Consider the following 72,089-nt stretch of genomic DNA (forward strand, 5'->3'; position numbering starts at 1 on the left):
TCGAGGAGAATACTGTGTTACGTGCTACTGGGATTTAGGTTCACAAGGTCTTAGCAATTCTGCAAAATGTGAAAATAGATAAGTCCCCTTGCCGATGGGATTTATCCTAGGATTCTCTGGTAAGCCAGAGAGCCATTGGCTGTGATCTTTATGTCTTCATTGTTTACAGGAATAGTGCCAGAAGACTGGAAGATAGCAAATGTTATTCCGCTATGCAAGAAGGAGAGTAGAGACAACCTGGGTAATAATGGACCAGTGAGCCTTACTTCAGTTGTGGAAAAGGTTATAAGAGATATGAATTATAATCATGTAGAAAGGAATAAGTTGATTACAGATGGTCAATATGGTTTTATGAAAGGTAGGTCATTCCTCACAAACCTTATTGAGTTCTTTGAGAAGGTGACCAAACAGGAAGATGAGGATAAAGCTGTTGATGTGGTGCATATGGATCTCAAAAAGACATTTGATAAAATTCCACATGGAAGGCTATTGTAAAAATATTGAGGCATGGGATTCAGGGTGATTTTGCGGTTTATTTCAGAAATTGACTAGCTGAAAGACAACAGAGGGTGGTGGATGATTGGATTTGTTCACCCTGGAGTTCATTTACTCATAGTGTATCTCAAGGATCTGTTTTTGGGGCCACTGTTTTTTTGTCATTTTTATGAATGGCCTGGATGAGGGCGTTGAAGGATAGGTTAGTAAATTTGTGGATGACACTAAGTTCAGTAGTGTTGTGGTTAGTGCGGTAGGATGTTGTAGGTTACAGAGGGTTATAGATAAGCTGCACACCTGGGCTGAGATGTGGCAACTGGAGTTTAATGCAGAAATGTGTGAGGTGATTCACCTTGGAAGGAATATCAGGAATGAAGAGTAAAGAGGTAATGGTAAGATTCTTGGTAGTTAGATGAGCAGAGAGATCTCGGTGTCCATGTACATAGATCCCTGAAAGTTGCGACCCAGGTTGATAGGATTGTTAAAAACAGAGGAACTGAGTTTTGGAACCACGAGGTCTTGCTGCAGCTGGACAAAACACTGGTGTGGCTGCAGCTGGAGTCTTGCTTACAGTTCTGGTAACCACATTATGTGAATGATGTGGAAGCTTTGGAAAGATTCCAGAGGAGATTTACTCGAAGGTTGCCTGGTGTGAAGGGAAGGTCTTACGAGACAAGGCTGAGGAATTTGAGGCTGTTTTCGGTGGACAGAAGCAGGTGAGAAGTGACTTAATTGAGACTGATAAGATAATCAGAGGGTTAGATAGGGTGGACAGTGAGAGCCTTTTTCCTCGGATGTTGATAGCTAGCACGTGGGTGGATAGCTTTAAACTGAAGGGTGATAGACAGAGGACTGATGTGAGAGGTAGTTTCTTTACTTGGGACTCCCTGCTTGCAACAATACCTGACTCGCCAACATTAAGTCTAGTTAAATGGTCACTGTATAGACATATGGACGAGAATAAAATAGTGTCGGTTTGATCAGCTTCAGTTTGGTTTTGCAGGTCGGCGCATCGTTGAGGGCTGAATGGCCTGTATTGCTCTGTAATGTTCTATGTTCCACGCAACCTTCTACTCACATTCTCTCTTTCCCTTGGTCCACCTCGGCTGACTTCGAAACTCTTCCTCGTCGTCAGGTGGGTTTTTTTTTGTGGTCTGTTTGCTGGTCTAGTAATCGCAAAATGATGAGTCATCAAAAAGGGCGTGTTGCTCTCTCGTCACAATTCTTTCTTTGAGCAGCAGAAAGAGAAGCAAACAGAAATCGAGACTGTCATACGTTTCGGGGCGATAGAAATAGCCAAGGCTGCATATCATTTTATTGCACCACCACTGGCATCATTGTAGGTCCCAAACATTAGGTCCCAAACATCCTGAAGAAGGGCTCATGCCCGAAACGTCGATTCTCCTGCTCCTTGGGTGCTGCCTGACCTGTTGCGCTTTTCCAGCAACACATTTTCAGCCCCAAACATCGGAGACAGGTGACTGGCATTTCATAGCAGGGAGAAAATTCCATGAATGTGACACAGATACATCCAAGCAGCTGACAGGCACACTGGCAGTTGCAGCTACTCATTCTGGGAATATTGTGGTATTCGAATCCAAGCTGATTTCATGAAATTGGAATCAAGTCAAAGGCTATAAAGATAACAGGATGACTGAAAGTCTGGCAGAGCTTCAAGACACTCTTCCCACCGATACACCAACATGGGAATGTAAACCAAACTGGGACACAGCCTTGGATATGCCCTAGGATTTGAAAGAGACTCTCCTTGTCAGCAATGCTCACCTCACCTGAATAGATAAATGACGAAAGAAATAGACATATAACTAAATATATAGAAATGAATCCTCCCTGTGCTGAGTCTGCATCTGTTCACTTCAACTTTGCTCTTGCCTGCAAATGCCCTCTGGATTGATGAAAATGTACCAAGTTTAAGCTTGACAGACGTGTTCCAAATGTATTTGTGATACGTTCATGACTTTCTGCACATTAATTCCTAACACATGCATCTTTGAAGCTGTCTCTCGTATGTCATGGACAAGAAAAATGCATGTTAAACTTTGTATTTTTGAAATCATATTCTTTAATAAGAAGTGGTGGTTGTCCATAGCCTTGGAACTGTCGCCCATTCCTGATCTCCCTTTAACTTCCACGTTTGTTGCCCTGAAATTCTATTGTCGCTCACGTGGAGACACATCTTGGTTCAAACCAGAGAGGGCGACTGCATTACTTCCTTCAAGTAGACCAGCATAATGCCGACCTGATTGAACAATGTTTTATCTCCAATTTTTAAGCAAAATGGATATTCCATCCCATTTTAAAATTCAGCTCTGAATTTACTCTGCGAACCTGCATAAATAAAACGACTGATGAGGCTACACTGAAACAGAAGGAAATATCCAGCTTCATCCAGAATAAATCTCAAATCACTGAAATTAGAACCTGAGAAATAAGGAATCTTCGCAACTCGCACAGAGACAATCGTTACTGTAAACAACAAATATAAGAGGAATAAACTGCCTGAGATACAACAGTGTAAAATAATTGAACTTTTTTATCCATTTTGGCATCACTCGGATCTTCTGCATTCCTTAGGGCCCGGATTCTTCTGCGGGTCCTATTGACGACAAGAGTGTGGCTGACCGAGTGTTGAGTAACAAAGTTATAATGACGGGAAGCACGGTGGCTCATAGCACCAGGGACCCAGGTTCGATTCCAACCTCGAGTGACTGCCTGTGTGGAGTTTGGACATTTTTCCTGTGTCTGCGAGTGTTTCCTCCGGGTGTTCCAGTTTCCTCCAACAGTCCAAAGATGTGCAGGTTAAGTGAATTGGCCATGCTAAATTGTCCAGCGTGTTCATGGATATCTATGTGAGGTGCATTTGTCAGGGGTAAATACAGGGGAAGGGTCACTCTTCGGAGAATCAATGTGGACTTATTAGGCCAAAGGACATTTTTCCATACTGTATGGATTATATCAAAGGTTAAACGAGGGGGCCAAAACTTGTCAAATAGAACATAATTTGGTAAAATGTAATGTTATACAATTTAGCAGGAAGAACAGCGGAGCAGAATGGAATGCCTTAAAGAAACATGCTGATGATATCGTTCAAGTATCCAAGAATTGGACCTGAGGGTACACAGGTCTCAGATTCCATCTTACCCCAGTCATCTGAAGCATGAAACACTGATGAAATCTATTTGTCGCTGATTAGTCAAACACTGGCCAAGACATTTCGTGTGCCTGTGAAAGTAATGTTTGTATGAAACAGATTGATGTACTTTCGATTCTGGTGGATTCTTCGATACCACATTTCCCATGTATAGTTTTTATGCTCCGTGTGATCACATAACCATTGCTGCATTGGGTGCAAATAACTTGCTGAAGGCAAACTGCACATCATGGTTAGCAATGCAGACCTTTTGGAAGGTAAATCAACCAGACATCAACGAATTTGGGGATTCAGCATTATTATTTTTTGTGAATAAATGAAGTGATTGATGTGGTGTATTTGGATTTCAGTAACACGTTTGGTAAGCTTACCCACAGTTAGCTATTGCACGGAATACGAAGGCATGGAGTTGAGGGTGATTTAGTGGTTTGCATCAGAAAATTTCTCGCTGAAAGAAACAGAGGGTGATGTTTGATGGGAAATATTCATCCTGGAGTTCAGATACTAGTGGCGTACCACAAGGATCTGTTTTGGGGCCACTGTTGTTTGTAATTTTTGTAAATGAACTGGATGAGGGCATAGAAGGTAGGGTTAGTAAATTTGCGGATGACACTAAGGTCGGTGAAGTTACAAACAGTGGGGAAGGATGTACCAGGTTACAGAGAGACGCGATAAGTTGCAAAACTGGGATGAAGGGTGAAAAGTGGAGTTTATGTAGAACAGTGTGAGGTGATTCACTTTGGAAGGCGCTATTGGAAGAAAGAGTACTGGGATAATGGTCAGATTCTTGTTAGTGTGGCTGAGCAGAGAGATCTCGGTGTTCTTGGGCATAGATCCCTGAAAGTTGCTACGCAGGTTGATAGAGCTGTTAAAAGCTAACACACTGGACACCTTATTTCCAAAGGGATTGAAATTCTGAGCCATGAGGTCGTATTGCAGCTGTACAAAACTCTGGTGTGACTGCACTTGGAGTATTGCATACAGTTCTGGTCACCACATTTTGGAAGCAAGTGGAAGCTTCGGAAAGGGTGAAAAGGAGATTTACAATGATATTGCCTGGTATGGAGGAAAGGTCTTAAGAGGAAAAGATAAGAGGTGTGATGCTGTTTTCTTTTGAGAATAAGGTTGCGAGGTGATTTAATGGAAATATAAAAGATGATCAGAGGGTTACATTGGGTGGATGGTGAGAGTCTTTTTCCTCGGATGATGGTAGCTAACATAAGGGGACATAGCTTTAAATTGAAAGGTGATAGATATAGGACAAACGTCAGAGGTAGTCTCTTTACGCAGTAGTAAGGATGTGGAATGTCCTGCCTGCAACAGCAGTAGACTTGCTAATGCTAACGGCATTTAAATTCTCTTAAGATAAATAGTTCACTGCAAATGGAATAGTGTGGGATAGATGAGTTTCAGATTGATTTCACAGGTCATCACAACATCGAGGGCTGAAGGGCCTGTACTCTGCTGGAATGTTCTGTGTTCTATTGTCGACAGCCAGCCCAGTTCCTAAGAGAGTCTCTCCTCATGAGTGTTCCATTGGTTCCAGTTTCCCAGTGTCTGAGGTTGGGAGTGTGTCAGGGCCCAGCTGGATTTATTTGAAACAAGGCACCTGATTAAAGCTGCTGACATGACCCTGGGGACAGCAGGTTGTCAGCCAACCAGGGTCTACCCTGAGAACCACACTGTGCTCTTTGACTATGGGCTGCATGATTGTGGCAGCAGATTGCAGCTAATGGGAGTTCTCCACACATGCTGGAGGCTTGGGCTGTGGATTGTTCCTGACTGTAACACTGGCTGGAATGACATTGATATGTGGATGGTCTCCTGCTTTAACAACCACACACTGGGTTGGACTTTGGTTCTGGGTTGGACTTTGCTTTAACTGCTCTCTGTCCCGATCCTTGTGCTGTCATCCCCATTGGTCTGATTCTCAATTTGGGTTTTGTGTTTTCAGTTCAATTCCCTGAGTCTGATCCTGGTTTGGAGAGTGAACTGGACTGAAAGTGTAATCCAGTTGAGGGTACTGGTGCATTATTGAACTGAGATGAGAATGTTGTAGGGATTGCATTCCTGAAGTAATTCCCACTTTCCTTGCCTTTTGAATAACTGGGCTCCGGGTTAAGACTGTTCTGGTCCCTTTCCCAATGACCTGAAGCTGTCCACCTTTCATTTCCTTCCCCCAATAACCAATCCTGACCATGTGCTCATCTCCCTTCCCCAATGGCTGGGTGGGAGACCCTCACCAAGAATATCACTGGGCCATTCAGCCCTGTTAGACGATCACTGTTCAAAAAAGTTCAAACTCATTAGCAGCCGACATGTTCCTCTCCCTCTTTTATGAATTGGATCAATTGCCTGAAATAACACCAACCTGTTATACTGACATTCCCAGTTTTATTGGATAGAGAATTGTAATCATTCCAGACCTGAGGAATTATGCACGACCTTGTAACATTGACTAACCCCTGACCTGTGACCTATTGCACCCTAATAGTGGTCCTTCCAACTCTGGGGGAAACAGTCTCCTGGCCCTTAGCTTGTCACGCTCCCAAAATAATTCTTCCAATGGGATGACTCATTTTGAATTCTGTGTAGATCCTTCTCATTTCAGATCAGTTCCTCATTCCTTAACCTGGTGTCTTTCAGATGACTGGGGATTTCCTGATCTACATCACCCACCTGACCCACACCCCAAACTGTCCTGCATCTGTGATTGTGCGAACCAATGGGGCTGTTGGTCCCCTTGAGTGTTATTATTTGAGATGAGAATCTTTACTCAATTGTCAGTATAATTCCCAGCTGCTGCTGTTGTCTCACCCTGTCCTAAAATGGCTGCCCTGTCTCTCCCCAGGAAGGGCAATGAGAGCAATAACTCCATCAAACCCACCAGTATACCACTCAGGTCCACCAGGTCTGGAGAAGGCCATCTGTAATTCTCCCTGCGCCTAATGAATGGGATGTGATGGGTGGCTGGGGAGGGATCTCCTGGGGTCACTCATTGGGAGGCACACCCATTGTCTCCAACCCTTGTCCTCCCGTACTTCAGGTGACTGGCTTACAGAGTGCCCTTTCACTCTCTACTCCCTGGGAGACCTCATTCACATTGAGGCATCTGTTTCAATGGACAACCAGGAGCTCCAGAAGCTGTACATTGATGGCTGTTTAGCTACACTGAGCCCAGACAAGGACTCCACCCCAAGATACCGCATAATTGACTACAATGGGGAAGGAGCTCTCTGCATTCTCCAGTTGCTCCCATCTCAACGACTTCCCTACATTCACTTCATAGCCCTTTGTCCATCTACAGTTCCCTCCTGGACAGCAAAGCTGAGAACTCCTTTTACCCCTTTGTGTTGTTAAGAGATGGGCAGAGCCAGGCAAGCTCTGGTTTGATGTGGATGCCTTCCATTTCGATGTAGATGAGCATTCCATGGTAAGAGGAAGCTGCTGATTGGCTTCTATACATTGGGAGGGAGTCAATAAATACTGCGTTGTTCTGAATGTGTCCCTCAGATTTTCATCATCTGTCACCTGAAAGTTGCTGCAGTGGATCAGGGAGATTCCAGGAACAAAGCTTGTACTTTCCAGAAACTGCAGAATATGTAAGTCTCCTCTCTCTGTGTCCCTCAGGGATGTTGTTGTTGGGAGACGTGATGCACCATGTGGTTGATGGGCTTTTTCTCTTGCTTCGTTGGACCCCATTGGAGGAATCCAACACTGACATTTTTGCCTGTTGCCATTTGGGAAACTGTGGGAGCACAACGGAGATCCTGTTGCCCTCCAGAGGAAGGAGAGACCTTGGCCCTGAAGTAGGACATTGATATTCTTGATGATAGGGCTCCCCCACTCTCTCTCCTCCCTGACTGGGATGTTGGATCTTGCAGAGAGTGAAGCTGGATTGAAGTGGGAAGAGGTGGCCTCACTTGACCCCCTGATCAGTCTGGATACTGGGCTGACCAACCTGGCAACTGAGCCCCTGCCTGAGGTTCAGGAAAGGATACAGAAAAGTCTCCAGGTGGGGAGATGGATGTCTGCTCATCCCCATATTGCTCAGTAACCATTGGTTTCTCCTTGTCCTGTAGGTGTGGAATCAGAGCTGATTGTGATGGTGGCCCTGTCTGTGACAACTGTCTGTCTGATCTCTGCTTCATTGCTGGCCTTGTTCCTGTACAGGAAACATAAGCACACTCCGTTCAACTAGTGATCAATCCTCAACAATACAGTGATTCTGTAACTTGTTGTCTTTGAGCTGGCTTTTGTCTCTGCCTCCTCCCTGTCTTTGTTTCTGGGACCGAAGCCGATCCAAGCCCAGAACTCCACTTCCTGAGTGACTCTTCGTGAAGATTGAAAGAATTGTTGTGATTTTTGGGCTGTTTCAATTGATCTCCTTGCCCACCCACTTTGGGAATTGGCGGAGGGGGCTGTCTACCTGTAGTTCCACAACTTTATTATCAGTCAGGCCCCGTAATGTAACAGCGCTGATGGGATAATTGCTAATCCTTCATAATGCTGTTTCCTGATGATAATACTTGAGATTCTGGATATCCACATTGAAAGAGACTTTAAAATCCATTTCCATTCTTGAATGAAATGCATTTCTGAACAATCTGCTCCATCAGCTGCCTCTAATCCTATTGAAACTGTCTCGATCTCTTCAACCCTGTACCCTCACTGATTACATTTCCAACACCTTCCATCTTTCCAGCTCGAACAGCTCAATCTAATATTTGCCCCTGACCTCAAGGGGCCTGAGTGAATGTATTGCAACCAGTAGTTTATGAAGTTTTGTTGCAAACTAAAATTTGAAGTATGGGCTTTAAGTACAACATAGTGGCTCACAACACCAGGTGACTGTGTGTAAACTCGACACAGACATTCTCCCTGTGTCTGGGAGAGTTTCCTTTGGGTGCTTTGGTTTCCTCCCACAGTCGAAATTTGTGCAGGTTAGGTGGTCCGGCAATATCAGAAGAGCAGGAAAGTCGATGTTTCAGGCATATGACCTTCATCAGGTAATTCAGCATGACCAGTTCACCTAACCTGCACATCTTTGTGACTGGGGGAGGAAACCAGAGCACCAAGAGGAAACCCATGCAGACATGGGGAGAATGTGCAAACTCCATACAGACAGTTGCCTGAGGGTGGAATCATTGTGCCTGGCACAATGAGGCAGCAGTGCTAACCATCGAGCTACTGTGCTTTTCCCTTATTTATTGCTCTTCAATATGTATACTTAGCTGGGACATTTGATAAAGTGGCTGAGCTCTCAGTGCAAGACACAATTTACACAGAAATCTGATACTGAACATATTGTTCTATCAGGCAAGAATTGTACCACTGATGCAATTGAGTCGACTTGGTTGAATATAGACAGGAATAATGCTATCTTTGCTCTTTGCGTCACATTATATGTTTAATCATGAAAACAAAGGGATATTTTATCCCATTCACCAAATGTTCCCTGAACTTGGTCTGGGTCACAGCATAAATACAAGTGTTGGTACAACAACTCAGGAGTTGCAACATCAATGCAATTTCTTGAACAAAGGCAGGTAAAGATATATCATTATAACCCAAATACCACATTCGATTGTATATGGAAAACACCACTAGTACAATCCATAACAGGATGAAATTACCTGAGATAAGATAAAGTAAAATGATTGATTTCCTTCGTTTTTCCATTTCTGGGTCTCTTTGATTCTCAATGGTACTGTTTCCCCGAAGTTTCCTGCGGCTTTTGCTGGCTATTAAGATGTGTCTTGTGGTAAATGCATTGAAAAGCAGTATTAGAATAAATGGAACCCCTGGGGTTAGAATATGATGATGTAACTCAATTGATGTCCAGATCCGTGAAGTCCGGATATTGTATGCTACATGACAAAACCAGGGAATGTTTATTAACACATACTGACCAGTGAACATAAAATACCAAAAGATGTTCTTGAAGCAGCTCACTGCACACACTATTCCCAGAACCAAAGTTGCTGTTTTCTCAGTGCAATGTTTACTTTTTAATTTTTTGCAACATATTGCCACAAATCGATCAAAGGTGAAACTGACAGTGAACCAAACAGAACAGTCTATTGCTGCATAAAGCATGATAGCATGAATATTACATATCTGGATCGACTCCAGAAAATAAAAATGTTCACGATAAACAATTGGAATGTGCCTTAATATCAAGTCAAAGATCACGACCAGTAGATCAGCCACTGCCATGCCCACCAGGTAGGTGGTGACACACTTTGAGAGACCACAATTACTCCAAGATTGGATGACTATTGTCACCAAGTTAACTGTGAGAAAGGGAAATAGAGAGGTCAGTTACACATCCATCAGGGAGCAGGCTCACCAGTTTGATTGTATCTAATGAGATTAAAAATGATTTACTGAATACTTAGATGATTTTAAAATGATTGTACCTAAGATGCAGGTGCCATTATATTTTGTGATGTATTGGAGAGTGAAGACTTTTACCTCAGAGTACAATGGACCTTGATCAGTTGGGTAAATGAAATGAAGTTTAGCAGATGGAGTTTCTTTCAGATAAATGTTATGTGCAGAATTTTAGAAAGGCAAATCAGGGCAGGACTTATACATTTAATGGAAGTTCCTGGTGAGTATTGCTGAACAAAGACCGTGGGGTGCAGGTTCATAGTTTCTTGAAAGTGGAGTCACAAGTGGACAGTATAGTGAAGAAAGCATTTGTGCTACTTGCCTTTATTGGTCAGTGCACTGTGCAGTGGTTGGGAGGTCATATTCCAGCTGTGCAGGACATTGGTGAGACCAGTTTGGAATACTGTGTTCAGTTCTGGTTTCCCTGCTATAGGAAATATGTTGGGAAACTTGAAATGTATCAGAACAGTTTGCAAGGATGTTGCCAGGATTGGAGGGTTTGAGCTGTAGGGAGGAGCAGAATAGACTGGGGCTACTTTCCCTGGAGTGTTGGAGGCTGAGGGGTGGCCTTGTAGCTGTTTATAAAATCAGGAGGGACATGGATAGATTAAATAGACAAGGTATTTTCCCTGGATGGGGAATTCCAAAACTAGAGGGCATAGGTTTAATTGAGAGGGGAAAGGTTTAAAAGGGAACTAAGGGTAAACTTTTTTCTCACAGAGGGTTGAGCGTCTATGGAAAGAGTTGCAGAGGAATTGGTGGAGGCTGTTATAATTAAAAGGTATCTGAATGGGAATATGAGGGGTTTAGAGAGATATGGATCAAATGCTGGCAAATGGGACATGATTAATTTCGCATATCTAGTTCGCTTGGTTGAGTTGGACTGAAGAGTCTGTTTCTGTGCTGTACATCTCTATGACTTGATGACCACAAGAACTAAGAACAGGAGGAGCCCACTTAGCCCCTTGACCACCATCCACCATTCAATAGGAACATGGCTGGTCCAACATTCCTCACCTTTCCCACTAACCCTCCATTTCCCAACTGATCAACATCTAGCTATTTGGACCTTAAATATACACGAGAACACAGCTGGCTATGGCAAGGAGTTTGGTAGGTTTTCAACTCGGACTGAGAGTGAATTTCTCTTCATCTTGCTGTTTTAATGCCAGCCCTTTGCTACCACCTATGCTTAGGTTATCTAAACACTGGAGCCTCCTTGTATGGGGTGGGATCCCAATGGGTGTATTAATGAGCTATTGTCATTAACAATCCCTGAGCACAGCAGAATTCAAATGTAGCTCCAGGGTTTGATGGGAGTCATATGACATAATTGGGTGTGCCTGCAGCTTTAAGGGGAGAGAGCTTTTATTGCCTGCATTGAGCAGCTCCCCAGTTTCTCAATTCTTGGTCCTGAGATAGCACCTTCCAAACCCATGGCATTCCATCGAGAAGGACAAGGACAACAGATACATGGATGTTGTGCATCGTTTAGATGTTCCACAATGCTGCTGCTGAGCGTTGGTGTTGGTGAGAGTGGATGCTTGTGATTATAAAGCCATCTAAGTGGGGTGCTTTGTCTTGGATGGTGTTGAGCTGCTTGAATGTTGTTGGAGCTGCCCACATCCAGGCAAGTGGGGAGTATTCCATCCCAGTCCTGTCCACTTCCCTATAGTTTAAGTCATAACTATTAGTCACTCCCTTCTCTATACTCTGCAGAAACCTTTTTTTATTAATATTCATACATACTTGGCTTTCATTTGTCTGACAATAAATCCCAAGTTAGAATTGTCCAATATTAGAGCCAGACGTTTAAGGTGAGAGGGGAAACGTTTAAAGGAGTTGTGTCAGGATCGTTTTTTTACATGGGGTGGTAGATGACTAGGAAGTGCTAAGGGAGTTAGCAGAAGTAGATATGTTGCCAACATCTTAGAGGCATTTACAGAGAATAGAGGGATAAGGGACCATGTGCAGGGAGATGGCGTTAGTTTGGACTGGCATCATAGCCAGTACAGACACGGACAGAGCAGTACCTGTCGTTGTCCTGTACTATTCTATGGTTTATGTTCTATGTTTGAAGTTAGCACTGACCATTCCATGTAGCTCGGTTTGGTCATCAAGCATTTTCAGTGGGACTTTATGAATTTGAGCAATTTTCACTGCATTCCCTGCGAGAGTGGCAAAGATTGGAGAGATCTCGGAAGAGTTTGGATGTACCCAATGGATCAAATGATTAGATTAGATTAGATTACTTACAGTGTGGAAACAGGCCCTTCGGCCCAACAAGTCCACACCGCCCCGCCGAAGCGCAACCCACCCATACCCCTACATCTACCCCTTACCTACACTACGGGCAATTTAGCATGGCCAATTCACCTGACCTGCACATCTTTGTGACTGTGGGAGGAAACCGGAGCACCCGGAGGAAACCCACGCAGACACAGGGAGAACGTACAAACTCCACACAGTCAGTTGCCTGAGGCGGGAATTGAACCCGGGTCTCTGGCGCTGTAAGGCAGCAGTGCTAACCACTGTGCCACCGTGCCGCCCAAATGGTCCCTTCTCTTCCTTAATGAATGGATTAATTAATCCATGACATCTGACAACTTCTTGAGCAACTTCCTGAGAGATTTTATGTTCTCCTTAAAGTGTGATGCCCTGTATCATACATATTAATCCAAATGGGCCCGAAAAGTGAGCGTTGTGTATTGATTTATAACACAGGCATAGGGGTTTATAATACCTTCCAGTCCCCCTTACTTATAAATCCCAGGATGTTATATTCTTTATTGACCAATTTTTCTGCACAAATCCATCAGGATCTTTGTTCCTGTTCCTCCTTTAAAGTCACTCTGTCACTCGTGTGCTCTGTCCTCTTTGTCCAGTTGTCTGTCAAATCCAACAGCTGATTATTGAAATGGGAAGAGGGCCATTTCAATTGAAGTGAGAGAACGTAGCTGGGTCAATATGGAACCAAAGGGACAGGCAAAGCTGTCATTTAGAATTATATTCTCTCTTAGGAAGAGCAAGAACTTGTCCAAGTATGAGCAAAAGAGATGGACTCCAAAGATGAGGTGAGAGAGACAGTCCTTGAAATTAAGGCGACATTTGACTGAGTCTGTATTCAAAGGATCCCAAGGAAACGAGAATCAGTGGGAATCAGGGGAAAGCTCTCAGCTGATTTTTAAATATTCTCTCACAGGATATGGGGGTCTCTGTCTGGGTATTTATCAATCAGTGGATAATTCCCAGCTGGAATATTATGGCCAATTCTGAACACTATACTTCGGCAAATACCTGAAAGACTGAGTGAGGTTGGCAAGCTGATTGATGAGAATGGCTCCAGGACTCTGCTCCTTTAACTGTCTATAGGAGCTGACTCTATTCTGAACAGTGAAATTGGAAGAACGAAGAACAGTACAACACAGGAGCAGGCCCAACAAGCCAGCATCCATTCATGACGCTGTTCTGGACTAAAAAACGTTTTGCTTCTGCGTGCTCCATAGCTGTTTTCTGCCTATTGACATATCTGCAAAGATGCCACTTAAACATTGCTATTTTATCCACCTTCTCTGGCAATATGTTCCAGGCACATACTCTGCTCTGGGCAAAATAACCTGCCTCTCCAATCTCCTTTAAACTGACCCGCTTTTACTCTAAATCTATGTCCCCTACATCTCTCCCCTGAGAAAACTATTCCAACTATCCATTCCGTCTGTGCCTCTCACAGTTGTAAACTTCTATCATGTCACCCCTCAGCTTCTAGCATTCAAGAAAAATGCGTGACTTCATACAGATTTCGAATTCAATGAAGGTTTCGATGAGTAAATAACGCAAAACAGTTTCCAATGCCAGAGGGTCAATATGAACAAATTTTACACAACTAGCACAGAAACAAAGGCCCAATGATAATGAAATTGTCCAATACTTCCTGAAATTGTGTGGGTAGCAGATTAAATATTAAATTCAAATAATATTTGTACAAACTTTTGAAAAAATAGACAGAATGACAGGATGAAAGACGAGGGAGTGTGTGATACATTAGTTCTCTAATCCAAAGAGGTGAAATGGACCAAATGTTCTCTAAATGTGCTGTGACCTTATATCCAATGAACAAGAGACATGAACAGATTATTGTTGGGTGCAGAGATGACAAAGGAGCAACGCTCTGAAAGCTTGTATGATTTCAAATAAACCTGTTGGACTATAACCTGTTGTCATGTGACCTCTAACTTCATCCAGCCCAGTCCAACATTGGCACCTCCACCTCAAGAGACAGGAAGACAGAGAGAAAAAGGAGCAAGATACACAAACGGGTGAAAACTCAGTATAGACATAGGATGGTGTACAAAAAGAAAGAGAATGATTTTAAAAGGGAATTGTTTAAATAATTGATGTGCATTATTTTTCAGGCAATAGGGTTAACGGTTGAGTGGGATGAAAAAGAAAGTTGAGGCAGTCGTGGGATTTCAGCACAACATTTGGAATATTGACTGTGCTGTTTCACTGGAACAGGGAACTGTGTTAGTCAGTGCAAAACAGTGGTGATGGGGACATTGGTCCCAAAATAAATTTGGGCATGGCCAACAGAGTTTTGGATAGACTACGGTTTCTGCAGGCTGTAGCTAGGTGACTGGCCAGGATAATATTAGATAGTATGGTGGATATTTCCCAAAGGCACAAATTGGAGATGGGACGAGGCAGGGTTAATAGTAGAGCAGGTAATAGAGAAAATGGCAGTGTGGGGAATCCAGTTCAGGTTCAAAGAGATAGTTAATTGTGAGAACAATATCATTCAGACTCACATATTAGTGAAGGAAGGATTTGGTGGCTAACAGTGTTTGTGACATAACTAAATACATTAGTATTTTCAGGATATGAAACACCAAGACATGGAATACAGTTAATAATTGACACATTTACTAGCTGGATATAGAAAGCAAGCCTGGTTAACAAAGATATGAGATCACATTTCAAAAGCAGTAATACAATGCATTACGTTTATTTGAACAAGAGTGTTACCAGGAACAGTAAAAACAACAAGGAAGAGGAGATGAAATGATAAGAACAGGATAAAAGTAAAGATTAGTTTAGAGAGTCACCATCTGGAGAATAAGTCTTACCAGGTACACCAACGATAGCGAGGATGGGATAGTAAATATGTTGGACAAAGAGAATGACACATAGGATCCGTGTTTGTACCGGGAGTCGATCATAATTTGCAGAAAGGTAGTTAAGTTCCCAGAAGATGCTCCGTCTAAATGTTACATTTGTATCTGCAGTTTTCAGATTCCAATCCATTTTCTTAACATTCTGGTCTATAACTCACAGATTCCAAACGATTCTCTCTCCCTCTCTCTGGTAATATCGATCCTGTTCCAGTTCTCACTAATGCTCCCATTGACACTGATGCAAACCTTATTGATTTGAATCCTTTATTAGTAGATGAGAAACCACTCGAGAGACACAGTCAGGGTGTGTGGAGACTGCAATTAATTCCAGTCATTGAACAGTCACTTTAACCCCTTTCAAACTCAGCCTTTTGTTACCACAACAGTTTCAATATTTCCCCAGTCCATCTGGGACGTGTCATGCTAGCTGAGGGAAAGCAAGTTGGGAACAACTCGGGTCCACAATCGGATTGCATTTGGGAATGATTCCCGAAGGAAAAGGAATTTTCCTGCTGATAAAAGAAGAGTGAGAGAAACACTGTAATCTATTTTCCCGTCAGCTGGAAGGAAGTTTCTATATGCTAACATCCTGAACAGATATCTTTGATGCTTTGAAAGTGCAGGTTAATGATGCTAATAAACACACACATATTGGTGGGAAAATATTACCTCACAATCCTGGTTGGGGGATTTGTATTGGTGTGAGAGAGGGTTGATGAAGTAATTCCATTGATGCTACAAACATGTTTCTGGAGACTATAGAGTAGGGAGTGCCTAATGATTGTGATTTGAACTATAGGTTAGCAGACAGGAGTGGAATGGCATACTCCCCATTTGCCTGGATGGGGGCAGCTCCAACAATATTCAAAAAGCTCAACACCATCCAGGACAAAACAGCCCACTTAGATGGCTTCATAACCACAAGGATCCTCTCCCTCCACCACCAATGCTCAGTAGCAGCATTATGGAGCATCTACGTTCTGCACTGCATCCATGTATCTTTTGTCCTTGTCCTTCCAGATGGAACTGGTCTGGGTTTGGAAGTTGAAGTCTCAGCGCCTTTGGCCCAAGCATTAGGAAATTTATGCGATACCTAAAAGCAATTTCCATCTCCCAGCTATGGCCCTGTGGATCATATATCCACTAGTTACTCTGCTCCACAACAGCTCCATTTCTGAGACCCAGCAGAGTTACTAAGGTTGGATCTGGGAGCATTCCCAGCAGCAGCCACAGTTTTCCACAATGTAGGAATGGTGGTGTCTGATTAACTGAAAATTCTCAGGAGCATGGTTGGAAATTCTGTCCTTGGGTTCAATCCCGATGGAGCCTGATGTTGGGCTGCTGCATGCTACTTCAATAGAACTGGGCCTCAGCACTTCCCCATACCCAAAAACAACAGAGTGCCTCTCCTGCATCTTGAACTGATGTTACCCCATCACACAAATCTCAGCCTGACCTCTGTGTTGTTGTCTAAACAAACAGATCGTGAGTTGTTAAACTCAGTGTTGATCTGTGTTCAACAGCAGAGCTCAGATTGTTGAACAGCTTAAAGCACACAAGTGTTCCCCTGAGTCATCCCCCTGTTTGACATGGAGCAGCAGAGCACACAGTACGTGGTGTACTGCGTGCTGTTGATTAACAATATCTGGATAGGAGTGGAACACCAATTGTTACTCTCCCACAATCCATGAGGTGTAGGCACATCAACAACTCCATAAAGGTGGGAATTTCAGGATTTTCACCAGCAGCACTTGAAGGAATACCGATTCATTTCCAAGGTAAAATGGTGAGTGCCTTGGTGGGGAGCTTCGGAAAATCCTTCGAGTGTGGAAGAAGGCTCTTCGGTCCATTGTGTCCACGCAATACCAACCCTCCAAAGAGCAGTCAATGCAGACCGACCCATTCCCATAACCTTGCATTTCCCACGCTAAGCCACATAGCCTGCACTTTGATCGAATCAGAGAGATGTACAGCATGGAAACAGACCATTCAGTCGAACTCATCCATGCCAACCAGATATCCTAACCTAAGCTCGTTTCGTTTACCAGCATTTGGCCCATATCCGTCTATACCCTTCTTATTTACACATGCATCCAGATGCCTTTTAATTTCATAGATTCCCCACAGTGAGGAAACAGGCCATTCGCTCCAACAAATCCACACTGATCCTAAGAAGCATCAGGAAGATGCTGTCACAGGGCTTCTGGCCCAAGCATTGGGGAAATTGGGGAGCCGTTCAATGCAAGTAATAATAGGTCTCTCCCCTTAAAGCTACAGACACATCCGATCATGTCATGTGACTCCCTTCAAACCTTAGAACCACAGTTTAATTCTGCTGGGCTCAGGGACTATTGATGTCAAACGACTCGTTAATACATCCACTGGGATTCAACAGCCATGCTGGGAGGTTCTTGTGCTTAATTGGAGCAGGCTTCCTGATGCGGGGAATCTGGGGCCAAATCTCCCATCCCCTAACATGCTCCCATTGGCTCCAACAAACTCCTCCAATCGTGTAACTAAACAATAAGTGAGGGCTTCATCCTGGACTGACATTTTTTTATTGCACAGAATCGGCAGAGATCAAACTAGGGATGTAGTCTCATTCAATCATTGTCCACCAGCCTGTGGAATTAGGCAGTTCCCCTCGCATTAATACAGGAACACTGGGCAGTGGCTGGGTACAGAAAAACTTTGCTAATTTCCACAGAGTGACCAAGAGAGCCCACATTTCTTATGACTCCACCACCTTTACCCATCACCCATGTAATTTCATTTTATCTGACTCTTCCCCTCCCTTTTTCGCTCCCTGCCTCCCTCTCCTTCTGTCTATTCTTTTGTCTTTCTTATTCTCTCTCTTTCTCTTTCTCTTTCACTCTCTGTCTTCCTATCTCTATCTCTATTCTCTATCTACTTCGGTCTGACTCTCATCTCTCACACTCAGACCCCTCTACCTCTGTCCGACTCTATCTCTCACTCACACCCTCTCCATCTGTCTGACTCTGTCACTCACTCACACCTTCTCCCTCTGTAGGACTCTCTCTCTCTCTGTCTCTCTCCTGATCCCTGCCTCTCCCGGTTTGAATCTGTCTCTAACTCCCTCAGTCCCTACCTCCATCATTTTCTCATCTCAATCTGAATCTCTGTCTCACCTTTCTCCCTCTCCTACTGCCTGACTATCTCTGTCGTTCCCTCCCTCCCTCTGTCTGACTATCTCCCTTCCTTCTGATTATCTCTCTTTACCCCTGTTCCTCTGAATCTGTCTGTTTTTCTCCCTCACACCCACCCTCCCTATCCCTCTGCCTGACAGTGGCTCTCTCTCTCTCTCTATCTCTCTCTCTCTCCATCTCTCTGGCTCGCTCTCTCTCTCCTTCTGTCTGTCTGTCACTCTCCCTCACTCCTACCCTCCCTCTCCCTCTGCCTGACTCTCTCTCTCTTTCCCCCATTCACTCCCTTTCCCTCTCCCTCCTTCCCTCTCTATCGGACACACACTCTCTCACTCGTCCTTCCATCTCCCTCTGCCACACAGATGGTGGGGGGGGGGGAGGTGGTGGAGAAGCTGGGGGTTAGAGATGATAACGAGATGTGGAGGTTGCGGGAGGAGGGAGGAAATGGGGGAGAGATAGAAAGGAGGAAGAGAGAACAGGAGGGAGGAAAAGAAGAATTGAGGTGGATGGAGCAACTGCAGGTGGGGGAGAGAGAGAGAGTGTGAAAGGGATTTATGGAGAGAATGAGAGAGCTTGCAAAGAGAGAGGGAGAGAAATGAAGAGAAAGAGGAGTAGTGGAAATAGGGAGACTGCAAGGAAGGGGAGATGGCAGGAAAAGTGAGAGCGATGGAGAGAGAGAGAAAGAGACAGATGCGGTTGAGTGGAGATGGAGGAATGGGGAAGAAAGATGAATTCTGCCAGGGTCAGGTAAGAGTGAGGGGACCAGAGGTAAGCAAGGACAGAGGGACGTATAACCAACACCCAAGCTCAAGCCCCTGTCCCCTCTCCTTCCCTAAGGACCAGTACTTGGGGCTGAGTCTGTCTCTCTCCAGCTCAGCTTCTTCAATACAGAGACAAACAACAATATTGCTCACTCTGCTGCCTGGCGCTTTTTAATGAACATTTTTATTGTTTACAAATTGAAGTGATTGATGCAGTCAATGGGAAAGTGCCTTTTGTCAGTGGCCCCTGAATTGAGGGAAACTTTGAAATGTGTCCCCTTTACCCCGTGCGGGATAAGGTTGGACAAACCAGCGCTACCCTCAGTCTGTTACCATAGCGACAAGATGCTTCTTTGCTGAAACATTGAACTGGAATGAGAAAATCCCAGATGAATTGATTAATGAGTGAATATGATTGATTGATGAATGTGAGTAATGGGCTGTACCAACACAGTCTTCAGTTGCTGTCTGAACTTAGTCTGGGTTATGGCACAACTCACAGCAACTGAGGAGCTGCAGCATGAAACCCGATTTTTTGCAAAATGTCTTGTAGATCCACAGACTGATACCCAATATCCCACATGCGGTACCATGTGGTATACACCATTAATGCTGACCATAACAGGATGAAATTGGACGAGATCACAAACAGTAACGTGATGGAGTTTTTTTCGATTTCTCATTTCTGTGTCATACTGACCGTCTCCCTTGGTGTGAGCCCAGACTCTCTTGTGGGCTCTCCTGGTCACTAAAATGTGTCTGACGGTGAAAACATTGATCACCGACTGTTATATCACAGGAATGTTCCACAGCGAATACCGAGCAGTAAAATCGATGTTTCGGGCAAAAGCCCTGCATCAGGAATGCAGGCAGAGAGCCTGATGGGTAGAGAGATAAGTGAGAGGAGGGTGGGGGTGGGGAGAAAGTAGCATTGAGTACAATAAATGAGTGGGGGAGGGGATGAAGGTGATAGGTCGGGGGGAGGGTGGAGTGGATAGGTGGAAAAGAAGATAGGCAGGTAGGACAAGTCATGGGAACAGTACTGAGCTGGAAGTTTGGAACTGGGGTGAGGTGGGGGAAGGGGAAATGAGGAAACTGTTGAAGTCCACATTGATGCCCTGGGGTTGAAGTGTTCCGAGGCGGAAGATGAGGCGTTCTTCCTCCAAGGGTCTGGTCGTGGGGGAGCGGCGGTGAAGGAGGCCCAGGACCTCCATGTCCTTGGCAGAGTGGGAGGGGGAGTTGAATTGTTGGGACACAGGGTGGTGTGGTTGATTGGTGCGGGTGTCCCGGAGATGTTCCCTAAAGCGCTCTGCTCGGAGGCGTCCAGTCTCCCCAATGTAGAGGAGGCCGCATCAGGAGCAACGGATTCAATAAATTATATTGGTGGATGTGCAGGTAAAACGTTGATGGATGTGGAAGGCTCCTTTAGGGCCTTGGATGGAGGTGAGGGAGAAGGTGTGGGCGCAAGTTTTGCAATTCCTGCAGTGGCAGGGGAAAGTCACTTCTGTCGAGTTCCTAATATGGAGGGCAAAAACGCTACTGTCCTGAAGGATTCTCTCCCAGTTCCTTGAAGATAAATTGAGGTTGTAAATTTCTGTCTTTTCATTTAAATTGCGGTTGGTTCTCTATTGTGAAGAAATGTAAATGCAGGGGAAACATATAAACCCCTCTAACTGCCTGAAGAGACTTTAGGACAGTTTTTCCTTCTCCCTGGAACGGGAACTTATCCCATGGGATCTTATCTCTTGTTCAATTCACTGACATCCGCCCGTTCACAATTAATGTCAGTTCATAGAGCCATAGACATGTACAGCATGGAAACAGACCCTTTGGTCCAATTCGTCCATGCTGACCAGATGTCCCAAACCAACCTGCTCCCACCTGCCAGCACCCAGTCCACATTCCTCCAAACCCCTCCTATTCATATACCCATCCAAATGCCTTTTAAATGTTGCAATTGTACCAGCCTTCACAACTTCCTCTGGCAACTCATTCCATACATGTACCACCCTCTACGTGAAAAAGTTGTCCCTTAGGTCTCTTTCATATCATTCCACCTCACCCTACACCTACACCTTGTAGTTCTGAACTCCCCGACCCCAGGGAAAAGACTTCCTCTATTTATCCTATCCATGCCCCTCATAATTTTGTAAACCTCTATAAGGTCACCCCTCAGCCTCTGATGCTCCAGGGAAAACAGCTGTAGCCTGTTCAGCCTCTCCCCATAGCTCAAATCCTCCAACTCTGGTAACATCCTTGTCAATCTTTTCTGAACCGTTTCAAGTTTCACAACGTCTTTCCGACAGGAAGGAGACCAAAATTGCATGCAATATTCCAACAGTGGCTTAACCAATGTCCTGAACAGCCGCAACATGACCTCCCAACTCCTGTATTCAATACTCTGACCAATAAAGGAAAGCATACCAAATGCCTTCTTCACTATCCTATCTACCTGCGACTCCACTTTCAAGGAGCTATGAACCTGCACTCCAAGGTCTCTTTGTTCAGCAATATCCCGAGGATCTTACCGTGAAGTGTATAAGTCTTGCTGAGACTTGTTTTCCGAAAATGCAGCACCTCGCATTTTTCTGAATTAAACTCCATCTGCCACTTCTCACCCATTGGCCCATCTCATCAAGATCCTGTTGTAATCTGAGGTAACCTTCTTTGCTGTCCACGACACCTCCAATTTTGTTGTCACCTGCAAACTTGCTAACTATACCTCTTATGCTCACATCCAAATCATTTATATAAATGATGAAAAGTAGAGGAACCAGCATCCATCCTTGTGGCATTCCACTGGTCACAGGCCTCCATTTTGTAAAACAACCCTCCACCACCACCACCTCTGTCTTCTACCTTTGAGCCAGTCCTCTATCCAAATGATGAGAGCTAACCTTGCTAACCAGTGTCCCATGGGGAACCTTGTCGAACGCCTTACTGAAGTCCATATAGACCACATCTACCGCTCTGCCCTCAACACTCCTCTTTGTTACTTCTTCAAAAAGTTCAATCAGGTTGGTGAGACATGATTTCCCATGCACAAAGCCATGTTGACTATCTCTTATCATTCCTTGCCTTTCCAAATACATGTACATCCTGTCCCTCAGGATTCCCTCCAACAACTTGCCCACCACCGACATCAGGCTCACTGGTCTACAGTTCCCTGGCTTGTCCTTAACTCCCTTTTTAAACAGTGGCACCACGTTAGCCAACCTCCAGTCTTCCAGCACCTCACCTGTGACTATCAATGATACAAATATCTCATCAAGAGGCCCAGCAATCACTTCTCTAGCTTCACACAGAGTTTGAGCGTACGCTTGATCATGTTCTAGGGATTTATCCACCTTAATGCGCTTCAATGCGCTCCTCTGCAATCTGGACATTTTTCAAGATGTCACTATCTATTTCCCTCCATTCTAAATACCTTCTAAATACTGATGCAAAGTACTCGTTTAGTATCTCCCACATTTTCTCTTGCTCCACATAAAGGTCGACTTGCTGATCTTTGAGGGGCCCTATTCTCTCCCGAGTTACTCTTTTGTCCTTAATCTATGTGAAAAAAAACCCCTTTGGATTCTCCTTAATTCTATTTGCCAAATTCTATATTTCTATCTCATGTCCCCCTTTTGCTCATCTAATTTCCCTCTTAAGTATACTCTTAGTGTCTTTATACTATTCGAAGAATTCACTCGATCTATGCTGTCTTTAACTGACATATGCTTCCTTCTTTTCCTTAACCAAACCCTCAATCACTTCAGTCATCCAGCATTCCCTATACCTACCAGCCTTTCCTTTCACCCTGAGAGGAATGTACTTTTGCTGGATTCTTGTTATCTCATTTCTGAAGGTTTCCCATTTTCCAGCCATCCCTTTGCCTGCGAACATCTGCCCCCAGTCAGTTTTTGAAAGTTCTTGCCTAATACTGTTGAAATCAGCCTTTCTCCAATTTAGAACTTTAACCTTTAGATCTGCTCTATCCTTTTCCAACACTATTTTAAATCTAATAGAATTATGGCCACTGGCCACAAATTGCTCCCCCACTGACACCTCAGTCATCTGTCCTGCCTTATTTCCCAGGAATAGGTCAGGTTTTGCACCTTCTTTAGTCAGCACATCTACATACCGAATCAGAAAATTTTCTTGTGCACACTTAACAAATTCCTCTCCATCTAAACCCTTAACACTATGGCAGTCCCAGTCTATGTTTGGAAAGTTAAAATTCTCTACCATAATCACCCTATTATTTTTACAGATTGCTGAGATCTCCTTACAAGCTTGCTTCTCAATTTCCTTCTGACTATTATACAATCCCAATAAGGTAATCATCTGTTTCTTATTTGTTAATTCAACTCAAAAATCTTCACTGGATGTATTTCTGGGAATATCGTCCTTCAGTACAGCTGCAACGCTATCCCTTATCAAAAACGCAACATCCTTTCTCTCTTGCTTCCCTTTCTATCCATCCTGTAATATTTGTATCCTGGGACATTAAGCTGCCAGTCCTGCCAGTCCCTGAGCCATGTTTCTGTAATTGCTATGATATCCCAATCGCATGTTCCGAACCATGCCCTGAGTTCATCTGCCTTCCCCATTCGACCCTTTGCTTTGAAATAAATGCAGTTTAATTTATTAGCCCTACCTTGTCCCTGTCTGCCCTGACTGTTTGACTCGGTTCTGTTCTCACCTGTACCATTCTAAGATTGATCACTTGCCTCACTCTCTCCCTGGGTCTCCCTACCCTCCCGAACAGCTCTAACAAATCTCCCTGCCAGTACATTAGTCCGCTTCCAATTTAGGTGCAATCCGTTCTTATTGTCCAGTTCACTTCTACTCCAAAAGGGATTCCAATGATCCAAAAATGTGAATCCTTCTCACATACACCAGCTCCTCAGCCATGCATTCATCTGCGGTATCTTCCTATTCTTGCCCTCACTAGCTCGTATTACCACGTGTAATCCAGATATTACTCCACTCGAGGACCTTCTTTTTAAATTCCTGCCAAACTCATTCTTCAGAATCTCAAACTTTTCCCTTCCTATGTCGTTGGTTCCAATGTGGACAATGACCTCTTGCTGGGCCCTCCCCCCCTTGAGAACATTCTGCACCCTCTCTAAGGCATCCTTGATCCTGGCACCAGGGAAACAACACAGCATTCTGATTTTTCGCTGTTAGCCACAGAAACGTCTGTCTGTACCTCAGACCAGACAGTCCCCGAACACAATTGATCTCTTGGAACCCGTAGTACCCCTCATTGCACTTGAGCCAGTCTCAATACCAGAAACATGGCTTTTCGTGCTACTTTCCCCTGTGAATCGATCACCGATACATTTTCCAAAATACCATACATGTTTCAAAAGTGGATAGCCACAGAAGACTGCCTACCTATCTTACCTTTCCTGGAGTTAACTCATCTGTGTGACTGTATCTGAAACTTGCCCCCCTTCCAATGACTGCCATCCACACATTCCGTTGCTGTTGCAAATTCGTCATTGTGGAGGCTGGTACAATTGCAACATTTCAGAGGCATTTAGATAGGTATATGAATAGGAAGGGTTTGGAGGGATATGGGCCGGGTGCGTGCAGGTGGGACTAGATTTGGTTGGGATATCTGGGTCAGCATGGACGGGTTGGACCGAAAGGTCTGTTTCCATGCTGTACATGTCCATGACCACGACTCTATAACTGTCTCTCCAACCGATCCATTCGACCTGATAGGCTTCACAACAAACAGCATTTATTGCAGATATAATCCGCAGTAACCCATAAACTCTCTTTAAACTCCCACATCCGACAAGAAGCGCATATCAATCTACTAAAGGCCATTTTTGCTCCTTCACATTCTACAGACACAGAAAATATTCTGGGGTATGTCGGGTACAGAATGTTCCTTGAATGTTTTTTACAGAATGTTCTCGTAATGTTGGGTATGGAATATTGCTTACACTTTTGCCTTTCGACAGGACGGCTTGATGTTTAGCCGTGAGGTCCAGGGTGGGGTCAGAGGAATTGCCATTTGGCATTTTCTGGGCATAGGTCAGCATGTCAAGCAACAACAGCAACATGATGGCAATGTTTGAGGTGGAATTCAGAGAAGATGGTGCAGTCGGATCAGAGGGAGACACACAGGTGGATGAGGGAGAAGAGTAGAGAGATTTATGGGCCACTGTCACGGTAGTGGTTCTCCATTAAAAGAGACTGGTGATCTCGTACGGGGGGGGCTACTTGGTGCCCAGGTGAAGGGAGGATGTTGGAGATGGGTGAAGGGGTTGCTTTCGTTAGAGGGGGAGACTCATGGTCAAATCAGTGGGCCTGGAAATGGAGGAAACAGAAGACATCTTAGCATTGTTGAGGTTGATATGTAAGTTGAGTAAGCTAAGGTCTTTACTAAGACAGATAATTGAGCGTCAGAATGCATCAGGTCAGAAGCGATTATGAATACCCAGCTTCCTTGGAATTCAAGGAAGACAGGTAGTTCGAGAGAATGATGGGGGAGGAAGGATCTGGATGTGTGTTGATACCCATTCATTGATGAAGCTTGTGATCCTTGACCCATGAAGGCACAGAGTAAACTGAAAGCTGAAGTGAAACTCTGGAAGCTGGACAGCTTTGAGAGAGGCTGAGTCAGTTTTTGTTGAGGGACAAATCAAGGCAGCTTGCATGTAGGTCTCCTGGCATGGGGAGTGTACAAACAATGGAAGACCACTGCACTTGGAAAGCATTGCCACCATCTGTCCAAGTTCGTCTGGATTTGGGAAAGGGATTTGAGAAATCTACGGGATGAAATTAATGGAGTAAATAAGACTGAGCCAGCTTATGTGTTTTCTTGAACATACAGAAAATTTCAACTCGGTACCATGTGAGAAATGAGCATGTAAAATTAAAGTGCATCAGACTGGAATTGTCGCACTGACATCGATAGAGAAGTGCATTTTCAGAAAAGAAATGAAGACCATAAATAAATGGGTATTTTTCCAAGTTACAGGCAGTGATGAGTGAGCCACCAAGGGATCAGTGCTGGAAATCAGTTATTCACAATGTTTATCACTGATTTAGATGTGGGAACTCGATGAGGCCTTTGGTAAGGCTGCTCTGGAAGGTTAGTTCACATGGAATCCGGGGGAGCTTGCAAATGGATACACAATTGGCTTGATGATCGGAAGCAGAGGATAATAGTGGAAGGATGCTTGGTGGACTGGAGGCGTGTGACGAGTGGAGTGCCTCAGGGGTCGGTGCTGGGCCCACTGCTGTTTGTTATCTATATCAATGATTTGGATGAGAATGTACAAAACATGATTAGTAAGTTTGCAGTAAGTTACACTAAAATAGGCGGAATCGTGGACAGTGAGGAAGATAATCAGAAATTGCAGGAGGACCTTGATCAGCTGGGGAAGTGGGCAGAGAAATGGCACATGGAGTTTATGACAGATAAGTGTGAAGTCTTGCATTTTGGAAAGTAAAATCAAGGTAGGAGTTTCATACTGAACAGTGGGGCTTTAAGGAGTGCAGTGGAATCGAGGGACCTTGGAGTTCAGGTATATGGTTCTCTGAAAGTGGAGCCACAGATAGACAGGACAGTGAAGGAGGCTTTTGGCACACTAGTCTATATCAGTCAGTGCATTGAGTATAGACGTTGGGAAGTTATGCCGTAGTTATACAGGACATTGGTGAGGGCGCAGTTGGTGTATTGTGTTCAGTTTTGGTCAGTTTCAGAAGGATGTTATAAAACTGGAAAGACTGCAGAAGATGTTTACAAGGATGTTGCCAGCACTCAATGATAGGGAAAGGTTGAACAAGCTAGGACCTTTATCTTTAGGGCGTAGGAGACTGAGGGGGGATTTTATAGAAGTGAATAAATTCATGAGAGGCATGGATACGGTTAATGCACTCAGTCTTTTTCCCAAGGTTGTGGAATCAAGGACGAGAGGGCATCAGTTAAGGGTAGAAGGGAAAGAATAAAAGGGAACCTGAGGGGTAACTACTTTAGAGAACGTGGAATGTGGCATGAACAACCAGTGGAAGTGGTTGACATCGGTACATTAACAGCATTTAAAAGGCATTTGGACAAACACAGAGGAACCTCGATTATCTGAACGAGATGGGCGGACACTATTTCATTTGGATAATTGATTATTTGGTTAACTGATTCAATGCCTTTCCTCTGGGGCTCGGAGTCTTCTGAAGTTTCCTTTTTCTTCGCTCTGCCTGCCTTACTCTCTGTTTGTGTCAGGGTTTGTTTCTGAGTGGACACACCCTTGTGTGTAAGGGACCTGCAGCATTTCTGAAGCCGCTCCCACCATCAGTTGAATGGAATTGACACAGTGAGCATTTGTTAATTCCACACCCCATTCAGTAGATTAGGCAGCAGCCCACTGCGCACGTGCCCTCGTTCCCCCACACTTCCCGGCCCCCATCGAAACCCCCAACCCCACCCCATGTCCGACACCCCCAACCCCGCCCCCTCCTACCCCCCCAACTCCACTACCTACCTGATTAGCCCAAACACACACTACCCTCTGTCCGAATCCCTCAAACCCCCGAACATCACCCCTGTCCTACACCCCAAACCCACCCCGGGTACATAGCCCCTGACCCCCACCCGTGTGACCGCCCAAATCTCCAACACCATCCTCCATCCAACCTTCCAAACCCACTCCCCGTCTGACCCCTAAACCCCTCAAAGCCGCCCCCCCATCTGAACTGCCCAAACCCCGCCCTCAACTGACTCCCCAAACCCCACCAAATGGGGAGGAATCTCGTAGAAATCTATACAATTCTAACAGAGCTACACTGGGTAAATGCAGGAAGGATGTTCCCAATGGGGAAGTCCAGTACCAGGGGTCAGAGTTTAACAATACAGGATTGGCCATTTAGGATGGAGATGAGGCAAAAATCTTTTCACACAGAGAACAGTGATCCTGTGGGAATCTCTGTCAGAGAAAGCAGTGTCAGTCAAATATTGAATGTTTTCAAGAGGAGTTAATTATAGTTGAAGTTTTAGCAACCCCTATAACCGATCAGAAACAAGCATTTAACTATTCTGATCCCAATTTACAGCTCTTGGACCGCAGTCTTGTAAGACTTGGGATCACAAGTATACATTGACATATTTATAAAATGTGATGCACGTTTCTGTCTCTTTACCCTTAGAGGTCACAAGTCCCAGATTCCCTCCACCCACTGAATAAAAATAGTATTTTCCTCACATCTTCTTTAAGTGTTCTGTCCCTTCTTTAAACTGTGGCCTGGGTCACTGAGATCTTCATCAAGGGGAAAAGGTTTCTGCCGGACTAACATTTCAGCACCCCATTCTCAGTCATGGCTCCTCTCAGTCTCCTCTGCTCTGAGAGAAATAACTCCACTGTGTCCACTTCTCTTCATCACTGAAACAATCCAGTGCAGGCAACATCCTGGTAAATCTCTATCTGCACCTTCTCCAGTACTACCACATCTTTCCTAGAATGTGGTTTGGTCATGGCTCCAAATCTCCCTTCCAAGTGTAATTGTATTTATTTCAACTTAATACACTGCATTTGCTGCTGCAATAATGTGGTTTCCTCTATATTGAAAAGACAGTAATGAGACTGGGTCTTATTTTGTGGATATACCTCCATTCTGCATAAACCAAACCCAGAGCCTTCTGTTGCTTGGGATGTTAATTCTTTTCTTTGATCCAACATGGACCTTCCTCTCTGTGGTTGCTCGTGCTCCAGTGAACAGGAGCTAGGCAGTATCAGGAGGTGGACACGGCAACATTTCGGGTGGAACCCTTCTTCAGGACGGCACTGTTCTGGTTCTTGATCTGAGCCTTTTATTTCCTCCATTTTCTTTTTGAAATATCTGACCAAGCCCCCTTTAAAAGTGGATCTGAATTTGACTTCTACCCATTTACGTGGTTCTGATGACATGTCTTAAAATGGTTTGCACAAAGGAATTCTGAACCTATTCCTTTGCTTAACAGGTGATCATTTTCAGTTGAAGACCTCTAGTTCAAAGGTAGCTCACCAACCAGTAGATATAATTTTTATTGATGTCACCCATAAATATCTCTCCAAACTCTCTCCAGTGGCATGGTGGCTGAGTGGTTAGCACTGCTGCCTTTCAGTGTATCAGGGACTCGGATTCTATTCCAGCCTTGGGTGACTGTCTGTGTGGAGTTTACACATTCTCCCCGTGTCTGCGTGGGATTCCTCTGGGTGCTCTGCTTTCCGCCCACAATCAAAAGGTGTGCAGGTTAGGCGATGCTAAAGTGTTCAGGGATGTGTTGGTTAGGTGCATTAGTCAGGGGTAAATGTAGAGTAATAGGGTAGGAGAATAAGTCTGGATGGGTTACTTATCGAAGGGCTGGTGTGGACTTGTGGGGCTGATTGGCCTGTTTCCACACTGTAGGGATTTGATGACCTCTGATTCTATGATAAACTGATGAAAAGCCAAGATCTTGTTCTCCAAACTGTGCCACTTGATCTAAAATGTTGCTACTGAAAACGTTAGAGAGAAATTTGATCAAGGTGTTCACAATTTTGAGGACCCTGAACCGAGTCAAGTGGAAGAGATTGTTCATCTGAGTGACAGTGTTAGGTTAGATGATTAGTAAAGGAACAAACAGTACCATGGGTTACCAGGTTTCCACAATGAATGGTTAGGATCTAGAGAGTAAGGCTAGAGAGTTTGATCAAGTTGGTTAGTGACAAAAATACCTGCAGATGTTGCAATCCAAATAGACAATCAGGAGTGTGGAAGAACACAGCAAGGCAGATTTAATCATGGTTTTCGAAACAGAATTGTATAAGCTGCTGAAGAGCAAATGAAATGATACAGCAAGGCAGGAGAGTGAGAAACAGGCTGTATTCCTCTTAGAGAGAGCTGGCATGAATTACTTTCTATGCTTCAACAATTCTCTGAGATTTTCTCATTGATATTTTTGCAGTTCAAGGAACCTCTGAGCAGACCAAAAGCTTCATCACTGAACTTAGGAATGAAATTTCACCGCTGTAGGAGAGTAAGTGTGATATCCAATGTTTCACAAAGAAAACTCTCGGAATAATTCATAATACTGTATCGTTACTTACTGCTGACTGTGGTTCCTGAGTACAATCATATGTAGACTGGTTACATGAACAAATGATTCCAATCAGTGATAAGGAACTATTGCTTATAATCTCTAATAAAAGCCTTTTACAGATTTTCAAATGCACTGTATTTTAGATTACAAGTTACTGGCGAAGTTTTAAAGGTTTGTGCCCATAAAGCGATACAATAGTGTTTGATGCTTATGGCACTGTTCAGTGTTGCCGCTTTCAGAATCATGTCCCATACATCTCCCATGCTTTACTTTTCATTATTACTATTATACTATTATATAGGTTTGCTCGCTGAGCTGCAAGGTTCAGTTCCAGACGTTTCGTAACCCAACTAGGTAACATCTTCAATGGGCTTCAGGCGAAACAATTTCTTTGGGTTGGTGATGTCATTTCCAAAGGTTTCCAAAAAAAAACACAAACATATAAATAGCAAGCACGAATTTTCAGCATAGCTTCGCCTGAGGCCAGCTGAAGATGTTACCTAGTAGGGTAACAAAACGTCTGAAAAAATGAACTTTGCAGCTCAGCGAGCAAAGCTACATCCAAAACCTCAACCTGACCTACAAATCTTCTCAAAACTCTATTACTATTATACCTTGTGTATGTAAATATTTTTACAAATGTTACATTTGCCACTATCACACCATCATCCACCTCACAAATTCAGGGGATCCAACGGCTTCACTGTTTTCCTGGATTTTGAATTATAGCAAAATGTCTTGACTCTACCATTTCACTCACAGATGGATGGGATCCTCCATTTTGATTACAAAGGCACAGTCGATGCTTCAATGCAGCTCAATTGGCTGGATCATTGATTTCTGATACAAAGAAACACCAGCAGCATGGGTTCAGATTCTGTACTCGCCGAGGGTATGATAGATATCTCATCTCTTCAACATTATCTTTTACCTGAGGTGTGGTGACCCTCAGTTTAATCTACCACTGGTTATCTCCTCTAACAAGTGAGTGGTATGATGGGGCCTTCACTTTTACACAATAGCAGCAATACTGTACTGAAACATTCAAAGTTTTTTAAGTGGAGAAAAGAAACACACTTTTAAAACATGACTCATGACAAGATAAGGAAGAATAATATTGCCAGGAAGATTTAGTTCAGAGATGTTGGTGAATTGAAATACTTAATTGGACAACTCAAAGAAAATAATTCTTAAGATGCAGAACTACTTCAAAGTTAGGTGGATGCAATGGCCTCGTGGTATTATCACAGGACTGTTAATCCAGAGACCCAGGTAATGTTCTGGGGACCTGGGTTTGTATCTTACCACTACAGATAGTAGAATTTGCATTCAATAAAAATCTAGAATTAAGCATCTAATAATGATGATGAATCCTTGCTGATTGTTGGGAAACACCTATCAGGTTCACTAATGTTCTTTAGGGAAGAAAACTGCAATTCTTACCTGATCTATTCCAAACACACAGCACTGTGGGTGGATATTCTGAGTAATTAAGGATAGATCATAAATGTTGGCCTGGAATGATTAAAACAAAAATTCAAAATCAAATGTTGAAGAACTAGTTCACTTTTTTTATTCAACCGGGGGTGTAAGGTGATGATTTTGTAGGTTATCATGATGTAACCAAAAAATATTAATGAACTACTGCCAAATTTTGAAATTACTTTATTCTTCAAACAAATACAATTCTTGAAAGAAGGGAAAATCCAAAGGCAATTTCATGAATGATCTCAACAGATTAGTGGCAAAATGGGACAACATGACATTGCAGTTAATCATCATTTACAAGCGCAATAGCTTACAGATTGTGTTCTTTCCAAAATGGCAGCATCTGCTTGTCTTGTGTATTATTGGAAACTCATGCGATGATATTGGTGAACTAACTGCACAGAGGCCGGTATCCCATCACCAAGTCAACCTTTATTGACATGTACACATGACATGGACTCTGACCTGCTAGATCAGAGCCAGCCCATGGAGTGAGGAGACTCCCTGAGACTCCTGTTTATGTGTGTCAGCCAGGGGTCCCTGTTTGGCCCAAGTTAACAGCTCCAATCAGGGAACTCATGTTTAATAAGATCTGCCTGGCCAACCACCTTCCAATCACAATAGGTGGAATACTAACTCAAATTCTGACGTCATATTTTATATGAGGACATTGGGTGAGAATATATTTCCTTGTTTCACCTTGGGTGCTTATGCCAAATTGTACCTGTATCCACGGGTTATTACAATTTTTTCCTCATATAACTGAACAGTTCATAATTTTCAACAATTATGTCAAATTTCCTCTTAATCTTCTCTGGGTAGAGAGCAATCTCCATTTTTCACTCCATGGAATTAACATTCCTCTTTCCCACATCATCCCAGTAAGTATCTTTTGTTTCATCATTAAAGACTCGATGGCATTCCTAAAGAGTAATACCTAATACTGAACATAGTATTCTACGTGAGAGTGAGAAACTGGTTTAGAAAGGTTTAAAATAACTCCCTGGCACTATTTCAGGATCCTAAATGTTTTCATAACTGTAATTTGATCTGTAAACATCAAACATTGCAATCCCACAGCTCTCTGTTCCAGTTTCAATTTCCAAATTCTATCATTTATTTTGTTGCTTCTTGTAATCCTTCCTTTCAAAACGCATCACTTCACACTTCTCAGCTGTAAATCCCTTTGTATTCTGTCCCTGTCAAATTCTCCAATCTGTTTCTGTCTTCCTGAAGTCTATCATTGTCCTTGTTACTGTCTGTTATATTTCATAACCCTTCACTCTGTGAGAGCTGCTATCTTTGACAATGGTTGAAGTTGTGAGAGTTGTACTATCTTAAAAAGCTATATCGCTGTTGAGAACTGTAGCAATTTCAAGCATTTAAATCATGTCACAGCACAACAGAAGGCTATTTAGCCCAACATGATGGTTGTGGCTCTTTAAAGAAGCAAGAATGATTTCCGAGCAGGAGTAAGGTCAGAGGTAATCTGATTATTCCATGTTTCTACTTAGAGAAGTGACGACAATACTCTTGAGCAGGTGGGACTGAACCCAAATCTCCCGGTTCAGAGATAGAGATAATACTACTGAAAACCAGTAAAATATCAGTAAATAAGGAAATCTGTAAGATACTGTCGTGCCTCAGCTGTTTCGCATGTTTATTTCAATACCCTCACAGATCTGCCTCGCATCCAACTGCCCAACCAGTGGAGCCAAGGGAACCAAAGGTGTTACTACTTTTCAACTTGGAAACGACTTGGAAAGAAGCTTAGACACTTTGAGAATCAATGCGTGCCCACCTCGTTGTCATTAACAGTGCTGAGGAGCAGGTTGGAACAATCTGTTTGTTCTGTCCACTGGTTGTCAGACTGCAGTCTCATTTGGAGCAAATCACTTGTCCCGCTTTTCCTGTTAGGTTATGGCTAATAAGCTGAAGTTATTGTGAAAGGAAAAGATTTATGAAGGGTGCACTGACTCATTATTTCAGATGAACATCCCATTTAGCAGTTGCAATAGGCCACTTATCCCCGAGATAAATGGCCAATCCAATCACGGCTGGACAGATTGCTTCATATTTCTCCTGACTCCAGGTAACCATTCGCCAGCACCACCTCCCCCGCCCCTCCTCAGCTAACCAGCAATCTATCTGTCTCTGTCTTCAGAACATTCAAGGACACTGCTTTCACCATCTTTTCAAAGGATCATAACACTCTGTGAGGAACGTTAGTTTGTTATCTGTCTAAAATTTACCAGGACCCATACGGCATTCGTATCAGGAGGGCTGGAGTACGGAGATGCAGATGTTATTCTGTAGTTATATAAAACTTTGGTAAGACCCTACTTGGAGTACTGTGAGCGGATCTGGGCACAACACCTCAGGAAGGTGTTTTGGCCCTGGAGGTGGTCCAATGCAGGTTTACAGAGATAAAATCTGGAATTCAGAAGTTAAGTTATGAGGAGACATTAGACAGATGGGACCTTCTTTGCTCGAAAATTTCGAAGGTTAAAAGGTGATCTAATTGGATTTTCTGGATATTACGATTAGAAAAAGACTTTTTTTTCTATTAGTTGAAGATACTAGAATTTACTGGAATTTAGTAAATGAATGGTGATTGCATTGAAACGTACTGCATTGGTATGGAGTTTAATGGGGTAAATGCTGAGAGCATGTTTCTCTTCATGGGAGAGTCTAGAACCACAGGGCAGAGTCTCAGAATGGAGGCATACCAACTTATGACTGAGATGAGGAGGAATCTCATCTCTCAGAGAGTTGTGACTCTTTGGAGCTCCTTACCATAGAGAGCTGTGGGGCATGGTCATTGTATATGTTTAAGGCTGAGCTAGATTAGAACATAGTACGTCGAGCATCACAGCGCATTACAGGCGCATTCAGTCCTTGGTGTTGCACCGACCTGTGAAACCAATCTGAAGCCCATCCAACCTAAAATATTCCATTTTCATCAATATGCTTATCCAATGACCATTTAAATGCCCTTAAAGTTGGTGAGTCTACTGCAGTTGCAGGCATTGCGTTCCACGCCCTTACTACTCTCTGAGTAAAGAAACAACTTCTGACATCTGTCCTTTATCTGTCACCCCTCAACTTAAAACTACGTCCTCTCATGCTGGCCATCACCATCTGTGGAAAAAGGCTCTTACTGTCCACCCTAACTAATGCTCTGATTATTTTATATGTCTCCATTAAGTAGCCTCCCGACTTTTCTCTCTCTAATGAAAACAGCCTCAAATCCCTCAGCCTTTACTCATAAGACCTTCCCACCATTCCAAGAAACATCCTGGTAGATCTCTTCTGCTCCCTTTCCAAAGCATCCACATCCTCTTATAATACGGTGATCAGAATTTTATGCAATACTCCAAGTGCAGCCACACCTCATGGAGAAGGGCTTATGCCCAAAACGTTGATTCTCCTGCTCCTTGGATGCTGCCTGACCTGCTGCGCTTTTCCAGCAACACAATTTTCAGCCATGACCTTGTGGCTCCGAAACTCAATCTCTCTACCAATAAAAGCTAACACCCTGTATGCCTTCTGAACAACCCTGTCAATCTGGGTGGCAATTCTCAGGGATCTACACTACCAAGAACCTTACCATTAGTCCAGTACTCTTTATTCCTGTTGATCCTTCCAAAGTGAATCACCTCACACTTTTCCAAATTAAACTCTATTAGCCAGCTCTCAGCCCAGCTCTGCAGCTTATCTATGTTACCCTGTAACCTACAGCATCCTTCTGCATTATTCACAACTCCATTGATACTAGTTTCATCCGAAAATTGACTAACCCATCCTTCCACGTCCTCAACCAAGTCATTTATAAAAATGACAAACAACATTGGCCTCAAAACAGATCCTTGCGATACACCAGTAGTAACTGAATTCCAGGATGAAAATATCCCATCAACCACCACTCTCCATCTTCTTTTAGCCAGCTAATTTCAGATCAAAACCATCAAATCATCCTCAATCCCGTGCCTCTGTATGTTCTGCAATAAATGAACGTGGGGAACCTTATCAGACGTCTTACTGAAATCCATATACACCACATCAACCATTTTACCCTCATTCACCTGTTTGGTCACCTTCTCAAAGATCTCAATAAGGTTTGCGAGGTTTGTGAGGTGATTCTTGATTGGTTGGGGAATCAATGTTACTCGGAAAAATGCAGGAAAATGATACAAGGAATGTCAGAGCAACCATGATCCTGTTGAATGGTGGAACAAGCTCAAGGGGCTGAATGGTCTGTTCCTGTTCCTTTCTTAAGGGGTTAAAAGGTGACTATAGCATGGTTGAACTTATTATATAGCTTGAGAGACAGAAACTTGGGTCACAAGCAAATGTGTTAAACTCAAACATGGCTAATAACTAAAGATGAAGTCATACCTAACTAAAGTAATTGGGAAAGGAGCCTGGAAGTAAAGATGGTTGAGGACAAGGTCAGATGTTCAAGAAAATATTTCATGGCTCACAGCAAAGACATGTCCCGGAGGAATAATTTAAAAACCAATCAAAGGTGTTCAAAATTCAATAAAGAGGGAGAAGATAAAAATTTTGAGTAAACATTCAACTAATATCAAGATGCATGACTACATCACACCATGCGTGGGTAAGGCCGCCCACCCTAGACAGTCCCAAAAGACATGTGTGATCCTTTCCCTTCCTCGGCGTCGGCAAATCAAAGCATGTTGTCTAACCTCCCTGGCTCAATTCTGTTTGTTTCAAACTTGGCAGTTGAATCAGCTAATTCACTCCAAGAATATCTAATACACACTTACCAAAACAAAGACTACCTGCTTAATAATTTTTTTTGAGGGGTCGGGCTTGGTCCATAATAGACTGGGGGATCTTTGGGGGATTTGTATGTAGTTCTGAATTGGCACTTGGGATTCGAATTATTTGGACACTCAGGCAGTGAGTGGTAGGTGTTTGTGTCTGCATTCGGGATGTTAATTTGTTTGGGTAAACTTGCTTTGGATAGCAATGACTCTTTCAGTCACCAAGAGTTTTCTGGAGGTGGAAGAAGTGACTTTGGGGTTTTCCAAAAGATAGTTAAGGCCAAGCTGCGGGAATTAGCAGACAGTCTCAAGTTGGAGATAGCACCTGCCTTGAGGAATAATGAGATGGTTAGATCAATAGCTCAGCATTTAAACTTGCTGGAAACACCAGCAGGATGTGCAGAGTTGACAAAAAAATCAGTTGCCAATGAAGCAACTTGCGTTGGAGGCGAGAGATAATGAAAGGGCATCAGAAATGAAACTTGCTGAGTTACCATTAAAAGCAGAAGAGAAACAAAAAGAGAGAGTTTGAACCTCAGAAACTGACACTGAGAAAGGAAAGGCAGCTCGAAGTCAGCTTAAAAGGATGGAAATGACAACTGACGGTAAGTCTAGTGAAAAAGAGAGTGAGGAGGAGCAAACCCACGAGAGTCCAAAGCCTGACGAGAAACTGTTTAGGTATGTTCAAGCATTGCCGAAATTTGATGGGAAGGATGTGGAAGACTTTTTCATCTCATTTGAAAAAGTGGCTAAACAAATGCAATGGTCAGTGACCATGTGGGCTTTGTTGATCCAAACCAACCTTGTGAGTTGAGCTTGCGAGGGTATTCGCATCACTATCAGCCAAGGTATCTGGGAGTATGAGGAGGTGAAGAAAGTCATCTTAAGTGTATATGAGCTTGTACCAGAAACCTATAGACAACATTTCAAGAATCTAAGGGGGGACCCTGGTTAAACTTATATTGAATTTGAAAGGATCAAACAAAGGAAATTCAATTGGTGGATAAGAGCTTTAAAAATCAAGCAAACCTACGACGCACTCAGAGCGACAATTATTTTGGAGGAATTCAAATAATTCACTGCCTGAAGCAACAGAAACTCATGTGGAAGAGGAGAAAGTGAAAACAGCAAGGGTAGCAGCTGAAGTGGCTGATGATTATGAGCTGGTCCATAAAACACGGTTTGGCTTCCAGAACCAATTTCAGCCCATGAGGGATAGAAACTGGGCAAAGACAAATCCTCATGTGGAAAGGGAAAGGTAGATCTCAGTGAAGATCGTAAGGACAATTTACCACAGGGTAAAAAGAAACCCTTGAGGAGGACAAAGAAGGTAAATTATTCCGGTGTTTTCATTGCAATAACGTGGGCCACATGAAATCGCAGTGTTGCTGGACTAAGAGAAAGCTACGTGTAGACAGGCCTGGAAGTTTTGTTGGCATGGTAACAGAAAGTACAGTGGAAACTGGAAAGCTGTATCAGAGTGTACTAGCTGACAGGAGGTTGGTAAGGAGGAAGTGCCAGATCTGCTTAAAAGATATACGTGCAAGGGTAAAGTTTATTCACATCAGCCACGACCAGTAGGTAAAGAGGTTACAATATTAAGGGAAACAGGATCCTCTGAGTCTGTGATGTTGAAGGATGAAGCGATGTGCACTCCTGAGGGACTATTGCCAGAAAGGCACTGGTAACAGGAGTTCATAGTGAGACAAGAAGCGCTCAATTATGTAAAGTGAGGCTAGAGAGTCCAGAGAGGAGTGGAGAATTTGTGGTAGGAGTACTGGACAAAATCTCAGCTCCAGGAATACAATTTGTCCTCACGAATTCACCAGTATGTGTGCTGCCTATTCTAGTTGAAAAGCCAGCGGGGAATAGGAAGGAGGTGTTGCGTGTGGTCCATGAGCTATCATTTAGCAGTGAGGAAAACATCGGCTAAAATACAAAAACATTTTTCCTGTCCTGGACTATACAAGGATGTAGCTGAATTTTGCCAGGCATGTCATACATGTTAGCTAATTGGAAAACTACAGGCAGTAACAAAACCTGCACCTTTAATACATATTCCAGCATTTGAGGAACCTTTCACAAGAGTCTTAACTGATTGTGTCGGTTCCCTAACTCAAACAAAACGTGGGAATAAGCATTTTGTAACAATATTGGATGCATCAATTAGATTTCCAGACGCTGTTCCATTACACAGTATCACAGTTGAAAGGGTTGTAGATGAACTACTTAAATTGTTCACAAGGTACATGCTACCAATACAGTCAGACCGAGGATCAATCTTCACATCAAAATGATTCAAGGAAGTTATGGACAGTTTAGGAATAAAACAATTTTAATCTACTCCGTTCCTTTCAGAATTGCATTGAGTGTTAGAAAGGTGGCATCAGACATTAAAGACCATGCTGAGGGCTTATAGTCAGGATCAGCTAGGTGATTGGGATAAGGGAATTATGTTTGTGCTTTTATCGATCAGAGATGCACTAAATGAACCGACCAAATTTAGTCCATTTGAATTATATTTTGGGCATGAAGTGAGAGGACCATTAAAATTGATTAAGGAAGAGTTAATAAGTCAGAATTCAGAGACCATGCAATGAGACTATGTATCAAATGTTAAAGAACGATTGAACAGAGCTGGGGAGTTGGCTGGACAGCATGCAATAAAACAGCAAGCAGAGAAGAAATCAAATATTCGCAATTTAGTAATTGGGGATTGGGTATTGGTGTTATTTCCAGTCAAAGGTGAACTTTTCAAAGCAAGGTTTAGTGTACTTTATCGAATCAAAAGGAAATTGAGTGAGATGAACTCCTTGATAGGGACTCCAGCCAGGAAGAAATCTCACCAAGTAGGTCATGTGAACATGCCCAAAAGGTATTTTGACAGGGGAGGAAAATAAGAGGAGAAAATGTTAATGATTATAACACAGTGAGAAGAACCAAATTCAGAGGATCCTCAACTGGACATTCCTCAAATTAAATTAGACAATGAGGAAGTCGTCAAAATTGAGATAAATTATTGAGTTACCTTCCTGAGAAAAATCGAAATGACCTGAAAGAGTTATTTGCATCACATGGGGAGAGATGCTGAAATAAACCAGGAAGCACTCACCTAATTGTAATGATATAGATGTAGGAGATGCTGTTCTGAATAATAACCCTCTAAAGTTGGCACAGGTTCAGAATGAGATTGAATGCATGCACTAAGGTGGCATAATTGAAGTGAGTTACAATGACCAGAGCTCACCTATAGTAATGATGCCAACACAAGATGGTACCCAATGGTTATGTGTGGACTATCACAAAGTCAATGCAGTTACAAAGACCGATGCATTCCCGATTCTGCAGTTTGAAAGCTGTGTTGAAAAGGTCAGACAAGTACTGGGTTACTGGAGGATTACAAACGTGATACCGTTGTTCAAGGAAAGGTCAAGGATAACATACGACTGATGTTAAGCTGTCGAGCTTGTAGTTTCTTGAGTTCTCCTTGCGGGAGATGATGAGGAGGTTTGCAGGAACATGTTAAGTTACAGGAGGATATAAACCGATTGGTCAGCTCGGCAGATCAGTGGTGAATAGTATTTAACCCTGGTCATGGTGAGGTGATGTACTTTGGGAAATGGAAAAAGATTTGGGAAAATGTCACACAGCTTCAACCAGGATCTTGGGTTCATATCACAGTATCCACTCTCACAGGCACAATCTCTCACACACAAGCACACATACACATACACTCACACATTCATCCACACGGTCACTCTCTCACACTCGCGCAGGCTCTGTCTCAGACTCACACATGCTCACACTCACACACACTCACGCTCTCAGCCTCTCACAAACAGATACTCCATCGCACTCGCACACACACACAAACTCACAGACTCCCTTTCTCTCTTCCACACACATACACACTCTCTCAGTCTTTCTCTCCCTCTCACACACACACACGTGCATACACTCACATACTCTCCCCTCTCTACCACATACACATTCTCTCACTCTCTTCCACATACACACTCACAGACTCTTCCCTCTCTACCACAAACATACACATTCTCTCACTCTCTTCCACACACACACACACACACACACACACACAGACTCTCTCCCTCTCTTCCACACACACATACGTGCACTCACAGACTCCCTCGCTCTTCTACACACATACTCTCTCACCACACAAATACACACACATACACACACACAGGTCTATGGGGTGAATTTGCATTGGCAGATTTATATTTGGATTTGATTTTGTTCAAAAACATACAATCTGGGGGCAGTCAGTCCATGTGACATTTTAGAAATTCCTACTTTGGAAACATAACCAGTAATATTCAAGATTGGGATACAGACCTCACACCTTTAATACATTGCCTGAGTGGACATGTCACCTTTTTTTAAGAAAACCTTAAGTTATCTCGAGAATGTCACATGGAAGAATTTCTGGGACTTACATATTAACGAACATGCGAGAAGATCTGCCACCCTGCCTAGCCATAATAGGCCCACAAGAGTAGACTTGGCCAAACTGTACCAAAAACACCCAGAATGTCTCAGCATGGACCAAGCAGGCTGACAAGTGAAACTAGACAGCACTTGCAGACAAGGGAATACACTTCAATCACACACTAACAATTACAGACAGCCCCGAGGGGAGTTTCACAACCCAGCAATACCAAAGCCACTCAAAGTACAGATTAGACAGAGAGGCACAGGCAAGAGCATTGCATCCAGCGCAAGAGAATGGACACACCTCACCACTTTAGAGAAGGCATTAGCACCTACCTGCGAAAAGGAATGGAAGCTCCAATCCCATCAATACTGTCAGGATGTTGCTTTGTGTAGAGAATTAGGACATCCCTGCAATAACTGTTTTCCGATTAGTATCATTTTTAACTAGATTACTCCATTTCTAGATACATTCCAGATACAGTGTATCTTTCTCCATTTCTAATTAGCCTCATGGTACAGGATTATTATAAAAACTGGCTTCTCCCTCAGCTCGAGGAAGAGAACATCTGATCTACCTGCACAGACTGTCAGTTCTGTGTCAGCTGGTCAATTTCTCTTCCAGAAATATCGCTTGTAATAAACAGTTTGCCAATTTCACCCGATCTGGTCTCTACTTTATTGGGCAACTTTTCCCGAGAATGAATAGGAGCCTGCCTCTCAGTAATTAAATATTTTGCAGCAATCTCGGTTTGTTTAATGCATTGAATCAGTTGTATAACACTTTGATCTTTTATTATAAATTCTGTGCTCTGTGAATCTGCCCCAGTAACTACTTGATGAAGGAGCAACATTCCGAAAGCTTGTACTTTCAAATAAACCTGTTGACTATCACCAGGTGTTGTGGGATTTTTAACAATGGAATATTCATAGAACATAGAGTCATAGAGATGCACAGCTCAGAAACAGACCCTTCTGTCTAACTCGTCCATGACGATCAGATATCCTAAATAAATCTAATCTCATTTTCCAGTACTTGACCTTATCCCTCTAAACCCTATGGCTATTCACATACCCATCCAGATGCCCTTTAAATGCTGAAATTGTATAAGCCTCCACCACTTCCTCTGGCAGCAAATTCCATACATGCACCACCCTCTGTGTGAAAAAGTTGCTCCTTAGGTCTCTTTTATATCTTTCCACTCTCACAATAACCTATGGCTTCTAGTTCTGGACTCCCTGACTCCAGGGAAAGGACTTCATCTATTTATCCTATCCATGGCCCTCATGATTTTATAAACCTCTATGAGGTCACCCCCTCAGCCTCTGACTCTCAAGGGTAAACAGCCCCAGCCTATTCAACCTCTCCCTATAGCTCACACCCTCCAACATTGGCAACATCCTGGTAAGTCTTTGTCTGAACCCTTTCAAGTTTCACAACATCCTTACAAGAGGAAGGAGACCAAAATTGCACACAATATTCCAAAAGTGGCCTAATCAATGTCCTGAACAGCCACAACATGACCTCCCAAAACCTATACCCAGTGCTCTGACCAATAAAGGAAAGCAGAGTAAATGCTTTCTTCATTATTCTATCTAGCTGCGAACAATGAACCTGCACACCAAGGTCTCCGCTCTCATAACACTTTCCAGGATATTTTGATTAAGTGTATAAGTCCTACCCTGATTTGCCAATCCATAATACAGCACCTCACATTTATTTAAATTGAACTCTAACTGCCAGCCCTTGACCCATTGGCCCATCTAATCAAGATCCCATTGTATTCTCAGGTAACGTTCTTCGCTGTCCTCTACATCTCCAATTTTGGTGTAATCTGCAAACTAACTCTACCCCATGTTCCCATCCAAATCATTTACATAAATCCTCAGTGAAGGGCAGGACACCAGGAAGCTCAGACGAAGACAGATATCTTGAGGTGCTTTTCCACAGATCCCTGCAGTGGGCAAGATAGGCGAATAGGTTACTAAGCTGGAGAGGCAATGGCCTAGTGGGATTATGCCCTTGTTATTCATCCAGAAACTTTACTTAGGTTCTGAGGACCTAAGTCCGATTCCTGCCACAGCAAATGATGGAATTTGAATTCAATAATTAATAATTAATTAATTTGAATTAAGAATGTAATGATGACCATGAACCTATTGTTGATTTTTGGAAATGCTCATTGTGTTCACAAGAGCCCACCAGGGATAGAAATCAGCCATCCACACCTGATATGGCCTTCATGTGACTCCAGAACCACATCAATGTGGTTGGCTCTCAACTATCCACTAAACTGCCTGAGCAAGCCACTCGCTTGTAACTATCGCTACAAAGTCTCAACAAACAAGTGAAACTGGCAGACAACATGACACTGACATAGGCCTTGGAATGTGACCGTACAAAGTTCTCCTTATTAAGATCTAGAGCTGCTGCCAACATTGGAGAGCTGACAAGCAACAGCATGACATGGACATACTCCCAGAATCAGGTCTGACATGTCCCGCTGGAAGGACAGACCCAGCAGAGGGTGTAGCACAGTGGGATAGAGTTAGGAGGGAGTTGCTCTGGGAGCCCTCATCATTGCCTCTGGGCACCAGGAAGTCTCAAGGCTTCAGGTTAAACATGTGCAAGGAACCTCCTGCTGACTACATACTGCTCTCCTTCGGCTAATGTGTCAGTATTCCTCCATGTTGAACAACACTTAGAGGAAGCACTGACCATGGCAAGGGAGATTTCAATGTTCACCACCAAGAGTGGCTTGACGGCAGCAGTAATGATCAAGCTGGTTGGGTCCTAAAGGACATCGCTGCTAGACTGTTCCCACGGCAGTTGGTGAGGGATATGGATCCTGTAAGTTAAGATAGTTTTAGTAAGGAAGGGCAGAATGCATCAGTGCAGGGTTGGAGGGCCAAAGGGCCTGTTCTAAAGTTGCATTGCTTTTGTTCCTGGTTGTTCTTTGAACCCATCACATAAACACATCGGCTACAAGAATAGGTAAGAAATTAGAAATACTGTAGTGAGCAACTGACCTTCTGACTCCCCAAAGCCTGTCCACCTTCAACAAGGCACAAGGCAGGAGTGGGATGAAATACTCCCTACTTGCCTGGATGGGTGCACCCCCAAAAAACAAGAAGCTTGTCACCATCCAGGACAAAGCAGCCCCCGCTTGACTGACACCACACCCACAAACATCCACTTCCTCCATCACCGATGTTCAGTTGCAGCAGTGTGTACTATCTACAAGATGCCCTGCAGAAATTCACCAAAGATCCTCAGACAGCACCTTCCAAACCCACGCCCACTGCCACTTAGAAGGACGAGGGCAGAAGATACCTGGGAATACGACCACTTTCAATTCCTTTCCAAGCCATTCTCCATCATGTTTTGGCAATATATCGCTGTTCGTTCACAGTCGCTGGGCCAATTTCCTGGAATGCCCTCCCTCAGGGCATTGTGGGTCAACGCACAGGACGTGAACTGCAGCGTTCAAGAAGGCAGCTCACTCCCTCACCAACTGCCGTGGGAACAGTCTAGCAGTGATGTCCTTTAGGACCCAACCATCTTGATCATTACTGCTGCTGCAACTAGGGACTGGGCAATAAATGCTGACCAGCTGACACCACCCTCTTTCCATGAGAGAAAAGAAAGCTCATTAAGGAGGCAGAAGTGGAAGCTTCCCTCCCTGTCACTGAGACAATCATTATCAGAGGAGGGGGGTCATGCTGCAACTGTCCGTAACTTTAGGTTTGACCACCGCTGGACACTACACTTTTGGAAGGATGGGATCACATTGGAGGAGATGGTGAAGGAATTCCCTAGAGATGGAATATCTCAGCAATGAAGAAAGGCTGCATAAGCATTTCTTTGAAGCAGAGAAGGTTGTGGGGGATCCTGATAGAGGGGTGAAGATTATGAGGGGAATGGACAGTTCTGAAGAAGGGTCATTGGAACTGAAATATTAACTTTGCTTTCTCTCCACAGATGCTGCCACACCTGCTGAGTTTTACCAACAATATCTGATTTGTATTAGATTTCTAGCATCCACAGTTATCGAGTCATAGAGTCATACAGGACGGAAACAGACCGTTGAGTCCAACCAGTCCCTGCTGAACATAATCCCAAACTGAACGTAGTCCCACCTGCCTGCTCCTGACCCATATCCCACCCAACCTTTCTTATTCATGTATCCATCTAAATGTGTTATAAACATTGTAATTGTACCCACATCCACTACTTCTTCAGGAAGTTCACTCCACACGTGAATCACCCCCATGTAAAAAAATGCCTCTCATATCTCTTTTCCCTCTCTCTTCTCTCACCTTAAAGATGTGTTACCTTGTCCTGAAATTCCCCATCCTAGGATAAACACAGCTACCATTACCATGATCTTTACACAATATTTCGCAGACTTCGATGTGGTAGCAACTCAATCTCCTCCATTCCAGTGAAAAAGCTCCCAGCCTATCCAGCCTTTCTATATATCTCAAACCTTCCATATCCAACAACATGCTGCGTAATCTCTTCCGAACCCTCTCCAGCTTAATCACACCCATCCTGTAACGGGAGCAGAACTGTTGTTGGTTATCTGTATCAATGATTTGGATGAGAATGTACAAGGCATGACTGGTAAGTTTTTAAATTACACTAAAATAAGCAGCATCGTGGGCAGTGACGAAGATATTCAGAAATTGCAGCAGTACCTTGATCAGCTGGGGAAGTTGGCCAAGAAATGGCACATGGAGACTATTACAGATAAGTGTGAGGTGTTGAATTTCAGGAAAGTTAAATCAAGTCAGGAGTTTCATGGCAAATGGTAGGGCCTTAAGGGGTGAAGCGGAATAGAGGTACCTTGTAGTTCAGGTGCACGGTTCTCTGCAAGTGGAGTCACAGGTAGACAGGGCAGGGAAGAAGGCTTTTGGCACACTGGCCTTCACCAGTCAGGGCACTGAGTATAGAAGTTGGGAAGTTATGTTGCAGTTATACAGGATATTGGTGAGGCCACACTTGGAGAGTTGTGTTCAGCTTTGGTCACTTTGTTATAGGAAGAATGTTATTAAACTGGGAAAAGTGCAGAAGAAATTTACAAATATGTTGGCAGGATGCAATTGTCTGAGTTACAGGGAGAGGGTGGAAAGGCTAGGACTTCTTTCTTTCGAGTGTTGCAGACTGAGGGGAATCTTATACAAGTGTATAAGATTATGAGAGGCATGGGTATGGTGAATGCACTCAGTCATTTTCCCAGGTTTGGGGAATCAAGGACTAGACAGCATCAGTTTAAGGTTAGAGGGGAAAGAATTAAAGGGAATCTGAGGGGCAACGTTTTAACAAAGAGGGTGATCCATATATGAAATGAGTTGCCAAAGAAAGTGTTTGAGGCGCGTATTTAACAGCATTGAAAAGGCATTTGGACAAATACATGGAAAGGAGAGGATTAGAAGGATATTGCCAAGAACAGGGAAATTGGATTAGTATGGACAGACATTTGGGTCGGCATGAACCAGTTTGAGTGGAAACATCTACCCTGCCTGAGATGTCAGTGGGGGAGCACTTTGGGGCCACATCTTCTGAGTCTTTGCTGCATGGTTTTTGTTCTGATTTTAGATATCCAACATCCACAGTATTTGTCTTTTATAATCCTGCTTGTCTAATTCAGGCTGAATTGTCAACATTTATCACCATTTTATATGAATAAGTTTGGAATCTTCAGTGTACATGAAATGGAACAGGAACATACATCTGATGGAGCAGGAATACACATTCCATAGAGCAGGAGGATACATTCCAGAATGGTTTCGTTCTAACACATGGCTCAGAGGCCTGGAGAGTCATCACGTTAAATCTGTGGCAAGGTGACTGAATTTCATAGAACTGGATAAAACACCATTAGCTATTGGCCACATAAATGAGAAATTTGCAATCTACACCTTAAAACTGAACAGCAACCCAGAGAACTGAGGATCCACCTGTTGGCTCTTCCTGACAAACTTAGAATTTGTATAAACCCCAGTCATGACCAGCTCCTTCCTGTCACCCTAACCTACACCCCAAAGGTGACCCCCAGCTCCCCTCGGCCCACCCTGCCCTCTGAACATCCTGGCCATCCCCCACAATATTGTTCTCAGAGCACTTTGACAGGCCAAAGATTTCAAACATGGACTCGCTATTGAGGCATTTCAGCTCCACGAAAAAAAAAGCAGCAATGCTAAAATAACCTCCCTGTTCATTGTTTTTTCAGAGAATAATATTCTGGAAAAAAGGTGTGAAACAAGAAGTCAAGCTTCTCGAACTGCTTCTAACATATTCCCCACTCATTTCAAAATTGGCCCAGGGCTGTGACCTGATTGAAGTGATTGGGAGATGAAGCCAAAGGGGGTTTCACTCTGCTGCCCTCCTGATAGTGCTACGAGCAGACTGTACGCTCAACAGGGGACTGCAGCATGGGACTGAAAGCAGCTTTCAGCCCAGGGACAGCTTCCCCATACACCATACAATCTGCTGCGACTAATGAACTGCAAGTTGCTGGAACATGATACAAGCTGTAGGGGAATATCACAGCAGGTAATGGCAAGTTGTTCCAGAGTGAACAATGGCACCTTCGAGGCAAATGCCACCCACCTGGAGGCCTGTGAGATGCCATGTTTTGGTGAGGGAATCAGTAAGCTATCAAGGAGCTCTCTGTGCAGGGAGTAGATGGAGGTGAGTGCAGAGTCTCACCCTGGAGATGTGGTAGTATAATGCTCTCATACAAATGAGTCTGTTTGAAGGAATAGAATCCCTACAGTGTGGAAACAGGCCATTCGGCCCTACAAGTCCACACCGACCCTCCGAAGACTAACCCACCCAGATCCATCCCCCTACATTTACCACTGACTAATGTGCCCCTCACTTACACATCCCTGAACAGTATGGGTAATTTAGGATGGCCAATTCACTTAACCTGCACATCTTTGGACTGTGGGAGGAAACCGGAACACCTGGCAGAAACCAGTGCAGACACGGTGAGAATGTGCAAATTTCACACAGTCGCCCAAGGCTGGAATCAAGCCAGAGTCCCTGGCATTGTGAGGCAGCAGTGCAACCACTGAGTCACCATACCATCCCAGACTTCTCAGATGCACCTAAACCACCAAACTCTCCCAATACTCAACATGGCACAAAAGCATCTCTCACCCAATCAAACCCCCAGTACATTAGGCATACTCGCCTCCACCATTCCAGTAACACCAGCACATCATTCAAGCAGAGGCTTACACAGTGCCTGACATTCTGTTGCAGGAGAAAGTGATGTCTAACATTCAGGTCTAAGAGTCAGGTGGGATGTTAAACCCCTGCTGAGGGTCAGAAGTGGCGAGAGCTGACATGAACATATCCCCTCAATCCCATTGGGCTATGCAGAACTGAGACTTGCGGAAATAGGGCCTGCATTGTTTGGCAATGCTGAGGCCACCCAGGATGGGTGGTTATTCCATGATACTGCCTTTGGTTCTTCACACTCCCCCATTCCCCACCCACACGCCCCCCTCTGAGCTGAAATGGGAAGTGGAATTTGCTGCCACTCCTCACTCATCCTGACAGTGATGTTTCAACAGCCAAGAGCTGTTTCCATGGACAGCCACAGCACATAGTGGATGTACGGTAAGGCCATCACGCCACCATTTGAGCTACCAAATGTCAGCCATGTGACCGGACCGCCCTCTGCTCGAGTAGACTGACCTGAAGATGGTCACTCAGAATTATAATCTTTCATCATCAACCCAGACTTGAAAGGTTCACTAATTCGGGATCTTATCAAAAGCTACTGGAATGCTCCGTGATTGGATTATTATTGCTTTTGCATCTTCCTGAGCTTGATTTTGGTGGATGAGGAGCATTGACCAGAACCATACATTATATTAACACTAACATCACCCTGATGAATCCATCTGTATATCTGGATGTTTGCATACAGCAGTTAATTGCAGAGTGCAAAGATGGAATGTCGCAATTTGTCCCAGTCTGGGAAACTGAATCATTATAATCCATAGAAGCCTTAAAGTGTGGAAACATGACATTCAGCCCAACAAGTCCACACCGACTCTCCGCTACACTATCCCTGTACTCTGCATTTCCCATGGCTAACCTGTACCCCTGGGCACAACGGGCAATTTACCATTGCCAATCCACCCTAATGTGCACATCTTTGGACTGTGGGAGGAAACCGGAGCACCCAGAGGAAACCCATGCAGACACGGGGAGAACGTGCAAACTCCACACAGACAGTCACCCGTAGCTGGAATCGAACTCAATTCCCTGGCGCTTTGAACATAGAACATTACAGCGCAGTACAGGCCCTTCGGACCTCGATGTTACACCGTGTGTGACACCAATCTTTAACCTATCTAATTTACATTATTCTGTTCTCGTCATTTGCTATCCAAGAGCATTTAACTGCCCTTAAATGTTAAGGAGGCAGCAGTGCTAACCACTGTGCCACAGTGCCATTCGTATGCTTGAATTCTACATTTCATAGAATGTCTACACTGTGGAAGTAGTCTATTCGGCCTATCGAGTTCATGCTGACCCTCCGAGGAGCATCCCACCCACCCCCATTGATGTCTCTGTTTTCATACCTAAACATGGAGCATTGATCTGCAGCTCTGAACAGACGCAGCAGCGAGGAAGCTGCTTTACTCATCTCTCTCTTAATGACTGCAATCAGAATGTGCAACATTGCACAATGCATCAAAGGTAGATACATTCCCTATATCCAACCGTACAATACTGTGCAGAGAAAGGCAGCGTATTAGAGCTGACACATATTACAGCGTACTGTATGATATAAACAGCTGTAGTTAAGGGTTGAGAATTAGGAAGGACTGAATAACACACACAAAGGTAAGAAATCAAAGCTGTTTCTCCAGTCTTTGTAAACCGACTGTGCTGAATTTCCTCTTCACTGTGGCTTTCCACTTCCTGGCTCAAGATGAAAAGCCCTGTTGGGCATTCAAAACTCTGCAACTAAGAGAAAATGAGTTGATAATCTGGTGAGGTGGAGTGTCCAGTATTTATTAATGTATTTATTCTCAGGATGTGTGTTGCTGGCTGGGCAAACACTGAGACCCAACATTAATTACCCTTGAGAATGGAGTGGTAAATCTCACCTTGGACCACTGGAGCCCATGTGGTGTACGTACCTCCACAATGTTGAGAAGGAATCCAAAAGTTCCGCACAGCTCCATTGAAGAGGCAGTGGAATATTTCCCAGTCAGGAGAGTGAGTGCCTTGGAGGGGAATGTGTAGGTACTGGTGTCCCCGTGCCCTTGTCCTTCTAGACAAGGATGATACGAAAGTCGGAGGAGTTGTAGACAGTGAGGAAGGATATGGCAGGTTACAGCGGGATATAGAGAAGCTGCAGAGCTGGGCAGAAAGGTGGCAAATGGAGTTCAATGTAGCTAAGTGTGAAGTCATTCACTTTGGTAAGAGTAATAAAAAGATGGATTACTGGGCTAATGGTAGACTACTTGGTAGTGTGGAAGAACAGAGGGATCTTGGTGTCCATGTACACAGATCTCTGAAAGTTGCCACCCAGGTAAATAGTGCAGTGAAGAAGGCATATGGCGTACTGGCTTTTATTGGTAGAGGAATTGAGTTCCGGAGTCCTGAGGTCATGCTGCAGTTGTATAAGACTCTGGTGCGGCCGCATCTGGAATATTGTGTGCAGTTTTGGTCGCCATACTATAGGAAGGATGTGGAGGCACTGGAACGGGTGCAGAGGAAGTTTACCAGGATGTTGCCTGGTATGGTAGGAAAATCCTATGAGGAAAGGCTGAGGCACTTGGGGTTGTTTTCATTGGAGAAAAGAAGGTTTAGGGGTGATTTGATAGAGGTGTACAAGGGGGCTTAGATAGGGTTGACAGTGAGAACCTTTTTCCACGTATGGAGTCAGCTATTACAAGGGGGCATAGCTTTAAATTAAGGGGGGGTAGATATAGGACTGATGTTAGGGGTAGGTTCTTCACTCAGCGAGTCGTAAGTTCATGGAATGCCCTGCCAGTAGCAGTAGTGGACTCTCCCTCTTTATGGGTATTTAAGCGGGCATTGGATAGGTATATGGAGGATAGTGGGTTAGTGTAGGTTAGGTGGGCTTTGATCGGCGCAACATCGAGGGCTGAAGGGCCTGTACTGCGCTGTATTCTTCTATGTTCTATGTTCTATGTAGACAGTAGAGGGTCCCAGTTTGGAAGGTGTTTTCGAAGTAGCCTTGGTGAACTGTTACAGTGTATTTTGTAGATGGCGCTCATCATGATGGAGGTGATGAATGGTGAAGGATTTCGATAGGGTGCCAATCAAGTCTGTACTGTGTCAAGCTTCTCCAAGCATATAAATTACTTCCATCACCTACTCCTCCATTCAATACATTATGGCTGATCTGTTCATGTTCTAAAATTCACATACTCATCTAGCCCCAATAACCTTTGGTTTCTTGTCGAATGTGAATCTATCCACCTCGACCTCAATGACCCCCGACCTCCATTGGCTTCTGAGGCAGAAAGTTCCAAAATCACATAAACCTGAGAAGAAAGAAATTCCCTCATCTCTGTCCGAAAAGGATGATGCCTTTTTTAAAAGATTTCACCATAGTTCTGAGTTAAACATCACACAGCACCAGATGATAGTCCAACAGGTTTATTGCTTTCAGAGCAGTGCTCCTTCATCAGGTAGCTGTGGGACAGAATCATAAGACACAGAATGGATAGCAAAATATTACAGTGTCGTATATCGAACAAATCTAGATTGTTGTTAAGTCTTTCATCTTTTTGAATGGGTTGCAGATTTTCATTCATTAATGTGCAAATCCCAGAATGTCTTTTAAGTCACATGTCAAGATTACTTAAGACTTGGAAAACAAAAGTGACATCTCAGCTCAGACAATGCATTAAAGGTGAAAGATTAGAGTCTGTCTATATCCTAAACTTGAGTCAGGCTGGTTCTATTTTCAATGTAGGAATTATTAAAATGTTACATGGATTGACTGCCTGCAATGACTGCCTGTAGACTGTGTGCTTTTTGAGCAAAATAGAATGTATCGGCAAATATAATTCTGTAAATACAAATTCACCCTGTAGTCTTATGTGCATTCATGAGAGAGATAGAGTGTCTGCATGTGAGTGTGAGCATATGCGTGTCAGTGCATGTGCGAGACTGTGTTTGCATGTGTGCATGCTTGGCAAAGTGTGTGTGTGTGTGTGTCAATATGATGAAGTATAAGCCTGTGAGAAGGCGTGTGCGTGGATGTGAGTGCGGTGTGTGTGTGATAGAGCTTGTATATGAGTGAGGGTCTGCGTGAGTGTATGAGTATGTAAGGGAGAGTGAAGTGTGTGTATGTGTCTGTGAGAAAGTACAGTGTAGTGGGGTCACCTGAAGTGTGACATGAACCCAATGTCTCAGTTGAGGCCATCCTCATTGATATCCCGACGTTCTGGACTGAACCACAAGAGGAAACATTCTTTCCATATACACCTTTTCAAGACCATTCAGGGTCTTAGTCACATCAATCAATTCACCCCTCACTTTTCTCAGCTCCAGTGAAAACAAGCCGAGACAATAAAACTTCTGCTTCTACCAAATATCAATCAAATAATCCTGCGCTGAACCACCTCCAACGTTTTAATATCCTTCCTTAAATAAGGAGACCTAAACTGTTGTGTTGATGGAGATACATTCTTGCAAGAAAGTATTCCATTGTCATCCTTACGTGTGCCTTGTAGACTGTCTTTGAGGAGTCAAGAGGTGAGCTATTCACTACAGAATCCCGAGCTACCTAAGTGCTCTTGTAGCCATAGTTTTTATAGAGTTGGTCCTGTTCAGTTTCTGGTCAATGGTAACTCCCAGGGTGATGGATAATGAGCGATTCAGTGATGTTAATGCCTTTGAGTGTCACAGAGCATTAATTGTTGTTGTTGGAGATTACATCCACTTGTGCGGTGCAAATGTGACTTACTAGTTATTAACCCAAACCAAATTATTGCATTTGGAAATGGCTCCAGAACCTCAGGAGTCACAGATGATGAGAACATTATGCACTCATTCATGAAGCAACTAAAAACGCTTGTGCCTAGGACAGTACCCCGAGGGGCTCCATTGGTGACTATTTTATTTTGACTGATATACATACATGTACACACATATCAAACAAAAAGGACTGGAGAGTTTCCCCCGATTTCTATTGCCTCCAATTTTGCCAGAGCCTTTCCCCACACTTGGTCAATTCCTGCCTTGATGTTGGGGCCAGCCCTTCACCTTCCCCTCTTTCAGCTTTTTTGCCTCATGTTGTTAAAGTCAGAAGCTGAGTGGGCCTGGCAGAGCCCGAACTGAGTGTCACTTGAGCAGTTTATTCTTCAGGAACTACTACAGTTGACTGCAAATTCTATGCCGATGATAAATATGAGTAAATTGATAGGACAGTAGCTGTCTGGGCTGGATTGGATTTGGTGTTGTGCACATGGCGTCCCTGTACAGTGTTACACATTGCCGGCGTTTGCAATCTCTATTAGTGGCATAGACGAGGCACAGCGAGCAGTGCTGCCATTTCAAAGCTAGCTTTACATAAAACAATCTTCATGGAATAAAGACCATTCGACCCAATCCTGTCGGTTATGCTCCACTCAATCTGCCTCCTAGGTTTCCTCACCTAAATCCAACATTATAACCACCAACCTTCTCACTTAGCTGCACGTCTCAGCTTCCTCTGAAATATAGAACATATAGAACATATAGAAAAATACAGCGCAGTACAGGCCGTTCGGCCCTCGATGTTGCGCCAACCGAAGCCTACCTAACCTACACTAGCCCAAGAACCTCCATATGCTTATCCAATGCCTGCTTGAATGACCATAAAGAGGGAGAGTCCACCACTGATACTGGCAGGGCATTCCATGAACTCACAACCCGCTGAGTAAAGAATCTACCCCTAACATCTGTCCTATACCAACCTCCACTTAATTTAAAGCTGTGTTCCCTAGTAACAGCTGACTCCATACACGGAAAAAGGTTCTCACTGTCAACCCTATCTAAACCCCTAATCACCTTGTACACTTCTATCAAATCTCCCCTAAACCTTCTTTTCTCCAATGAGAACAGCCCCAAGTGCCTCAGCCTTTCCTCATACGATCTTTCTACCATAGAACATAGAACATAGAACATAGAACAATACAGCACAGAACAGGCCCTTCGGCCCACGATGTTGTGCCGAACTTCTATCCTAGATTAAGCACCCATCCATGTACCTATCCAAATGCCGCTTAAAGGTCGCCAATGAATCTGACTCTACCACTCCCTCGGGCAGCGCATTCCATGCCCCCACCACTCTCTGGGTAAAGAACCCACCCCTGACATCTCCCCTATACCTTCCACCCTTCACCTTAAATTTATGTCCCCTTGTAACACTCTGTTGTACCCGGGGAAAAAGTTTCTGACTGTCTACTCTATCTATTCCTCTGATCATCTTATAAACCTCGATCAAGTCACCCCTCATCCTTCGCCGTTCCAACGAGAAAAGGCCGAGAACTCTCAACCTATCCTCGTACGACCTACTCTCCATTCCAGGCAACATCCTGGTAAATCTTCTCTGCACCCTCTCCAAAGCTTCCACATCTTTCCTAAAGTGAGGCGACCAGAACTGCACACAGTACTCCAAATGTGGCCTAACCAAAGTCCTGTACAGCTGCAACATCACCTCACGACTCTTGAATTCAATCCCTCTGCTAATGAACGATAATACTCCATAGGCCTTCTTACAAACTCTATCCACCTGAGTGGCAACCTTCAAAGATCTATGTACATAGACCCCAAGATCCCTCTGTTCCTCCACCTGACCAAGAACCCTACCATTAACCCTGTATTCCGCATTCTTATTTGTTCTTCCAAAATGGACAACCTCACACTTGGCAGGGTTGAACTCCATCTGCCACTCCTCAGCCCAGCTCTGCATCCTATCTAAGTCCCTCTGCAGCCGACAACAGCCCTCCTCACTGTCCACAACTCCACCTATCTTTGTATCATCTGCAAATTTACTGACCCACCCTTCGACTCCCTCCTCTAAGTCATTAATAAAAATTACAAACAGCAGAGGACCCAGAACTGATCCCTGCAGAACTCCACTTGTAACTGGACTCCATGCTGAATATTTACCATCTACCACCACTCTCTGACTTCTACCGGTTAGCCAGTTTTCTATCCAATTGGCCAAATTTCCCTCTATCCCATGCCTCCTGACTTTCCGCATAACCATACCAGGCAACATCCTGGTAAACCTCCTCTGCACCCGTTCCAGTGCCTCCACATCCTTCCTATAGTATGGCGACCAAAACTGCACACAATACTCCAGATAAGGCCGCACCAGAGTCTTATACAACTGCAACATGACCTCAGGACTCCGGAACTCAATTCCTCTACCAATAAAGCCAGTACACCATATGCCTTCTTCACTGCACTATTTACCTGGGTGGCAACTTTCAGAGATCTGTGTACATGGACACCAAGATCCCTCTGCTCATCCACACTACCAAGTAGCCTACCATTAGCCCAGTAATCCATCTTCTTGTTACTCCTACCAAAGTGAATGACTTCACACTTAGCTACATTGAACTCCATTTGCCACCTTTCTGCCCAGCTCTGCAACTTATCTATATCCCGCTGTAACCTGACACATCCTTCTTCGCTGTCCACCACTCCACCGACTTTCGTATCATCCGCAAACTTGCTCACCCAGCCTTCAAGCCCCTCCTCCAGGTCATTTATAAAAAAAATGACAAACATCAATGGTCCCAAAACAGATCCTTGTGGAACACCGCTAGTAACTGTAATCCAAGATGAACCTTTACCATCAACTACTACCCTCTGTGTCCTTCCAGCCAGCCAATTCCTAATCCAAACCTCTAATGCAGCCTCAATGCCATACCTTGGTAATTTTTGCAGTAGCCTACCATGGGGTACCTTATCGAACGCCTTGCTAAAATCCATATACACCACATCTACTGCTTTACCCTTGTCCACTTCCTTAGTCACCTTCTCAAAGAACTCAATAAGGTTTGTGAGGCACGACCTGCCCTTCACAAAACCATGCTGACTATCCTTGATCACATTATTCCTATCCAGATGTTCATAAATCCTATCCCTTACAATTCTCTCTAAGACTTTGCCCACAACAGAAGTGAGACTCACTGGCCTATAGTTAGTAGGGCTGTCCCTACTCCCCTTCTTGAACAAGGGAACCACATTCGCTATCCTCCAGTCTTCTGGCACTATACCTGTAGACAACGATGACATAAAAATCAAGGCCAATGGCTCCGCTATCTCCTCCCTAGCTTCCCAGAGGATCCTAGGATAAATGCCATCAAGCCCAGGGGACTTATCTATTTTCACCGGACCTCTTCCCTACATACCTCAAAGCCATCCATTCTAATCACTTGTGACTCAATATTGACATCAGCAACAATGTCCTGTTCCTGAGTGAATACTGTCGAAAAGTATTGATTTAGTGTCTCTCCAATCTCCTCTGCCTCCACGCACAACTTCCCACTACTATCCTTGATGGACTGATACCTACCCTAGTCATCCTTTTATTCCTGACATCCTGATGAAGGGCTTTTGCCCGAAACGTCGATTTCGCTGCTCATTGGATGCTGCCTGAACTGCTGTGCTCTTACAGCACCACTAATCCAGTATACCTATAGAAAGCCTTAGGGTTTTCCCTAATCCTATCAACCAAGGACTTTTCATGTCCCCTTCTCGCTGCTCTTAGCTCTCTCTTTAGCTCTCTCTTCCTGGCTACCTTAAAACCCTCATTTGCCGCAATTGAACCTTCACGCCTCATCTTTACATAGGCCGCCCTCTTCCCTTTTATAAGGGATTCCAATTCCTTATTAAACCACGGCTCCCTCATAAGACCCTTTCCTCCCTGCATAACTGGTAAATACTTATCAAGGACACCCAATAGCTGTTCCTTGAACAAGCTCCACATATCATTTGTGTCCTTCCCTTGAAGCCTATTTTTCCAATCCACACATCCTAAGTCATGCCTCACCGCATCATAATTTCCCTGCCCCCAGCTATAACTCCTGCCCTGCAGTGCACACTTATCCCTCTCCATCACTAGAGTAAAAGTCACCGAGTTGTGGTCACTGTCCCCGAAGTGCTCACCTACCTCCATGTCTAACACCTAGCCTGGTTCATTACCTAGAACCAAATCCAGTATGGCCTGACCTCTTGTTGGCCTGTCTACATATTGTGTCAGGAATCCCTCCTGCACACACTGGACAAACACTAACCCATCTAACAAACTCGAACTATAGCTTTCCCAGTCAATATCTGGGAAGTTAAAGGCCCCATAACAACCACCCTATTACTTTCACTCTTCTCCTGAATCATCCTTGCAATACTTTCCTCTCCGTCTCTCGGACTATTAGGAGACAGGACTATTAGGTACACAGGAAGTGGTCGAGAGAAACAGAAGGGCACAGAAGCATATTTATACTTCAACCAATCTCTGTCGGAGCACGTTCCACATTCTCAACAAACGGAATTCCCTGCTGGATTCTTTAATGACTATTTTATCTTGATAGCTTTTAGTTATACTTCCCAACAATTGAAAATGTCCTCTCTTCATCTTCTCGCTCAAAATCCATCGTTTTAATGACCTGTATTAAATCAGCTCTCAGCCTTCTTTATTCAAGAGGAAAAAAAAACTCAGCTTGTCAGTTTTTCCTGAGCTGTTTACCTTTGCATTTCTGATAGCAACCTTATCAATCTTCTCTGTCCCTCTCCAGTCCTTCTATATCCTTTCCATAACACAGTGACAGTAACTGCAAGCAACTTTATGTATGCCCTTACCAGACTTCGTAAACAAGTACAATGCAAATTCGTGACTTCCAATCCTTCATTAACGTTATTTTAATAGGTTTCCTGACAATGTGGACCAGCCTTTGGTGATCAATATTTGTACTCTGGAATCTTCCTGCCCTTCATCCCCTCCTACATTCCAAGTCATCAGTGCCCTTCTGATTCTCTCGACCACTTCCTGTGTACCCGTCAAACTCCACTTGGCAATTATTTACCAATTTTACATGTTTAGATTCGATACACTCAAGTATGGAAACAGGCCCTTCGACCCAGCAAGTCCACATGACTGTCTGAAGAATAATCCACCCAAGACATTCCCCTACCCTTTATTTATCCCTGACTAACGCACCTAAAACTGCAGCTAATTCACCTAACCTGCGCATCTTTGGACTGTGGGAGGAAATCGGAGCATCCCCAGGAAACCCACGCAGACACGGGGAGAATGTATAAACTCCACACAGCCTGTCGCCTGAAGTGGGACTCGAACACAGGTCCCTGGCGCTGTGAGGCAGCAGTGCTAACCATTGAGCCACCGTGCCACACCAATGATATTAATGTACTTTTAAAAAAATTGTTGCAGTCCTTATCATTATTTCCCAAACTGGAGTATGATGCTGGAAAAGCAACGCAGCTCAGTCAGCATCCAAGGAACAGGAAAAGGTCTTTTGCCCTTCTGTTGACTCTCCTGCTCCTCAGATGCTGCCTGACCTGCTGTGCTTTGCCAACACCACACTCTCGATTGTAATCTCCAGCATCTGCAGTCCTCACTCTCGCCTGCTTCCCAGACTGTCCCTCTCGATAAATGTGACCCTTTTCCCACTTCGATCAACCACCCTTTACTCCCATTCTCAGTTCACAATTCATCATATCACTTACCCCTGGCTAACCCCCCTCCTGCTGCCTGGCTTGCTGTATTGTTCCAGGCTCCTGCTTGTCCATCTTGGATTCCAGCACCTGCAGGTTTTTTTTTGTCTCTAACCCTATTAATTAGCCCATTACGGAGTAGCGTATCCAAGGCCTTTTGAAAATGCAGATAAGTGATGCCAGCCACACCCCAGGGTCTACTCCCTCCACTACTTCTTCAAAACATACAGCCCAGCAAGATGTTCCTTTTCAAATCTATGCTCACTTCTCAGTATAATTTTCTGAGTTTCATGATATTTTAAACTTGTAGTGATCAGTTAGTTAGTTTTTCAATAAACTGACAAACAATTGCAAGGGTGAAATTACGGATTTCCATGCAACATTTAACTCTGCTGCAAACCAGCAGATTCAGCATAACTATAGAGGCATAACTTCTAGAGGTTTATGAAATCAGTAGGGGCATGGATAGGGTAAACAGACAAGGTCTTATCCCTGGGATGGAGGAGTCCAAAACCAGAGGGCATAGATTTAAGGTGGGAGGTGAAAAAGTTAAAAGGGAACTTAGGGCTACTTATTCACACAGAGGAAGGAGTGTGTATGGAATAAGCTGCGAGAGGAAGTTGTGGAGGCTGGTACAGTTACAGCATTTAAAGGATGGATATATTAATAGGAAGGGTTTAGAGGGGTATGGGTCAAAATTTGAAAAAGGCACGAGATTGCTGTGGGTATCTGGTCAGCATGGACCGAAGAGTCTGTTTCTGTGCTGTATGACTCAATGACTGTATACTCGAGTGAGAATTTAAAACTTACAGTGACAGATAATTCACCTTAAAAGACACAAAAAAGAGAAATTGTAGCATAAACTCAGCAGGTCTGGCAGCTTTTGTGAGGAGAGAGCAGATTAAATATTGTGGGTCTAGTGACTGTTCACCTTCAAGAGTTAACATTAAAAATCCCCCAACACCAGGTTCTAGTCCAACAAGTTTATTTTGAAGCACTAGCTTTCCAAGAGATGCTCCTTCATTGGGTAGGTGAGGAAGCAGCTGTGCTCCGAATGCTTGTTCTTCCAAATAAACCTGTTGGATGAGAACCTGGTGTTGGGTGATTTTTAACTTTGCCCACCCCAGTCCAACACCGGCTCCTTTACTTTAAGGTTTAAACTTAATTGTTAAACATATATTTTTAATTGTTAAAGAGCATCATTATATTCAAGGGTTTGAAACATTTGATTACACTTTACACAAGTCGACAAAGGAACTTCTATTTGGAAACAGCTTAATGTGACATGACTGAGATGTGTTGATATCCACTGCAGTCTCCTAAAGACAATGGCTTCACAAGACAAAATTCATACAGCCTCCGCCTCCCCCCACCCCAAAAAATAACATATAAATCAATTCAGAATTAGGGGAAGATCCACTTTTGTGTCGTATATAGTACCCCCCTCCCATTGATCTGACATTCTGGAATATTGAAGTCCCATTGTGATCTGCAGCTATAATTCCTACTGGGGAGGTCAGATTTACCTCCTGTTTGATTGAATTGATTTATAAATTAGAATGAAGGGACAGCTGAGTACATTAAGCAGCTCACTTCTGAGCTTCCTCTGGGTCACTGTGTAAATGTCTGTATTGGTACAAGAACTCAGAACCTAAAGCATATTTTCTGCTTCTTGGAAACTTTGGAAATGGTTAAATGAAGATCTACGGTTAAAGATGTTTGTAATTCAATAGCTTATAAAATATATGCCTGCTGTCATCCAGACCAGGATAAAACTGCTGGATATGGTAAAAAGTAAAATGATAGATCTTTGCCAGCTCTTTATCTCAGGGTCCCAAAACATTTTCACCACTGCTGTGGTCCCTGAGGCTCTTTCGCACCTGACTAGCCAATAAAATATGTCTAATGGTGAAAGCAATAAACAATAAAATTAAAATGAAAGGAAGCCACGGAGTTAACAGCTGTTCAATCCAAGAAAGTGCCCTCCATGTGGGCAACATATAAAAGCTGAATGATGTAAGGCAAACCATTGGAATACTGTTAATTTTGAAATAATGAATATATGAAAAAGCCCAAGGAATATTCTTCAAACAGAACATTACATTCACAATCACTATAACCCAACTGCAATTTTACCCTTACAATATTTTGTTATCAGCTTTTCATAGCAAATTGTGACACACTGATCAAATGTTAACCAAACAGAGCATTGGAAGCCAGGAAGAGAATGAACTTACACACAGGAGTGTGGAGCAGGAAAGACTTTTACCAATAAAGACCAGCCAGCCGATACAATATGACATTGCAGGCTACCACCATCAGATCTGCTGCAGCCATGGCCATCAAGTAACAGGTGATGCATTTAGAGAGACCACACTTTCCAACGGACAGGATCAGGATTGCTAACAGGTTCCTGGAAAGGTAAAAGCAGTAAAAGAGAATGAGTTGCCTGAAATGGAGGTGGAAAAAGGTACTTCCATACTTTCAAAAGAATTAGATTAGCAACTGGGTATGGGTTGTGTATTGCAGTGTTGTGAAAAGTATGGAGAAGTGCGATAAGCTAAATACCCTTGCAAAGGAATGGATTGGTCCAGAAGGTCAATTGACCTCTTCCTGTGCTGTAATCATTCCATAATTATATGAATACATCAGATCAAAAAGGAAATACCAAGTTGTCTCGCATGTTTAGTACAGTCCATGGAGATCTCTTATCAAGTCTATAACACATAAAAAGACAATTTTTCCCATCATGTCTGTATCAGGTCAAAAACAATCACCAAACTATTCCAGTCCATTTCTAGAACTTGCTCTTGCATCATCAAAAAGTGTGGCAGTGGAAAATCACAGCATATCCGGCAGCATCCAAGAAACAGGAGAGTCGACGTTTTGGGATACACACTTCATCAGGAATGTGAGGCACTTGCCCTTGCATGCCTGCTCCAATCTCAGAGGCCAACAATTCATCATCTATCAAAAGGCTTTGTTTTAGGGTTTTGAGATTCTATGAGCAATTGAGGATTGGAATTGGGGAGTGCAGGTGGGAAGTTGGAGACAGTCCTTAAAAAGCCAGCACTGTAGAAAAGAAACTAGAAAGAGCCTCAAGGAATTGGGAAAAGTGGGGTCAAGATGAAGGATCATGTGCACCAGAAGAGAAGCCAACAGAAAGGCAACGTGGGACTCTGAGAGAAGAAAACACCAAGGATTGTAAGTTAGACATACGAAAGGGTCATAGAGAAAATGGCATCACTTTGTAAAAGAACAGGATTAAAAGAGTCCAAAGATGTGCAGGGTTGGTAGATTGGTCATGAGAAATTTCCAATCCAGAGATATGCAGGCTAAGTGGTTTAACCATAGAAAATGTAGAGATACAGCGATGGGCTGGGTCTGGGTAGGATGCTCTTTGGGGTCAGTGTGGATACTTTGAACTTGCACACTGTATGGATTCGATGATTCTGAAAAAAAACACACTAAAGATGGAGGAGAAGTGCGATGAGTGAAGGTGGAAGGGAAAGGTAATGCTGTCGCCTGGTTGAAAGAGATCCGAAGGGAAGGCAACGTCAAGGTGGCACCTAGGTGTTAAGAAAAAGAGCAGGATCAAAGAGAACATAAAGGATAAAGAGCAGCAGGTCAAATTACAACACAGTGAAGATGGACAAGTAAAGCAATGAGGACGAAGGATAAAAGTGAGCAGTTGGAAAGAAAATATCAAGGATGATAGAAGATAGGCAGAGCAGCCGAGTGTAAAGAGGGATTGGTCATTAGCAAGCAGAAAATGATGCTTCCTTTTCTCACAGTAAAAGCAAGTGATTATATGGTGCTTTTGAAAAGTGCATGGTGGGCATGATTCTGGTATTGAGCTGGCTCCTGGAAATATCCAACTTTGTCAATCACACAACATTTAAGATCTAAACTGAGTCCATAAGACTGCCTTTACCAGGCATTGTATAGAAATTGTCCCACAGTGTGTTGAACACGCGACCTTTTGAATTGACTTACCGGGCACTCCAAATGCTGCAAGAATGGGGTAGTTATTGAGCTGTATCAGGTAGACCGATGACTTGCACATCTTTGTGAAGAAAGAGGCAAATACACTGCCTGAAGCAGTAAGTAAATAGAGACAGCAGTGATTTATTTATGGCACAGTGATTCCCTAATGGTTCTGTGTAATTGCATCCCTACTATCATCACTGAAAGGTTAGTGAGCAGGTTGGTATGGGCATCACCTGGCTCTTCAACCAGGCGACAGCATTTCCTTTCCCTTCCACCTTCACTCATCGCATTTCTCCTCCACCTGTAGTGGGCTTTTTTTCAGAATAATCGGGAAACCAATTCGGGAAGGAGCTGTATCATTACAAAAAATAAAATGGGCAACTGACATTATTCTTTCATGAAATCAAATCTCATGTCTCGTTGTGGATGGCACAAGAGTTATTCTTCAGGAAGTAACTGCACAGGAGATTGGTTAGGCCACTTTTTTGAGTATTCTGGGCAATTCTGGTCTCCCACCAAAAGGAAGGATATTGTGAAACGTGCAAAGGTTCCAAAAAGATTTACAAGGAATTTGCCAGGGTTGGAGGTTTTGAGCTATAAGGAGAGGCTGAATAGGCTGGGGCTGTTTTCCCTGGAACATCAGAGTGGTGACCTTATAAAGGTTCATGAAATCAGGAGGTGCATGGATAGGATAAATACACAGCAAATACCCAGGAGACGGGAGCCAGGAGCCAGAGGGTATAGGTTTAGGGTGAGAGGAGGTAGATTTGAAAGGGACGTAAGAGGCAACGTTTTTTCACTGAGGGTGGTGCATGTATGATTGAGCTGCCAGAGAAGTGGTAGAGGCTAGTAGAATTACAACATTGAAAAGGCATCTGGATGGGTATGTGAATAGGAAGGGTTTTGAGGGATATGGGTGAGGAGCTAACAAATGGGACAAGATTAGTTTAGGATGTCTGGTCGGCATGAATGAGTTGAAATGAAGGATATGTTTCTTTGCTGTACATCTATGTGACTCTATGACTAACCCCACCCAACATTTGAGATTGTGGAAACAATTGATGAAACGGATTACATGAGATTTCATGGAAAATGCAGCATAAACAAAAAGCATTCAGTCCAACAGACCACATCAGTTTTTGTGTCCAACATAAGCCTCTTCTCACTCTTTCTCACAGAAATGCACCCTTCTCTTTCAGTGTTATGATGCAAAAGCAAAATATTGCAGATGTGGGAAACCTGAAATAAAAACAATCAACGCTGGGAGATCTCAACCGCACAGGCAGCATCTGAGGAGAGATAGATCGTGAACAGGTGCAATCTTGCAGTAAAAAAACACAAATAATTGTGATGGGACTTTGCAGGAAGGACCTGATTACAAGCCTGTCAGGCAGTGGGGAGAACACCTGCAGAACTTTGCCTCCCATCAAGATCATGCAGCTGGAGGGGGGCAGCTCCTGTGACCAACACCATCAGAGATGGGCTTGGAATCCCCTGAAGGACAGGCTCCAATGTTCTGGAATTGTACAGTGGGAGTTGAGGGGGAAGGGTTAGCAACCCCCATGAAGGACAGGCTCTAGTGTTCTGGGATTGTACAGTGGGGTGGAGGGGAGAGGTGGTGGATGGGTTCGTATCCCCCTGAAGATTAGTCTTCAGTGTTCTGGAATTGTACTGGTTGGGGTGGGAGCGGGATATGTTAGTAACCCCCTGAAGAACAGGCTCCAGTGTTCTGGAATTGTACAGTGGGGGGTTGGGGGGCGGTGGGGAGGGGAATGTGATAGTACCCCCCGAATGACAGGCTCCAGTCTTCTGGAATTGTACATTGGGATGGGCGTGTGTTACTAATTCCTGAAGGACAGGCTCCAATGTTCTGGAATTAAAGTTGGTTGGTGGATGAAAATCACGGGTCTAGCTACAGCACCATCGAACCTCTTTAGATACCCTTCCTGTCTCTGATCTCACTGCTGCCGAGAGAAGGAAACTTCCTCCCTGTGTTTCAAATTGATGAGCCTTCATCAAAACTGAAGACAGGAAATGTAAGGTTTTGTTTAAAGACTGTAGAATGAGAGAAAAGCAGGAAGAACAAAGGAAAAGGGGCCTTTTTGATGGCACATGGGAAGTGATTACGAGACCCTTTGCTGAGATATTTGTATCATCGATGGTCACAGAAGACTGGAGGGAGGATAACCTGGCACCATTGTGTAGGAAAGTTGCTAAGGACAATCCAGGGAACTACAGACTGGTGAGCCTGACGTCAGTGATGGGCATGTTTTTGGTGGGAATCCCAAGGGACAGGATGTACATGTATTTAGAAAGACAAGGACTGATTAGGGATAGTAAACATGGTTTTGTATGTGGGAAATCATGACTCACACACTTGATTGAGTTTTTTTAAAGAAGTAACAAAAAGGATTGATGAGGACAGACTGCTGGACGTGATTATATGGACTTCATTAAGGTGTTCGGCAAGGTTACCTTGGGAGACTGGTTAGCAAGGTTAGATCTCATGGAATCCAGGGAGAACGAGCCATTTTGATATAGAATTGGCTGAAAGGTAGAAGGCAGAGGGTGGTGTTGGAGGGCTGTTTTTCAGACTGGGGGTTTGTGACCAGTGGTATGCCACAGGGATCAATGCTAGGTTCACTATTTTTTGTCATTTAAATAAATGATTTGGATGTGATCATAAGAGTTATTAAGCTTGCAGATGACACCAAAATTGGAGGCGTAGTGGACAGCGAAGAAGGTTACCTCAGAATACACCTGGATTTTGGTCAGATGGACCAATGTGCTGAGGAGTGACAGATGGAGTTTAATTTAGATGAATGCGAGTTGCTGCATTCTGGGAAAGCAAATCCTAGCAGGATTTCTACACTTAATTAGAAGGTCCAAGGGAGTATTGCTGAACAAAGTTAACTTGGAGTGCAGGGTCATAGCTTCTTGAAAGTAGGGTTGCAGTTAGACAGGATAGTTAAGAAGGCGTTTGTTATATTTTCCTTTATTGGTCAGGGCATTGAGTATAGCAGTTGGGAGGTCATTTTGCAGCTGAACAGGACATTGGTTAGTACACTGTTGGAATATTGCGTGTAATTCTGGTCTCATTTCTATCAGAAGGACATTGTGAAACTTGAAAGGGTTCAGAAAAGATTCACAAGGATGTTGACAGGGTTGGAGGATTTGAGATGTAGGAAGAGATTGAATAGGCTGGCGCTGTTTTCCGTGGAGCGTCGGAGCCTGAGGGGTGACCTTCTCGAGGTTTATAAAATCATGAGGGAATGGATAGGATAATTAGACAAAATCTTTTTCCCTGAGGTGGGGAAGTCCAAACTAGAGGGCATACGCTTATGGTGAGAGGGGAAAGATATAAAAGAGACTGAAGGAGCAACTTCTTCCTGCAAAGGGTGGTATGGGCATGGAATGAGCTGCCAGAGGGAGTGGTGGAGGCTGGTACAATTGTAACATTTAACCTGCATCTGGAAGAGAAAATGAACAGGAAGGGTTTAGAGGGATATGGGCTGGATGCTGGCCATGTGCTGGTCGGATGCTGGCAGGTCTCTGACTCTGTGACTGTATGTGGGCATTGCTGGCAATAACAACAATCATCACTCGACTGCAAATTTCCCTTGAGCTGAGTGGCTTGGTTTGTCTTTCGAGACGAGAATTTACCATATTGCTGTTGGAGAGCCAGCTTGGGCAATGTCAACAGATCCCTTTTTTAAGAACATTACTGAACCAGATACAGTTAGAGAGTCATACAGTTATACAGCTCAGAAACAGACAGTTCAGTCCAACTGGTACATGCTGACCAAATATCCTAACCTAATCAGGTCCAATTTGCAAGCGTATGGCCTAAATCCCTCTGAACCCTTCCAAACTCGAATGGAGTTTGCACGTTCTCCCCGTGTCTGCGTGGGTTTAATCCAGTTTCCTCCCACAGTCCAAAAATGTGCAGGTTCGGTGAATTGGCCATGCTAAAATCACCATAGGGTTCAGGGATGTGTAGGTTAGGTGCTGTAGTGAGGGTAAAATGTCGAGCAATGGGGAGGGGAATGGGTCTGGTTGGGTTCTTCTTCAGCATATCACTGCGAATTTGTTGGGCCAAATAGCCTGTTTCTATGCTGTTGGGATTTTATGATTCTATTCATGTACCCATCCAGATGCCTTTTAAATGTTGTAATTGTACCAGCCTCCATCACTTGTCCTTGCAGCTTATTCCATACACGTACCACCCACTGCTTGAAAAGGTTGTCCCTTTTATATCTTTCCTCTCACCCTAAATCTATGCAGTCCAGTTTTGGACGTTCCCACACCAGGAAAATGACCTTGCTTATATACACTATCCATGCCCGTCATGATTTTATAAACCTCGATAAGGTCACCCCTCAATCTCTAACGCCTAGGGAAAATGCCCCCAGCCTGTTCGCCTCTCCCGATAGCACAAATCTTCAAACCCAGGCAATATTCTTGTAAATCATTTCTGAATCCTTTTAAGTTTCACAACATCTTTCTGAAAGCCACAGAGACAAGAATCAAATGCAGTGTTGAAAAAGTGGCCAAACCTATGTCCTGTACAGCCGTAACATGACCTCCCAACTCCTGCACTCAATACCCTGATGAATAAAGGAAAGCATACCAAATGCCTTCTTCACAAACCTATCTACCTGTGACCCCACATTCAAGGAACTATGAACCTGCACTCCAAAGTCTCTTTATTCAGCGACACACACTAGGACCTTACCATTGAGTGTATAAGTCCTGCTAAGACTCTACCTGCCACTCCTCAGTCTATTGGCCCATCTGACCAAAATCCTGGTGTACACTGAGGTAACCTTTTTTGCTGACAACTTCACCTACAATTTTGATGTGGTCTGTGCACTTACTAACTATACCTCCTATGTTCGCATCCAATACTTTTATATAAATGACGAAAGGTAGTGGACCAAGAACAGATCTTTGTGGCACATCACAGGTCATAGTCCCCCAGTCTGAAAAACAGCCCTCCACCGCCACCCTCTGTCTTCTATCTGTATCCAAAGCCAGTTCTGTATCCAAATTACTAGTTCTCCCAGTATTCCATGAGATCTAATCTTGCTAACCAGCCTCCCATGGGGAATCTTGGCGAACGCCTTACTGAAGTCTATATAGATCACATCTACCACTCTGCCCTCAACAATCCTTTTCATTACTTCTTCAATAAAACTATTTGTTAGTGAGACATGATTTCACATGCACAAAGCCATGTTGACCTGTCCTTAAACTGTCCTTGCTTTTCCAAATACATGTAAATCCTATCCCTCGGGATTCCCTCCAACAACTTGCCAACCACTGATATCAGGCTGACTGGTGTATAGTTCCCTCACTTTTCCTTACCACCTTCCTTGAATAGTGGCACCATGTTAGCCAACCTCCAGTCTTCCGGTACCTCACCTGTGGCTATCGATGATCCAAATATCTTAGCAATGGACCAAGTAATCACTTTCCCAGCTTCCCACAGAATCCGAGGGTACACTTGATCAGGTACTGGCGATTTATGAGGTATTACCATAATCAAAAATGTTTTTTTGGTCAGTATTAGGCAATATTTAATCTCACACTATTTAAAAATTGAATTTCAGTTTCACTATGTGTCATGATGGGATTTGAATCCATGCTTTTACTTTTAAATTCATTAACACTATTATTATACAACCATCCCATGAGAGGGAGGAAACCAGGTGAGATTACAGAACAAAACACTTCATGATGCAATAGGTAAAGGAGAACAAATTCAGCCAGAAGGAGGGGGAGGGCTGTGGATGAGAATTGGTTGGTTCTTCACGTGAGGGGGAAATCGAGTAGTCAGAGACCATGCTGATGGGACATGGAGTGATTGGTGACCATTGTGGAGAGAAGATGGTTTGAACCAGGAAATGCCATAGTATTGAGGTGATATATGGCATGTGTAGGCACACAGAGTGTATGTAGAAGAGAACTGCACAAGGACAGAAACAAATAGAGTCAAGACAGAAACAGATTGCATTACATGGAGTAAGAAGATGCTGAAACAATGCATCAAGATGTACAGGGATATAGTGAAAAATATTATGCTGCATGCAAACCGAACAAATCATATGTGATCAAGGATAGTCAGCAGATCGTGCCTCACAAACCTTATTGAATTCTTTGAGAAGGTGACTACGGAGGTGGACGAGGGTAAAGTGCTAGATTTTAGTAAGGCGTTTGATAAGGTTGCCCATGGTAGGCTACTGCAAAAAATTCAGAGGTGTGGCATTGAGGGTGAGTTGGAGGTTTGGCTGGAAGAAGACAGAGGGTTGTAGTTGATGGTAAAGGTTCATCTGGGAGTGCAGTTACTAGCGGTGTTCTGCAAGGATCTGTTTTGGGATCATTGCTGTTTGTCATTTTTATAAATGACCTGGAGGAGAGGCTAGAAGGTTGGGTGAGCAAGTTTGTGGATGATATGAAAGTCGGTGGAGTTGTTGATAGTAAGGAAGTATGTATCAGGTTACAGCGGGATATAGATAAGCTGCAGAGCTGGGCTGAAAGGTGGCAAATGGAGTTCAATGTGGGTAAGTGTGAGGTGATTCACTTTGGTATGAGTGATAAAAAGATGGGGTACTGGGCTAATGGTCAGATACTTGGTAGTGTGGATGAGCAGAGGGATCTTGGTGTCCAAGTACACAGATCTCTGAAAGTTGCCACCCAGGTAAATAGTGCAGTGAAGAAGGCATATGGCGTACTGGCTTTTATTGGTAGAGGAATTGAGTTCTGGAGTCCTGAGGTCATGCTGCAGTTGTATCAGACTCTGGTGCAGCCTTATCTGGAGTATTGTGTGCAGTTTTGGTCGCCATACTATAGGAAGGATGTGGAGGCACTGGAACAGGTGCAGAGGAGGTTAACCAGGATGTTGCCTGGTATGGTAGGAAGATCGTATGAGGAAAGGCTGAGGCACTTGGGGCTGTTTTCATTGGAGAAAAGAAGGTTTAGGGGTGACTTGATAGAGGTGTACAAGATGATTAGGGGTTTAGATAGGGTTGACCATGAGAACCTTTTTCCACGTTTGGAGTCAGCTATTACGAGGGGACATAGCTTTAAATTAAAGGGTGGTAGGTATAGGACAGATGTTAGGGGTAGATTCTTTACTCAGCGAGTCGTGAGTTCATGGAATGCCCTGCCAGTAGCAGTGGTGGACTCTCCCTCTTTATGGGCATTTAAACGGGCATTGGATAGGCACATGGAGGATAGTGGGCTAGTGTAGGTTAGGTGGGCACAACATCGAGGGCCAAAGGGCCTGTACTGCGCTGTATTTTTCTATGTTCTATGTTCTTATAATCATACAGGAGGGTCATAGAGCAGAATGCAGAATATCGTGTTATAGCTACAGAGAGGGTGTAGAGATAGATCAGCTCTAATATATGAAACATCTGTCCATAACAGCGGGGAAGAAGCTGTTCTTAAATCTGTTGGTACGTGTTTTTTTTGAAGTTGTACCTTCTGCCGGATGGAAGAGGTTGGAAGAGAGTGTAAGCGGGATGGAAAGTGTCTTTGATGATGTCGGCTGCTTTCCGGGCGCTGCAGGAAATGGAGATTGAATTAATGGACGGGCGGCTGTTTTGTGTGATGGACAACTCTCTGTAATTTCTTATGATCTTGGGCAGAGCTGTTGACCTACCATGCTCTGAGGCATCAGAAGAGGTTGCTTGTTATGGTACATCAATTAAAATTGGTAAGTTTCATTGTGGATGTGCTAAATTTCCTTAGCCTCCTTGGGAAGTCAAGGAATTGGTGTGTTTTTTGTCTGAAGCATCAACTTGGATGAATCAGGTAGATATATCTTTGGTGATACTTACTCCTAGGATGTCGAAGCTCTCGCCCACATCCACCTCAGCACCACTGACAGAGGCATATCCTCCAGTCCACTTCCTGAAGTTGATGACCAGCTCCTCAATTTTAATATTTGGAAATGGACAGAAGGTCAAAGACTCCAAAGTCAGTGGCAGTGGAGGACTGATCTCCAGATGATTTGATATCAGTGATTGATCTGGACACAATGGCTTATTGTTCAATGCTGGGGTCATGGTCCAGGAGAGCTAAGAGAAAGTGTGATTGGTCCCTGCAAGGAGACAATGGCCTCGTGGTATTGTCATGATGTTCTTAATCCAGAGACCTGGGTAATGTCCTAGGGGTGTGAGTTCGAGCCCCTCTAAGACAGAGGGTGCAGATTGGACTTAGTAAAAATCTAGAATTGAAAATCTCATGATGACCATGAATCCTTTGTCAATTGTTGAAAAAAAGCCATGAAATTCACTGATGCCCTTTATGGAAGGTGTAGTGATTGTAACAAGGTCAGCAAACTCATAGCATATGAGTTCCTTGACTGGGGCTGTTAGCTTGGTTCAATCAGGGAGCCGTGGCTGATAGTTATAAACAGGAGTGTCAGAAATCCTGTTCACTCTGAGAGCTCGCTCTGAGGGAGCTGGATCAGTGTCACCAGGGTGACCAGGTGACCTAATGCCCACCACTGTGGAGTTAATTCAGTGGCGACAACAGAAAATGCACACTCCTGAAGAAATGTTTTAAATGAAGCATATGTTTTGCAGAGTATTCAGGTGGAAGTGGACACCCTTGCTGGTCCAACTGAGATTGAGGTTACACGATTTGAGTGAAGACAATTGCATAACTTCACTCAGGATCCATTGTGAACATAGAGAGTCCCGGGCAGCCCACAGCAAAACACCAAAACAAAGCCAAGCCTCGACCAAACGGTTAAAGTTTTCTCAAGGATCCGGTCGGAAAGCCATTGTAGTTGCTGCTGGTCTGCGGTCCTGAGACAGCTAAATAAAAGTTCCACTGGGGCTGAATGGATTAAGAGCACTCATCGGCTGGTGACCAGGAGCTTGGATAAAACACCTACAGATGGTTTGGGCAGTTATGTTACTTAACAACATCCGCATCACCCTGTTCTAATGGAGATTGATATTGGTGTGGCTATTTCAGTGATCACAGAGCAGCCTTTACCCAAATTCCCTCTGACTGCTAATGTTAACTTTGTGGATGACCTCAGCTAGACTGAGAGCCTATACTGGGGATTCCACTCATTTTAAGGTCAGAAATGTTTGATATTACAAACGTTTGCAGAATCGCCCCTTTGTCATGTGAAGTATGTGTCAAGCACGCAGGCACAGAATTTATAGGCAGAGAGAACAATGGGCAGAGAGATCCAAAGATCAGCCAAATAGTGTGAGTGCAGTGTCAACAGGCTGAATAATAGGTCACTGCAGGTGATCGAGAGTGTCAGACAGTGTGAGTAAAGTGTCAACAGCTGGTTAACAAGCAAAGGGATGACCAATAATCTGATTAATGAGGCAGAGAGATAATTACACACAATTAAAAATAGGGTGGTGCTGGAGA

The sequence above is a fragment of the Chiloscyllium punctatum genome, chromosome 46, assembly GCF_047496795.1.
Source record: "Chiloscyllium punctatum isolate Juve2018m chromosome 46, sChiPun1.3, whole genome shotgun sequence".
Taxonomy (NCBI): Eukaryota; Metazoa; Chordata; class Chondrichthyes; order Orectolobiformes; family Hemiscylliidae; genus Chiloscyllium; species Chiloscyllium punctatum.